The 71,394-nt window shown below is 38.4% G+C and overlaps 5 protein-coding genes across 7 annotated transcripts; 2 read left to right on the forward strand and 3 right to left on the reverse strand.

Moving 5' to 3' along the window:
- Positions 1-4,419: 4,419 nt before the first annotated feature.
- Positions 4,420-5,597, forward strand: LOC140936954 (zinc transporter ZIP3-like). Its single transcript, XM_073386464.1, has one exon. It carries the CDS (start codon positions 4,568-4,570, stop codon positions 5,564-5,566), a length of 999 nt encoding a protein of 332 aa, XP_073242565.1. The 5' UTR covers positions 4,420-4,567; the 3' UTR covers positions 5,567-5,597.
- Positions 5,598-7,975: 2,378 nt separating this feature from the next.
- LOC140936835 (cotranscriptional regulator ARB2A homolog) lies at positions 7,976-21,252 on the reverse strand. Of its 2 annotated transcripts, none has more exons than XM_073386333.1 (12): positions 21,154-21,252; positions 20,947-21,055; positions 19,028-19,099; positions 18,552-18,652; positions 17,949-18,014; positions 14,774-14,898; positions 13,793-13,856; positions 12,663-12,737; positions 11,872-11,991; positions 10,486-10,599; positions 9,642-9,732; positions 7,976-9,014 (listed from the first exon to the last, which is right to left on the reverse strand). In XM_073386333.1, exons 1-12 carry the CDS (start codon positions 21,163-21,165, stop codon positions 8,680-8,682), a joined length of 1,284 nt encoding a protein of 427 aa, XP_073242434.1. In that variant the 5' UTR covers positions 21,166-21,252; the 3' UTR covers positions 7,976-8,679. The 2 variants fall into 2 exon arrangements, with proteins under 2 accessions (XP_073242434.1, XP_073242433.1); XM_073386332.1 differs by having other exon boundaries at positions 21,124-21,237.
- Positions 21,253-29,449: 8,197 nt separating this feature from the next.
- On the forward strand, positions 29,450-33,826 carry LOC140936367 (mitogen-activated protein kinase 4-like). Its single transcript, XM_073385833.1, has 2 exons — positions 29,450-30,458; positions 32,110-33,826. The coding sequence occupies exons 1-2, from the start codon at positions 29,606-29,608 to the stop codon at positions 32,763-32,765; spliced, it is 1,509 nt and encodes a 502-aa protein (XP_073241934.1). The 5' UTR covers positions 29,450-29,605; the 3' UTR covers positions 32,766-33,826.
- Positions 33,827-36,397: 2,571 nt separating this feature from the next.
- On the reverse strand, positions 36,398-51,925 carry LOC140937216 (tyrosine-protein phosphatase non-receptor type 9-like). Of its 2 annotated transcripts, XM_073386752.1 has the most exons (11): positions 51,873-51,925; positions 51,635-51,778; positions 47,885-47,974; positions 45,902-46,026; positions 45,037-45,142; positions 44,003-44,463; positions 43,189-43,279; positions 42,031-42,100; positions 41,475-41,553; positions 40,051-40,198; positions 36,398-38,717 (listed from the first exon to the last, which is right to left on the reverse strand). In XM_073386752.1, exons 1-11 carry the CDS (start codon positions 51,906-51,908, stop codon positions 38,259-38,261), a joined length of 1,809 nt encoding a protein of 602 aa, XP_073242853.1. In that variant the 5' UTR covers positions 51,909-51,925; the 3' UTR covers positions 36,398-38,258. The 2 variants fall into 2 exon arrangements, with proteins under 2 accessions (XP_073242853.1, XP_073242852.1); XM_073386751.1 differs by lacking the exons at positions 45,037-45,142; positions 45,902-46,026.
- A 6,455-nt stretch (positions 51,926-58,380) lies between these two features.
- Positions 58,381-60,876, reverse strand: LOC140938121 (uncharacterized). Its single transcript, XM_073387649.1, has one exon. It carries the CDS (start codon positions 60,874-60,876, stop codon positions 59,662-59,664), a length of 1,215 nt encoding a protein of 404 aa, XP_073243750.1. The 3' UTR covers positions 58,381-59,661.
- Between the last annotated feature and the right edge of the window lie 10,518 nt (positions 60,877-71,394).

Below are 71,394 nucleotides of genomic sequence, written 5' to 3' on the forward strand. Positions count from 1 at the left end.
GCGCGCAAGGTTTGTGTACTGCCAGCAGCCATTCGATCGAATTCGAAAATTTAAAACTCAAAAGTCTGAAAATTTACTGGTCAAAGGTGTTTAGTCAGCTTAATTACAACTGTAGCTACCTACAAATTGTAAGTGCAGCACTAGATCGAACGCAAGCAAATAATTTAATGTGTTCACCATATTTCTAGTGATACATTGTTGCAAACCTTTTGTTGTCGTGGTTACCGTTGACTATGTTGTGAGTAAGTCTAGCCTGCTTAGCAGGCGCTTGGAAGTAGCGCAGTCTGGAAGTAGTGGGTGGAAGAGAGAACAGGCGCGCGCGAGGGAGACACGCGAGGTGTTTTCTTGTGCCCACTACCTTCAAGCGCCTTCACTCAGGCTAGAGTAAGTCCTTAAGTCCGTAAACTTGCACATGAAGCCCACTATCCTGGTCGGGTTGACGTTGCGGCCGCACTTTAAAAAGCGGTTTAAAAAAAATATTTTGACGATGCATTTCGACGGCAGAAATATTTTTCAAAGAAAATGGAAGCGATTTGGACCAACTGCTTTAAAATAAGAGGAAAATCGTTGTATAAAAATATAATTTTATGATGCGTCTGCGATCGTGCTTCTGCCCGACAGTGATCGTGTACCTGACGACCGTGCAGTACGGGGTTCGAGCCCTAGTAATGATTTTTTTTTTCCTTTTTTATTCGCCCTCTTTTTTCTTGGCTTTTTGTTTTTCCTTAAATTCCTAATTTAATTTCCTGCAGCACGATTAGGGGCGTTACCAAATTTAAGACGCACAGGAAGTCGTTCAGATTAGTAAGAGGGTTAACTTCGTTACTGGGACTTTTCGCAAAGATCACGCAATCATGTTGAGTGGTGTGGTGGTGAGGTGAAGTCGCGTGGGGCTGATGGTGCTAGGTTCGAATCCTGTCAAGTACCTTTTCGTTTTTCCTTTTTTTTTTTTTTTTTTCGTTTTTGGCTTATACATTCCTTTTTTTACTGCAATATATGCTACAAAACTAAAACAGTAGCCACATGAAGTCACAGACCGCCTTTTATTTGCAAATTACTGGAATCAATGCAAAAGCCGGGGCAGCTATAGTTGACACTGCAGCTGCCCTCGTCAATAGAGAGGAGAATAAGATCGATGAAGTTTGAAACAGTGCAAATTTACTTTTTTTTGGTAAATTTTTGGTTTGTTGTCATCCCAAAATTTTGCTACCATGACAACGTGACGTAACGACTTCTCCTCTCTATTGTATGCCTGGTCGTTGTGTAGCTCTTTGAAATATACCGATTCGTAATAAAGATTTTCACACATATTATATACAATAGGTGAGATAAAAACTGGAAATACAAGGCTCCATGCACTAATTCAGTTCGATTTACAAAGCTTTGATCAAAAGATTCTCGGTTTCGAGAACATTTAGTACAGTGAAACCTCTATTAAGCGGACCCCCAATTAAGCGGACACCCTCGGACACTAAGCCGGGTCATGGTAGTATTGGATTACGTCTTTGAAATACGTACTATGGTCGATTAATAAAGATAAATCAATACATTTAGCTGTCAAAAGTTCACCTAAAAGTCTCGCACAAATAGCACAGCTTCCTTAGCGCGCTTCCTTAATTAACAACGTGGAACTTTATCACGGTACAGAGTAACCGTTGAGTGAAATCTTTAACAAACATTGCGCAATTTTTACAAACCTCTATTAAGCGGAGACTTAGGAAGATCCCAAAGGTGTCCGCTTAATAGGTGTCCGCTAGAAGTGTGGCCAAAATTACCCATAATAACTTGCGGCCAGGGTGAAATACTGCCAAGAAATCGCGCATTTAAAATTACTTAAACAATTGGCCATTACGCTATGATATTACGTGAGGGTGGGTTAGCTTTGGACAAACAAAGGCTGCGTACCAAGAAACTTGTACAGGATATTGAGACGAAAATATATAACTTTCCGTACTATTACAGCAATACTTTTCCAGACTTTAGAAGTAATTCATTACTTACTTACGAAGTCTGGAATAGTATTACTGTAATAATTAAAATACTGCTCCTAAACGTTGAGCTGTTAAGAGAGGATTTATTCAGTGTTATTGAGCTATTTTTGCTTTCGCTGATAAACATAAAAGAAGCTAAAGTATAAATTATTAATTAAGTCTTAACTTCTCTCTAAGCCGATAACAACCTGTTGATATTTATTAAGTGTAAACATGTTTGTTAAGTCAAAAGTGTAACTAACCTTCAAACTGTTATCAACCTGTGAGAAGCCGTTACACTCCTGTGTAACTTTTGGAAGTAATTAATGTTCCGGAACAAGATTTTTCTTGGTTAAGTTTTGACTGTGATCACGTCAGTAGTCTTGGAATTGGAGCTTGCCCAGTCCCTAGGCCTCATCATTCCGCGCGGCTAATGCGTCTCGGGTCACCCGGTATTCACCTTGGATACGTTACCGAAGTGAAGTGAGAAGGCTTGGGAAAACATGGCGGAGCCAAGTGTCTGTATACACGAATTACTGTCAAACTCGCAGCCAGCGAGTGCTCCCCCAGGATGAAGGCCTTTGCAACAGAAATTTATAGTCATGCTTTCCTCCTTTGTTCAGTTTCAATAGTGTGAAAGCAAAACCGGTTTCCCCTCTGGTGGCACTTAAATTAAAAACTTGTTTTCACGGAGCACTCTGGGAGCGGATTATTCTTTCCATGAGAGACAATAAGAATAGTGTAACTTTCCATAACTTACTGGAGACGTTCAGTTGCGGGACCTACACTGTTGTACGTGACTTCAGCGCTTGGTCGACCTTGGGGAAGAAAAACCAGCTGGGCTTGTAACGCGTGTACTAAGAAGAGCATCAGATTCCAGGTCAGACCTTACGTAAGTCCATCCCTTTGCAGGAACTAGTTTTGGTTTGTGCAACGTGTTTTAACACGTTAGCCCTTCAAAAAGGGCTTTAAAGTCCTGGTGTTGTCATAAGCAGACCACACTCCTCAAGAGATTTTCAAACGGTTGCTTTCAACGCATCAAGCCATGACAGTAAAATCTGTACCCAAGGTCAGACCAAAATGATCAAGGGGCCAAAGAACCGGGGCTTAAAAGGACCATATCTCTGACTCTGTACATATCGTGGTTAGAGAGTGAAGATTCCCAATAGTTCTCCCCATCGGCCGACACTATCTACGTAAGCTGAATCACAATGACGTACGGCAATGCACGATCTTTTTTGAACACTAGTGGCTTTGGCAACCCTTCAACACCAACTGAAACTAGCCGGACATCTTGTTCCTTAACAGAGAGAAGTTTCATCGCGTGTCAGAACGTCAGTCTTAGGCTGAGAGATCTGCAATCTCTTCCTTTTGTGTTATTGTTGTTTTTTCGGCGTTTATTTTTCATCTGTTTGTTATCTTTCTTTTTCTTTTCTTTTCAATAAGAAGTTGTTAACAACAGATAACAGATACTTGGAAAAAAAAGTGTACAGCCATAGATTTGTGCAACTGGACTGTCTTTGTGCATTTGGAAGGACACTATGCGATACGTTGTGTTGCAGTATGACTTTGAGTTTCAATGCAGCAGAAGATCTTGAGCAGTCAAGAGATCATTTTTGCAAAAAAAAAAAATTGCAAGTGATGATCATTTATCTTTGGTTGCCCTCGATCCCCCTGTTTTGCTTTCGCCATCGATAGTTTCTTTTTTCCTCATTACTGACTGACACTTCATGTGAATCATGTGTGACTTGGACGGATGACATGTTTACATTTTTTAGAACGCAGAAGGTGTTAAATGAAAATACATACGATTCACAATGCACGATCTTTTATCTTTTGGCCAGATATTCATGTTTACCTCCCCAAAAGAGCGGAATTCAATCGCGTGTCAGCACGTTCTTCGTAGATATGTAAATACTTCCTTTTGACTTTTTTCCTTCATTGTATCTTTGTTTGTTTGATCTTTTGGTTCTTATCAATTCAGTTATTTCAATATAAAGTTGTTTAGAAGATTAAAAGGTGCGCATGTATGTGCGTGTTAATTCCTCTTACAACTTTTTTCATTGAGTATTTGTTTCCTTATTTTTCCGCTTATCATGAAGAGTAGAAACCTATAGATAGCTGACATTTTTAAAATCTTAGTTATTCAAAACTGTCCGATTTTTAAAAATAATACAACGAAATTTTTGTTTTATCATAAGAAATGTATAATTCTGCAGACCCTTGCTGCTGAATCGCTATCAAAACTGTCTACTGCCATCATCGCCCCTCTTAGATCTTGCTACTGGGTAAGAAAGTCAGCGCTTAAATTAGAGCCTGCAAACTAACACGATTGCAAACTGCGGTAGCACTGAGTCATTCACTCGTGACGTACTTTACGGAAACCTGATTGGTTACTTTTCATCTAATTTGACATTCAAGCATTCCCCGGTGTTCCCGGTGACGGTGACACGGCAGTATCAAAAGCAAACACAACGAGGTTTATTTTCACAGTAAATCACAAGACACACCGCTAGTTGAAGCTGGAAAGGTCTCGTTACCTTAAATTTACGAAGCTTTTAGGAGACAGTGTTTAAAAACAGGGATTGTGAGTCAGTATGGAGCACGAAATCATCAAAGCAATCGCGATCGCCATTTTGTTTTCACTGACTCTCTTGGCCGGTCTTCTTCCGTTGAAATTTCGGGGATCGCATACGGGGGCAAGGCAACGATTCTTGAGCTGCTGTAACTGTTTCGCTGGAGGAGTTTTCTTTGCAACGTGCATGTTAGACTTGCTACCGATGATCAGAGAGAAATACCAGCAAGCTTTCAACTTGGCCGATGTGCACACGGTTTTTCCCGTAGCAGAGTTTACTACCTGCATTGGATTCTTCCTAGTCTTGACCGTTGAGCAGATCGTTCACACATTACACGATTCTCCACTGCTACTCGATTCGCATGGGAGCCATGATCAACGGCAACCACTTTTGGGCAAGGATTTTAAAGAGCAAGAAGGGTTTCTGATCAGGTCGAGCTCTTCAGCGGCGAGCAGCGCCCCTGTCCAAGGTCGTCGTGCTGGAGAATCAAGTTTGAGAGTTTACATTCTGATTGTCGCTTTATCACTGCACTCAGTTTTCGAAGGTATTGCCCTTGGATTGATCACCGACGTGGAGCGTTTAGCGCAGATAGCTGGAGCTATCGTGATCCACAAATCGATTATTGCATTTTCGCTGGGGGTGAGCCTAGTTCAACACGTGATGCCGTCGAAAACCGTCGTCAAATCTGCAATTCTCTTTTCCATCATGGGACCTTTAGGTGTGGGCATTGGCATGGCTGTACTAAATAACTCTTCACAGCTTTCAAGCAGTTTATCGTCGGGGATTTTGCAAGGGATCGCTAATGGAACATTTCTGTTCGTGACTTTCTTTGAAATCTTTCAGCGAGAGCTTGAAGCTCACGGCAATCGGCTTCTAAAAGTGCTATTCACGGTCATGGGTTATTCAGTGGTAACTGCTCTCTTGTATTACGCAAATGTTTTAGAGCATAACAGCCCCAACATAAAGCCTCATGTAGAAACGGCCATTAATTCTACTGCAACACCGAGACATTTCATCTGATAGCTTCTGATGAGAATAGAGTACTAAAGTGTGACGTCATGAAAATGAAATTTCTGAAATTATGGGATTTGTCAGGATATTCTGAAAGAACAATGCCGAAGAGGCCTATTTGCCAAAAATGAGCATTTATGGGCAAATTGTCCCTAAGATCGTAGCCCAGTTATGCTTAGAAAACTCCATACAAACCCTTCTAAATTTTTTTGGGGTCGACGCCCCAAAAAATTAGAAAGGTTTGTATGGAGTTTTCTGAGTTTAACCGGCTAACATCTCAGAGACAATTTGCCCTGAAATGCTCATTTTTGGTAAGTAGGCCTCTTGGACATTGTTCTTTCAGAATATCCTGACAAATCCCATAATTTCGGAAATTTCGTTTTTATGCTGTCATCACTTTAGTACTCTATTATTTGTTCCAAACAAACAAATTTTGAACTTTTATCAGCCTTTAATAATATAATTATTACATAAATATAGGATAAGCCCTTTGATGATAGGGCTTTTAGAAAAGATGGTAAGATATTAAAATATCTTACTATCTCTATAAATATATTTTTATACATATAGTATTTATAAATGTTGATTATATATAAATATTTTTTATTGTTAGCTTAAATCTATTCAAGGGGACAACTGTTTCACTCCCAAGTAGCCAAAAAATCAAACTTCAAGAATGTTGAATTTTTGCTAATTTATTAAATAGTGTAAACACAAGTGGGACCAAAATCATGAGAGATTCATCTAATTGTCACTTTCGTCGTACTCAGTCAACCAGTGGTTCACGTCTACAGTCTAGACACAGTGCAAGATTGCACACAACATAGAAATTTTGTTACATAAACATGCAACGTTTGGATTAAAATCATTTTATGCAACAACACTAGAGCCTGCTTCTCATAGAGGGTGCCGACCTACCAGCAACATAGCCTGAAAAAGCAGCAAACTTTTCAACCAATCAGAAGAACTACTCTATTTGAGAAGTGACATTTGGAATTTCTGAACTTGTTGCTCAGATGTCATTTGGCAGGAAAAACAGTAGCCTGCGTGGCAGGTGTTGTAAGGGGAGGAGAAGGAAGGGGAAAAAGGGAGAGGGGATTGGGTAGAGAAAAGAGGGACCTTTCTTTGCACTCTCTGCCCCAACCCTCTCCCTGTCCCTTTGTGCACCTGCAGGCTAGGAAACCAAGGGTGGCGACATTGCCACCAATACCGCCTGGGATACTTTGCTAATGTGATAACAAACATCACGGGCAACATTCCAGCCTTTACTGCTGGCATGCCTGTGGAGTTGACTCAATTTTAACTTTGCAGGCGTCTTGTTGCCCGTGAGGTATGTTCTCATGTCATGAAACAGTGTGGCAGGCAGTACCAGTCGTTCTGTTGCTAGTACGTCTGCAAAATATGAGGACCAAGGAGGTTGCATAGTAATCTTTCTTACAGACAACCAAAGACAGCTGTAACAATGTTATTTTTGCTTTTGGAGGCTGAGGAAAGAGTCATTTTGAAATATAACTCGTGCCTACAGTGTTGCCCCTGGGAGATGCAAGCAGTTTCAAAGAATGTTAATTGAGAATATTTATGGACAGTGCCAATTTTACATACCAATGCTCATTTTCCTTTTTGAGTTGTGTTTTATCTATCATCAATGTATCTGCCCTTTTGATCACATAGCATGTCTCTTAATGGAGTTAAATATTTATTTGTAATTATGTTATTATTAACATCTATCTGCACTGGGGTGGATAATATTACTTATAGTATATTATATGAAACCAGTAACGGATGAGTTTATTCTAAAGATTACAAACAGGAATTAAGAAACACATGAAATGTATTAGTTCTGCTTCATAATAAAGAATAATACTGATTGTCTCGTATATAAAACAGATTTTCCCTTCAGTGTTAAAATAAATACTACTGCTCAAGTGTCCAAAAATATGGTACAAATTTGATGAATTCTGACAGAGGGTAGGTTAGAACCTTTTAATGGTACCAATAATTTTAAAAAGAAATTGACTGCAAATTATTTTTTTTTTTGGATGGTAAGCTAGTATATTACATGTTTTTGTTACTAAAGTTTCACCATACAACTGGTTCTGATTTTCCACTGAATGGTGGTTATTCTTTCCACTTTTGTTGAGAAAATTTTCTTTTTCTAGGCATGTTGTTGTTCAATAAAATGATTTCTATTTTTAGTTATGTTACAGATTGCATCATTCAATTTTTGAAAACTGAGAGAAAATACAACTATTAAGACTTGAGAAGCAACAGTCTCAATAGTTTTATTTTGCTTCCTTTTTTTTCTGAAGAAGTCATAAAACCCACTATCGACCCACTATCACTTAACATGTTTGAAGGCTTTGTAATATTAAAATTTTAGTGGCTAACACAACAGATGTGGAGGATGAGGTCATAATCTGACATAATAATAAATAATTTTATTTGCATTTTTCTATTTTGAACTGAGTACCAGTATATAATCATCCTTTGAAAAACAGTCTGTTAATACAGCTTTTAAGAAAATCTACTCTTAGGTAAAACGTCACTTAATGACTAACTGATTTACTATGTTTTTTGGTCTTACATGTTTTGAGACAAAATCTCACGCCCCCAATAAAAAAAAATGTCCCCTCCAAATACGAGGGGACATAAGCCCACAATAGTGGACGTTTTCGTGTGAACTCTTCAACTAGAGATTATTAGAAATAGAGAAATAGTAGTGTACATGTATAACATTCAGCAATACCATTTTACATGCATGTTGAGTGCATATTATTTGTTACTTCGATCTTTACCTTAGTTGCCTCTAATAAATTTATTGCTAAATGCCTGGAGGGTCGTGGCAGATGAAAAGGGGTTTCTACTGGGAAAGATTTTTATCTTAAACTTCTGGGGGAAAAGCTGTTAGTAGGCCCTTGATCACAGATTTCAAATGCCCAGCAGCCTCCAACATGCCCCCACCCAAATGGATCCTATCCTTCACCTTTCTGTTTCTCAGTTTACAGTTTGTACCGTGCCCTGATGTTCCCTGAAACAATCTGGCCAGGAGAGCTGCCCTGTCTGTGAAATAATAAGTTAACTTTATACACTATTTTCGTGAGAAATCAACTATTGTTTATTGCTTAGATGTCAGTCTCCATTTGAGAGTCATCAGGTTGACTCTGAGGGTTGTCCTCCTTGGTCTGGGAGTTGGCATCTACGTCATCTGCACCAGAATCCTTCTTGTTTTCTGATGGTTTTTCATCAGGATGATCTACAGAAGCATCCATGTTGTTAGTAGAAGTTTTTTCTGGAACTTCATCAGAGTCCATATTATTCTGTGAGCTGGCATCTGCCTCTTGTTCACTATCTTCTGAGACATCTGACCCAGTATTTGGGGCTGAATTTATCTTCTCATCAAAGAACTTGAAGACCGAATCAAATGCAAAATGTGAAGTGAGCTCATGCCTTATTGTGCCTGGAAAGAGAGTGAGATAGAAATCACAACATGATCATTCAAGTCCAAGCCTGTACCTTAACTTACAAACAAGCACATTAAGCACAGTATGAACAGGCTATTATTAACTATTAAATTATCAAGAAAATTAAAAAGGTTTTACTATTTCCTAAAGGATACGGGTAAAATATTAATTTGACATGTAATCACTAATCCTTTTGTTCATTCAACTTTTTATTTATTCTTTCACTTATTCATTCAATCATTCATTCATTCATTTTTTAAAATGGAATTTTCTTTCTTTCTTTTTTTTTTCTTCTGGCTTTTTTTTACTGCTACTCCTCCTTGTACTGGCTTTTTCTACTCCATTTGATTTCTTTTGGCATACAAAGTTTTATCATAGTAACTCATGTAGGAGTATGGGGGATACTATTGCAAATATACCTGACATCATTCTAGTTTCTATTGTAATGTAAGGAGGCCTGCAAGTTTGTCAGTGTTCAAGTTTAAAGTGGTACCCTCACTAAATAAACGTATTAGTTTTCACTTGTTTGTTCATTGATTAGTCGACTTATTTGTTTATTAATAAACAGTTAATTCATTTATTTACGAAATAGTTTTTGCAAAAGCATTCAGATCAAATCTTACCAGCTGACACCAAATCACAATCTGCTCCTTTATACAAGGACTGAATAGGAGTGTCCAAAGGACGATCAGAAGACACCCAGTTACGAGAATTCTGCATAGTAAATAGGACAATAATATCTAGGATGAATCACATGGTGCAATTCACTGTTCCAATGACATTTTGAGTGACTAGGTCAAGCCAAAAAAAGAATTCAAAACCTTCTGTTTTGAGTTGAATGAGTAAAATGTGAAGCTTCCTGTCAATCTTATTTAAACAAGACGAAAAAAAAGAAAAAACAAATAGAAAGTGGTAAGCTAACAATTGAATATTCTCCGCTTGTTCAACTCATAAAAATCAAATTTTGGTATTTTATTGGTGTTTATAATAATAAATATAACATAACATATGGCCGCTTGGAGATACAAAAACTCTCATCTCGTGTTGACAAATATTTCCCCCGTCTGCCTATTGTTCAACATTTGAAGAGAAATTTTGTATCTCTGCGTCACCATGAAGTATCCTCTATATCTCTTAGTGGTAAAGCAAACCCCTAAGAAACTTTAATCATGCTCTCCTAACTGTTTCGTAACATCCAACTACACATGACTAAACCTGGGAAAATAACCAAACCTTATATAAAGATCATGGTGATGTTAACTATTACTTACCTAAAACTTTTTACAACATAACCTAGAGTCTCAATAAAATAATCATTCTCCTTAACATGGCCAATGGTATAATCATTCAAAAGAAACCTAGTATGTAGTACTTTCACAAGTTACTACCTTTTACATTCACAAAAAGGAACTATGAACTAAAGAGTTACAAATAAAAAAATTAATGCACTTTATCTGTTGTTCTGACCTTTCTCATCCACTTGATAAACTTCTTGCTTGCCTTCTGGTGTACCAGACTGTGCACAGAATCTGTAAATGCAACAGCTTTCACCTTTTCTTGTAGTTCTTTACATTGTTGCAGCTGGAGTAGGAAAAAAATTCCGAATTGATGCATGCTTCAAATGCAGTGCCGCTCAATCATGTATAACACCTTTGAAATGAAGAACCTCAGGAGGGGGGGGGGGGGGGGGGGGTCTAATGGACACCGGGGTAGGGAGGTGCTACAGACGCCTTTAAATCTTCACCATCTTTAAAGACGCTGTATAGAAACTGTCCATTTTATTCCTACCCTGTTCATTTCAAGACAAGATTAAGACTGCTTATTTTGTGACCTTGTTTAGGAGGAAAGATAAACAATCACCACCAGTTCAAGATTGAGTATTTGTCTTTCAAATTAACCAGTGAATCATAAAATTCCTTTTGTTTTTCAGTCATGGTCAAGTAAAGAGCTTCAGACAGAAACAATGTTCGAAATGCTGAAAAGTGAAATTGTGTGCCCTTTGATGAACAACCCAATGGTGTGTCCAATATTTCTTTTGTGCCTCACTGCATGGCCTGGAGATTTTGCGGAAAAACGCATTTTGAAGCTAGTTGAGTGGTTTTCTGGTCACTGTCGAGCTATAAAGGGCTAAAATTTACCACAAACCTGTTTACAGGTCGTACACTTCACGGCTTCCTCTGATCCAGATGCAAAATATCAGCTAACGAAGTTCGGGCATGCGCAGAAAGCAAAATTTCAAGATGGTTTTTGGGTTTAAAAGTGACACAGCAGTCTTGACTTTTACTTTTCGCTTTCTCATCTCCCCTCTTTTTTCGCTTTTTTTGCCTCATTTTTTTTTCTCTTGCTGGGCATTTAGTAGGCTTCATTTTGGTGGGAAGAGTTTTTAGGAAAGCTTTTAGGATATTAGCATTAGGTGAAAGGAAAGGTAGGTGGGCAATGGAACAAGATTTTCATGGAGATTTTAAGGCCAAATATATGTTACATGGTTTTTTGCCTTTTTCTCCGGTGCCTTTGACTGAATTGTGCTCATTCTGGTATGGTTTGAAAGATCTCTTCACTCTGCACAAGTTAGCGGACAAAGTTGTCCTTGACCGTTAAAAGACCGTTAGAAAGGACGTGGATCCGCATGGACGGTAACGGGTGGTTCAGGGGCGAATGGGTAAAATTATTTGTTTCAGGAACTTGGGTGGCCCCACCAGCGTCAGTGCTATAAATACTGTCACATAAAAAATAACAGACCCTTATTTTCAGTCATTGCTCCCACATCAAATAAACTTTGGCAAGCTGATAAGATGAAACTTTAACACTGTTTAATAGCATAGGAAAGAAAATTTAAAGTTAACATTCACTTACTCCTTCAACAATGACAACTCCTCCATAACTATGAGCCACCACAACTATTTTTTGGGCTGCTGCTTTTGAAATAAAGTGCTCACAAACATAGACAAAGTGCCTTTCAGGAGATTCACTGCCCTTAAAAAACAAATGGAAATAACGAAAATAATTATTTGCTTTTTGTTAGGTAAGGAAATGCAGTCAAACGCAGGATCTCAAACGCTGTATTTTAAAGAGTCACTGCACTTCTTTTTATGCAGGGTGCAAAGAAAATCATTTTTACAGCTTGCCATTCAGGCAAGCTGAAGCTAGCATTTACTAGCCCAGTCGTCATTTCAACTAGCCCCCAGAACTTTTTGTTCTTCTGTAATTCAAATTCCTCATAAAACATCACTTGCCCGTCGGGCAAGTTAGAAACAGAATTCACTAGCCCGATAGCAAAATCCACTAGCCCTGGGCTACTGGACAGTACTTTCTTTGCACGCTGTATGGTAAATTTATCTTTTAGAATCACTCATGAGGTTACTTTTACTTTTACACAATATCAACTGTAAAAAACACACTCAATAGAACTTGATCTGTTCAACTTGTTTTAAGAGTAATCAATAATAAAATTGAAAGCAGCAGCAAGGTTTAATTATTATTAAATTTTAATGGCAAAACTGCAGGGGTATCTACTGTTTTCATGTTACATATAACATAACACTACTAACATAATTTATTATGATAATGATAATTAATAATAATAACAATAACAATGATGATGATGATGATGAGAATAATTTATTTATTCATTCCTTTGCACTTACTCTAATGGTAATTCTTTTCTTGTTTTTCCGCACATAATTTTCATTTCCATTTGTGATAAGCACTCCATATCCCTCCTTAGAGGTAAGGTTTAAGAAAAAAGATCTATTAATACAATAATGATTAGATTAGATTAAACCAGTTGTAGTAACCTTTTTTGCAGGTCCATATCAACTTTATTTTTTATTGTATTTATCTCTGTCATTTCAATGCATATTACTATTTTCTAAATAATTTTTTTAACATGGTCTGTAATTTCTTGGGGGCACAAGGAGAGACAAAAAACCCTTTGAAGTTGTATTGCCTTGTGATAGGTACTTCTCCTTGTCGCCACCAAAGCTGTTCAAACCTACTTCAACAGTAGTTCCCAAGGGAGACTAACTGATTAACTGCAGTTGACTGCCTATGACATTTGCATTTTAATAGGCAGAAAGGATTGTGGGAGATATCAATAATTTTGCCTGTCCATCCCAGAACTAATAGAGACCTTAAGATCAAGGTTGGGTCATTTTGCTGCAAGCAACAAACTGTGGTTTGTGGTTAACAGTTTCACGTTACCCGTCTGCCCATATTTGAGACTAAAAATTTGCGGGTGGCTGCTTATGGCTGCCATGTTTGTTTTAATTCATCCACTTTGTTCTATTTTAGCTGAGAAATTGTCTTCAAAATTACGTTTTTTTAAAAATAAAATTTGATAATCAATAAGCAGAAGAGTTGTAAAAGGTCGTATTTCATCTCAAATGTGACATTACCTTGCGGTAAATCACTTACCTAATGGTCTAGCTGTACCAACATGAACCTCAAACCGCAAACCTGACGGCAAGGCTCTGGTCACGTGACTTCTTGATGTTCACGCTTCACGGAAAAAAGCCGAAAACTTCAATCTTAAGGTCTCTAATAATAACTTAATTCCCTCAACAAGAACAATACAGTAACATCAAATATTTTAGAAATATTATCCAGATCAAACAATTTAGCTCTCGGCTAAAATATGTCCTTCATTAAAGAGTGATAAAGATGATGAAGACTACTAAACCATGTCCTTTTACTTGACCACAGTAGAAAGCTTTGTTGTTTCTCAGTTCAAACAGTACATTTATAAAGCATTAATAGTTCAAAGATGTAGCCTGACCTCACTAGCTCTCTTGATGTACGGCAACATTGTTCCACAACTCAAATTGTCGTTGATAATTAACCTACACAGAAAACGTATCGAACACGCTAGTTAATAAATCTTCACTAATCAGTTTTACTGGATCACGTTGCACTTACACTCAACAGGGAGGGGATAAAAGGAAGAGAAGATGGCGAGAAGGGCGGGGGGAGGCGATTATTTTAAATATTTCCGTCCAACGGGGGGCGATTATTCAAAGGAGGCAACAATTAATCGAGGGATGGCTATTATTTGAGGAAATAGGGTATAAGATTAGTAATTAAATTAGACGTCTACAACATATTACTGTTTTAAGCCTGACCTTCAGTAGGAAAGGTAGCGCAGTCAACCTGTATTAAGTGGACCTGTGTTAAGTAGTCACCATCTTTTAAGCAGTCACTTTCTTAAGTCCTAAAAATCATTTTGGTCCCTTACTTACAGTAAACCTGACCTGTGTTTAGCCGTCACCTCTATTAAGTGGTCGCAGTTAGTACTTTTTCCGTGGTCTCAATTACATAAGAAGTCATTTTCTACTGTCTTCACCTCCCTTTCTTTGGGCACAAGAAGGAGTAGAATCACCAAGAGGCCAATGAGTTGTGTTATGCTTTATTATTTTTTTGATCAACTCATAGGTTTGCCAACTCTGAATTAAACTGTCAACCTGCATTAAGTGGACAGTAGGAGAGAGAGCTTAGGGTGACCGCCTAATGCAGGTTTGGCTGTAAGGGCGGCACTACAATGGAACCTCAACATAACAAACGTCTACCTAATGAAGTCCTCAGTATAAACTACGATTTTCTTACCCCAATAATAGTAAAATAATTATATATAAAAGAACCTTGTTACAACGAAACCTCTGTGTAGCAAACAAATTTTGCAAGTCCCTTGGCCCTTCGTTTCATGGAGGTTCCACTGTACAAAGCAGCTGAAGGAAATAAGCATGCATAATATCTTAATGACCTTCTGGCCCACTGTCCTGCCCTCACAACGCCACTCCCATGAATAAGAATCATCAACTTGTCACATGTCAAAGCATCATCACTCATGAAGAAGAAACTCTTGTCTTCATTTTCCTCTGCATCAACCTGAAGAAAATGAACTAAATTGTTCAGAACAATTATTAAGCCAGACTTAATGATTTCAAAAGGATAACTATAGGGGCAATACATGGAGGTACAATGCAACATGCCCACACAAAAAGTGCCAAATTCAGTATGCAGACAGGTTTATGTGGGTTAAGACACAGTGCAAGCTATACAAAAGAAAAATTTAAAAAATCAAAAAAGCAGTAATTCTCGCGATTTAGTGAGTTTATAATCTTGTTGCGCGCAAAGTGCGCATACATCACGTGAACCCTGTGTGGTCTTAGCCAGATGCAAAATTCGATGCGCCATAAATCTCTCTATGAATATATATATGCTTGGTGAAAAAAAAATCGAAAAAGCAGTAATACGAGAAAATAACCGAAAGCTATGCTTATATGAATGAATGAATGATTGCAGGGTTTAGTTTAGAAAGAAACTGGCTGGGGTGCTGGGTCAGTGGGGAAATAAAAGAGAAAATCCACTAGTGAGTTGCTGAAGTCAAAATTTTTTTTCCTCTACCATAGAAAAGGTTGGGAAGAGGGGCAGGCATTTTAAAGGAGCTGTATCACAAAACGTTTCTAAATTCTAATAGTTGGAAATGCCGCAAAAACTGACTGAAAAATAACAATTACGTCTGCTCAGAAAGTGAAAAGAAGGTACAAATAACAAAGCAAATAGAAGAGGATGGATAAACTTGAAGAAGATTGAAATGGGTTGCAGTTGTGATTTTGAGAAAATTTGTCAGCCTAATAGTTTTCCAAGGTTCATTTTTGTGGTTTCGGTAACATTTGATATACTGATTGGGAGAGATAATTATATGTTTGACAGGAAAGCTGTGATTTTGCAATTTACAAAAAATTTCTTAAGTTCCATAGGGAATAAAGACAGGCAATATAATTGGCATTATTAACAAATTGAACCAAACAACCATGACTGACCCTTTGTCACTGGGAACCTGAAGGTCCAATGCTTGTACATCAGCTTTTTTATCTTTATACACCTCGGTTAGCCTGTGTAGCTGGCAGATTTTTTGGTATGTTTTTTCTTTTCTGGTTCGTAAGGTAAGAGATTCAGTAGCCTGAGTATCAGGCGTTTCTGGGGGAAAAGGGGAAAGATGGAAGCGAAAAAGAGAGAGAGCTGAAGGAGAGAAACGCCTGACACAGATGCTTTAACTGGAGCCTTCCGCCCCCACACAGCATGATTCGAAACCATCCAATCAAAATCACATCCGGTCATTGGGTTGTCAGCTTCACGTGTCAAAAAGCTCGCCTAAAATAAATCTCACCATACGGTCTTGCCGAACTCCGGTGCTTGCATTGTGTTGCAACGATTTCGCTTTTTCTGAAACCTCCAATTTAATGAGGAGTTTTCGAATACTTGTAATGGAAAACCTGCCGTTTTTGAGGAATTATAACATGCTTTAGGAATTGTGCTAATGTAAGATCGCCAACGCTCTGTTTGTAAATAAACGTGTGCCCGGAAAACTGTAAACTGCTTTTGTTTACAGAGTTACAACAGCGGCGCTCATTAATAAGTAGGTTCCTGAGAATCTGGCAGCTAAAAAGCTGCTGTAAATCAGGCCGAAAATCGTACGAGGGAAAATCTAAAGACAAGCTAAAGCCTTTGTGCTGTCGGCTATTCTCAATACATGGCTACCTCGCTTTAATTTTATTTACAGTAACAATACCCTTTTAGCGGCAGGATGTTGTAAATCAAAACTTAGATATCTGAAGCACTGATATTGTCTTCTTTTCTTGATATCGTCTTCTTGTCTTGCCTGCGAAAACATCCGTTTCTCCTCGCTCTTCGTTTCGCAGGCTAGTCCTAGTCTTGTGAAACCAATACTTGGACATAGTTTCGGCAGAAGCTGGTATAAGAGGGTTTTCCATACTCCGAGAACATCTTTCCTTTTAACTACGAGGCTTTGAAAACACATTTCTTGCTCGGGTGTTATTTTTATTCCCGAAAAGAACTTGAGAGCGCCCTCTAGAGTCTCTTTGAATTCCTCTCTGCGTCTCTATCCATAAATCAAAACACTCTGCTCGTGTTTACTTGCGGTCAGTGACGTCAGGGCGTATTGTGTGTTATCCAATCACTGCCACATCCAGATTCTGGATGTGTCACACGATTTGCTGAATGGTTTTGTGTCAGGCCTTCCTTTCTCTTCTCCCCCCTCTCCCCTCCCCCATCAAAAATCTCGTCTACCCTATCCCCTTAGGAAGGCCTGATACTCAGGCTAGAGATTCAGCCATGTGAAAGCTGAACTAGGGTGAAAAAGAAAACAATGCGGGGGGGGGGGGGGGGGGTGAGGGGAGAAGGCACTGCAATCAACCCCTTGAGATTTTTGAAATGCCCAATCCAGTCTTGTGAAAGGAGGAGTTTGCCTTACGCAGCATGTGACATGTTTTGAGGTCTAACGCCAGCCAACATACTGTCAAGCCAAAGCTTTATTGTTTATGACCGTTTAATGTTTTATCAGCAGTTAGGAAATAATTTTGTTTGTCAGAATTGGATTGTGGAACTGTTTCACTATCAGATAAAAATATTGAATATTTTTAAACAAAAGTCTCATTTGAAGTAACAAATGTCGACTACTGACACATCGTAGGACAAAAGCAAAAGTTCACACAAAGTGACTGATGGCTGCAGAACTTCTACTTGATGTGTAAAATACTGATGATGAATATTTTTCTTTAAGCGAACACAAATCAGGTTAGATGCAGCAAGCTGCATCTCAACCGACGGTACTCCTTTAAAGTTTGTATCCACTGGGAATCTGAGTTGACATTCTGTTGGCCAATCAGGAATGCCGTTTGCTATGTCTACTTTTTGGACGTAGTTTCAAAACTCTCAAGGGATTGAATGCAAGCAGTTCTTCTCAATGCTTTTTCCCCTCATCCCCTCCCCCATCGTTTTCTGTTGTGACCTTGGTTCAGCTTTCTGTGATGTGTACTTCATGCCCCCATGATTGGCTATAATAAGAGCCTACTGAGCCACAGATCCAACACAGCTGCATGTATTATCTTATAAGGCACTTTCATTTCACTTACAGGAACAAAATGCTTCTTTAGCTTGACCTCTTCCTCTAGTAATTTGTAAACATACTCAGTAATCACCTATAGAACACAGGAACGTCACATCAACAAAGTGATCAGTCAGTCAGTTGAAATACATTATACCCACAATAAATATGTACATAAGAGGGGGGGGAGGTGGAGGGTTTGAAGTACCTACAACATTTCAATGTATGGCAAATTTCTAGGATGACTAAGGCCTTCTTATATAACAGGTAAAAACATTTGACCGAAATGTTTCATTGGGTCCTAAGCTACAGGGGTTTGACAGTACTTGTAGATTTGTTTGTGAAAGTGCTGGACAGTCTTGGAAATGAAGTTTCCGGCATTCTGAGACTGGAGTCTGTTTCTGTTGTGAAACATCTGCTACTTTTCCCTTATCTTCAACTATATGCTTACTTGTCAAGAATGGTCTTAAATGCTACCTCCTTCCGCTTGCTCCCAAACCTACATGAACTTAAACATTTATCAAAACCCCAGAACAATGACTTAACCTTGCCCCACAAAGCCTCTAAAGAATAAATCAGCAGTGAAGATGCCAATGAATGATGTTTTGATCTGAACTGTACAAGATCCTACCTCTCCAAGTGCTTCATAATGTTTTTGATTATAGGCTCTGTCACCTTCTTTGACTTCAAATTTGAATGGCTCGCCAGTTTTTAAGTTCCGCATCTCTCCTTCTGCAAAAAAGTTCAAAATTTGAACTTGTTCCTTGACTCATAAAATAACTATTTACTAACAACCTTGCTATTTTCATCTGCAAAAACGAACACAGATGGAATTGTGAATGGCACAGGGAGTTTGACCCTGTGGTCTCAGACAATTATCGTCTGGAAACAGAAACTCCTGAGTGACACTAAGATTTCAAGTTGTTGGGTGTAAATGTATGCAAATAATGGACAGGGACTTGAACAGCTAGGAAGTTCTTCTTGTTTTATTATCCTTTTGTTTTCTAGAAAGTGTCAGGGAATCAAGCTCATAGTAGCTGGGGCTAGGGGGAATTCCTGGTTCCCAGCCTTTAGTAACAGCCCTGCAACTAACCGGTATTTACCAACCTGCGTTGAACTCATACCCAAACCCCTCTAATGTTTCTGGAAAAGAAGTTTCCTTCTTGCTTGAACAAAAATCTATAGAGGGAAACATTACAAAACATAAACTCCACATATTGTTAAAATTTCACTGAAGAGTGGTGATGGATGTCCATCATTATTTGTAACAACAACAAACAAACTTCTGAGGGTTTGAAAAGATGGTGAGTTAGTAATGATAAGTTACCAGCGGAAGGTGGATAGTTGTGAGTAGATCTTTGAAAAAGGAAATGTTTTACTCCCGGACCAACAGGGCTCTCAGAAACCTATATTTTCTTTGGACTTTGAAAACGCTCATGCTTTTGTTTTTTAGCCTGTGTTGCATATATAATCTAAGCCTAGTTAGTAATGTCTGCAAAGCAACCAAATGTCATCACCTTCTTCATGTATTTTGGGAACAACTTGTTTGATTATTTGTGAAATTTCTTAGTTTGTTACAGCAGCAAACTGGGAAGCCATTTTGCTTGTAACTTATGCCAGCTGGAGGTGAATCAATGAATAGCACTGGAAATCCAGAGTTTAAGTAGCCAATCAAAGCACCTAAAAAACACTACCACTGTTTTAGATTATATACTAAACAGGCTTAACCAGCAGTTTAGTTCCATCTGTGGCGCAGGCTCTTGTTTTTGGGACATTGTTTGGATCGTTTATCTAGTATTTGTTAGCTAAAATCCAAGCCATGAGTTTCATACTGGGATGACTTTTTGATTTTGTATTGCGTTTACATGATGACTGGGTCACTTCATATCTTGTTATTTAAAGGTACATTTCATGCTGATAAAATACACGTGTGGTTCAAAATCGCAAACATTATGCATATGCTTCCCATTCCAGTATACCGGCAGACCGATTTCACACTGAAACAGGTGGTCGTTTTACGTTTACATGATACCGTTGCAAGGTTTCGTACCAGAGTGAAATTCTCGCCCCTGTATACAAGAACTGGGGTGAACTCACGCCGGGGTGACTCGCGCTGGCATAACATTTTGTGGTGGTATTGTGCAAACAGCTATAGAGCCATGAGAGGAAACTGGAGTGAACTCGCTCAGGGGCGAAAGTCGCCCGGGTGTGATGTAAACACCCCCAAATTAAACAACTCCTTTTGAAAGCATTATGGCACACCCTTTTACTCTCCCCTTCTCCAGCACCTACACAGGAAAAACATCACTTAGTGATGGTCACAATATTTTCTTCTAGATGCACAATTTATAGGAGTTGTACTTGTACAGCATTTGATTAGGTCCTCTAACTAACTACAACCACTCAAATGCTTGCTGTCCCTAATGGTAAAAAGTGGAGGACTGATTATTGGGCCTTGGAGCTAGCCCTCTTCAGGCAGGTAGGTTTTGATCTCTGAGGGGAGCAGGGTGCAAAGAAAATCATTCTTACAGCTTGCCATTCAGGCAAGCTGAAGCTAGCATTTACTAGATCAGACGTGGTTTAAACTAGCCTCAAAAACTTTTTGACTAGCAAAACGGATTTCACAGTTCTTCTGTTATTCCAATTCTTCAAAAGACATCACTTGCCCCTAAGGCAAGTTAAAAACAGAATTCACTAGCCCGATAACAAAATCCACTATCCCCGGGCTATATCAGACGCTAATTTAATTTCTTTGCACGCTGGGGAGGTTGTTTGTGTAAACACCAGTACTCATGCAGTACTGATCTCAGGTCAACTTCATTAAAACAATCCATGAGGCAACAGTTATTTTGCAATGTACAATGAGAGGTACAGTATCTCATTTTATCTAGATGCATGCTGCAGTTGGGATAAAGATTAAGCTTCACTGTTTTATAATCTATAGTAAAGAGGAATAAGAGGATTTTCTCTGGCAACGAACATGCAAAACAATGAACCTTAATGCGTACAGATCGTCAAGAACTCACATTGCCCCATGCCGTCGTTGTTTTCCGAGGGCTCCGTTGATTCTGACATTTGACAGTCTTTTTCACTGTTTGCATCACACGAGTCCTCCAAGCCTCTGATACAGGAAGTCTAAATACAACAAGTTGATATAAAAACTATTACATCAAGAAAGGCATTCAAGAATGTTTTACAAATACCTGAAATGTGGCAATCAAAATCAAAAGTACTTTATTATTCATATAAAATAGGAGTTCCTTGCTGCCATAGAACTTTCAGTTTCCTTCTCTCTCCCTTGTCCTGGTAACCGAGCCTCTGGCGGATTTCCCCAGGCCTTCGCAGCTTCTCTTTCTTTCCCAATCTTCACCAAGGATTTCACCAACGCCATTCGTTTTCTCGGATTTTTATCGTCTAGCAATTATCAGTCTTGAGTACATTTTACGCTCGCATTTTTTCTAGCATTTTAGTGAGGTTAAAGAATGTAAGCATTATTCAAGCATTTTTAGTGGCATTTTCTCGGAATTTTTTTCCCCAGAGAAAATAAAATTTGAAAGATTTTTAAGAAACCTCGAAATTCAAACAAATTCAAATATAACCTTAACACGGCCATGTAGAGGATCATTTTTTGCTGTATTCAGGAACTATTCACTAGTAAACATCATGGTCGAAGTACTTATAAATTTTTGTTAGCCCTAAACCCTCTTGAGACGTTTCAGTTGAACGTTTCAGGAATTGATAACCTCCGTCTTAGCTTCACCTCATCATTGTATGACCCTGACAAAGGAAGGCAGTGCCTGCCAAAATTTTGGTTACCAATGAGTATATATTCCCGACTGTAAAATCAGCTTTGCTTATTTTGTTCGATATCTCTTTGATGAACATTCTTATCCCGAGCATTTTAGTTGGGGGAACGGGAAGGGGGAACGAGCAAAGGGAACCGGAACACAATAAAATCGGTACAAAATAGAGAATTGAAAAGGAAGTCACTGATTGGGCTAGAGTTTTTGTTGCAATTTTTCATTTTCCTGATCCCCGTTTTAGTAAGATCCCACTTTGGTTTGGAAACAAAAGCATAATGTACAAAGCCTAAGGGGCCGACCATTTAACTCTTGAAGGGGGCGGGGTGGGTGATTTCTGGTCATCAAGAATGCAGTTTTTTTCTAGCAATCTGGTGGGCAGGATATTTTTTTCCCTTTTTTTCCCATAAGCTTTCTATTACATTTGTGCTGCTTGCAATTTTTTTCTTCCGATAAGCGCTTGCAGGAAATTTTTTTCCAAAATAACCCACCCCCTCCCCCTCAAGAGTTAAATGGTCGGCCCCTAATCGTTCTGAAAGGCAGGCACGTGCCGTACGTGCTTGTATTTTGCGAATGATGTTGTTGTTTTGGTATATCAATATATTCGATTTTCCCTTTATGAACATACCCCCAAACCAGGAGACGCTTCTGCAACATCGAAAGAAGCGTATTTTTTTCCAAATGCCGGAATTTGAGTTGGATAACTAGCTCCCCACCAATTCGCCCTTCTCTTTTTGCGCCTTCCTGGCTGCTCGTCCAACTGCTTGATAATCAGATCAGCCAATAACGTAAGGCCGAACTCGTGAGTTTGACGAGAAAGGGGGTAGGGCTGAAGTAACTTGTAACACATGTACGTGAACACTTTACACTTTTACACGTTTGTTGAAAAACTACAATAAAATGGAAGGCTGTGCACGTGAGGTAGGACTTACGGGGTTAAGGTATATTGGATCCAAACAATCGCTTGAGAATATTTGTTGATACTGTCCCTGATCCAAATCAGAAGTGGTTTATGATCACTCAGCTACCTGAGCCTGTTCGGCCATGTGATACACACGTACGCAGAACGCAGAATTTCTTTATGCAACAGTTCAAGGTTCATCGTATCGGCTGCGATGTCTGCGTTCACGTGCCGATGAATGAGTAACTTTTCACTATGACCATTGGTAAAATCGTATCGTCAATCTGACAAGAAAAACGAAACAGATCGTTCAATAATGGTTACGATATACGAAGGTATAAGTCATCTTTCACCAGCAAAAATTTAAAAAGCTCTACTGCTTGTTATAATTTTTTTTACCTTCACTAGTCAAGGTCACGTTTCGTCTCGCGTGGCTTGACACTTACTCGGCAGTAGCAAGGGAAATGTAAACAAGGTAGTGTATCCAAGACAACTAAGGCCCCTCATTGGCATGCAGACCCCTTCAGCGAAAACTTTACCAAAACTATTCCAGCGGGTTCTTTTAGCGCGATTGCCGCTCGCGCATCGCTCGCATACTCGTTATTAACCTGCAATTAGCCGGTCTTTCTTCTCTTTTTACCGACTTTTGCGCTATCCCCGAAAAAAGAACGCCTGATGGCAGGTTAAAGAGCCTCTACTGACACATCAACACCTGCTGTATTTTGACTGTAGCCTCGGAATCGAAAATGAGAATATATGTGGTGTAGCGTTGTCACCTCTGTAGTAAATAGAATATTGTTTTGGTTGCCTCGGCCTAGGGCCTTCTTTAGTGACAAATTTTGGTCTACTAAGGTATACTAGCCTGCGAACAGGTCCTCTCCTTCGAGTCGGCGAGCGAGGCGGGCCGCGGGTCTCGCGTGACGTCTCACGATATCCGATCCCCCCAAATGGAGAGCTCGCTTGAAAAGGTAAAGGCTACTGCCTGTAATAATAGAAGTTTGTCTGCTTTTTTTGCACTCGCCATCTGCACACTTTGTTTGCCCCCAAAATTTTGGATCTCTCTGGCCAACTTCGCTCGATTCCACGCATGTATGCGCATTAAAACATGCAAATCGCATATCGTAAAACTCATACAAAGAAAATATTTTTTTTCTTTAAGCTGTGTTGGCTCTTCGATTTGCTTGTACTCGATGGCGCCCTCAAGCTTTTGCAGGAAATACAATAACAAAGCCAGTTATTAGGTGTCTCTCACAAAGATTTTTTCGGGAAATCTTGGCATAGCCTGCGTGGCAGGCGTTTGAAGGGAAGTCTGGATTTCGGGCAGGCCCGTGAGAAACGTGAAAGGTGCCAAAGTTCCCTTTCCCTTTCGAATGCCTACAACTCCGGCTGGCCGGGCCCTACCGCAGATATTCAATGCAAACCATTCCAACTGTCTAAAAGTTATACGTCAAATTACAAGCGGTCGTTTTAGCTTAATAAATTAGAATACTATTTTTCTTATATAAATATTTTTTATTTGTCGATTATTCATAATTATTCTTTTTTTTTTTTCAGTAATTCCAGACCTTGAGGAAGAATTTGTGGGATGAATGTGATAATCCTGTTTTAAGGCAACTGGGTTAACGCACCAAATCCGCCTTTTATTTAAATACCGGTAACGGAGTCATTTCCGTTCGTTTTAGAGTCAAAGCTACTATGAGTATTCTTTAAAGAATTCAGTTTTAAAGTTTTTAGCCTCTCCAAACGGGAATTGTTAAATTTGTTCGCCACCTTATTAAATTGTATTTTAATCAGGATCACTGGCTTAGTGTCCGAACACTGCTAAGAACTGAGTGAAAAGGTAAAAATATCGAAAGGGGAAAAATCCAAGAAAAGACTTAACCGATTAACCAGGAGACGGCTGCTCTTGCTTAAACCACAGCCAGATTTACAGTAATGCCCCATGATCTGAACTTATATGTAACTGCCTTTCAACAGCTGGATTATAAATGATTCGGATTGAATAGCGCTCTCGAGGAGAAGTATTCACTGAACTCTACTTGGGCGGAATAACTAGATTCACTCTTGGATTGAGTCGAGTCTATGCGGATGGGATATAAAAATTCAAATTTAAAAACACGTCATACACGCGGTGCGTTTTTCATTGAACCGAACTTTTCATACACTTTTTAAAAAATAGTATTATCTTATATGGCCAAAATCAAGCCGGCGTAGTGTTTAATCGAACCTTTAGTATCCTGGTGCCTGCTAAGGGGTATGTCTATTTTCTACCAGTTAATCTGTCTGACACTCCCTTCATGTTTTCACGAATGACCTTGAAACAATGCTGAGTGGAGAAGCCACTACGCTGACAACCTCGTCCCCAGGGCTTTTCTCTCAAAAAATGGGTAGGCCGACTACGCTGAGTGCCGGGTTATGGTAAAATCAAAAGGTATTATACTCTTCTTTTCACAGCGTTTCAGTTGCATCTTGCTTAACCCCCCACTCTGCAAAGCAGTGTGAACTGATGATGCTATTTCGGGACAATAATGCTCTCCTGTTAACTTTGACGTTGCCGTCCCTCGAGGGAAAGGTTGACTGCTTTCAAGATGGCGACCGCCATCAGTGCAACAATATACCTCTGAGAGTTTCGTTTCAAAAACGCCCGCTTGGCAGGCTACCCGCTTTTTCATCTGGATTGTTCCTTATTAAGTTTACCTCTTGTTGTGTACACCCCAGGCCGTTACCTCACAGGGATTTTAGGGATGTTCCCTGGCCCCATTGCTCCGGCCACAGACCCCCTGCGGACCCCTTAAACCCCTTGTACTTATGCCTGTTGGTCGTCGAACAAAGTTTCGACTTTGCGACCCCAGAACGTTATGAAACATACGTGATTTAACTTTGACCTGTGCAGTATCGGTGTTGCCAAAGCAGGATATAAAAAAACATTCAACATCTCCTGAAGTGCTCAACTTGTTTGTTGGCGCCGATATATATCAGATACACCAGCGGAAAAAATACTTCTTAACTAATACAAAGTTCAGTATATAGGATTGACCACCTGGCGTGTTGGCATTTTATATTGGTTCTCGTCGTGGTGTCTGAAGAAGACGAGTACCACACTTTGTACATAGTTTGTTCCTATATTATAGATTGGCATTTATTAGCCAAATTATATAATTTGATGTTGCTTGATGACCGTTAAGTGCCACTTTCTGTCTCTTTTTAATGTTTATCTGTGAAAAAAAAGAACCTCTTTCTGACCGCAATAGGCACTGAAAAACTAGATTGGACCCCATAAGAAAATATAACTTGCAAATTTCTGTTGGACAAGCATTATTTAAATCCTATTGTTAAGATCAGCCTACAGAGACGGTGACGGCCAGACAGGGAAACAATTAGGATACTGAGAAAGATAGACCCTAATATTTTTCAGTAGAGAAGACTATTTAAGACTGCCTTGCGAATTTAAGTGAAAGTTTGACCGCAAACCAAAATGCGATATTGATCTTAGTGTCACACGAGTAAACCACTTTGCCAAGCTTAGAGCTAGGGACCGATGACGCTTGTAGTCAAAACGCCTCCAGAGCTCTTCAGTTCGAATATATACTGAGCACGAGCAATACGCCAAGAACGTAATGTTGTTGTAACCAGCACCAATTTACCTTTCTCGGACCCCGCGAAGAAGGAAGACTGGTTTGACTATAAAAATCCATATTTTAGGAAGGTGGAAAATAAGTTTCGTATTAATGAACTTTCCTTAATAAACCTTCAGTCATTTGACCAGTTATTGGCCCAGTTGTTTTTAGGCAGACATATATAAACCTTCGATAGGACCGTATGTTAGACCCCTTTAAGGAAATTCTATAACTCTATTCCACCTAAAAACCAGTTTTAGCAAGGGCTTCTTAAACGGGCTTTTTTTTTTTTTTCAATTCACACACTCTACAGGTCATCTTTTCTTCGGTAACTGTTTATTTAACCACGCCCTCCATAAAACGTTCGGGGTTTTAGAGGGAAGATGTGACGATTGTTTGAGTTTTGTAATTTTCACGAAGACAATTTGGGCAACAGCTTGAGGTTCAGCTCAGATTTGAAGGACGTCTGTGGCGAGTTCATTTTAGGAAATATTATTGTAAAACTGGCTCATTTCTTCAACAAAAAACTTCCCGGCATGAATTTCTGCGTTATTTTTCAATAGTGAAATGGAACTTAAAAGACTGTAATTTTTCTATTTTCCTCGCTAAGAATATATTTACTATTGTGTAATCATAGTCATAAGCTACAGTTTTTTACTAGAGTTGGCTATATTTATATTAATAATATATTTCAAATACAATTAATAATACCATCAGTGATATCAATATTCATGATTAGAGTCTGTTCATTAATCTTAGAATCTTTTTAAATCTTACAGTCATTTCTCACGGCATGTACTTTTTAAACTACAGCCAAATATCCAGCAAAATGAATAAAGGTACTCATAATTAACGTCAACACAGCACACTGAAGCCAATTTCTTTTACCTGATATCTTTGCGGCTTTGATATAATGACAAGCGGATCGAGCGGGGGTGGTTTCAATAATACATGCGGTTAAGCCGCCAATTTTATTAAATTCATTTTGGTTTTTGGTCTGTCTAGCTTTCGAATCCAGACTCTTGTCAGTCAAAGCAGTACCAAACGAAAGCCTGACGCTGAACCGTTCGTTGTTCAAAAGGTTATAGCGCTCAAAACATAAAAGGGTATATCTTCTGGAAGATAGCCTGTGTAAAGCCGAACTTGAGGGGAAGGGGGACGGGTGCAGCTGTACACGGGCTACTGGAAGATAGACAGAAAGTCGGGTTTTGATATCCCTCCGCAGCTTGACTCGCCACCTTTTACAACAAGGAAAGCGACTGTTGTGTTGTAATAAGTAGGCACCTAGCCCGCGAGCAGGCGAGGTCACTTGTGCGAGTTTTAAAGAAAACTTTGGCGAAGGCCGCTAATGGCGACCAGCCATAGAGTTGTAAAAATCACGGAGCATATTTTTTAATTTTAGTCTTTGCGCATTTTTACTATCGATGAAAAAGTAGTGATGTTGGAGTCTCAGTCCTAAAAGTTTAAGTGATAAATTTAGTGAATATCTTGATATTTTATGTTGTTGCAGAGTCATTCGTCATTTTATAAGTCAGTCACTTTGAGTCATCATGATCGTGTTTAATTTTGATCGCAACTTACGTCAAAGAACTAAAATTATATTTTCGGTAGGTTTGAGAGTAATCAACGACCCTTGGCGCGTAGATGCAGTCTCGAGATGAATATTGAAAGTCTTGAAGCGAGCCGTTTAAAAACAATGAACAAAGTATCGCTGGGCGACATGTGACTAGTAATTGAATGTCTGTGGCATGGCACAGTAATAGCCGCACACGAAGGAGATTACATGTTTTGCCGGAAATATGATTATTTCATCTTCAGAGAAAACTAAACCGCCCACATGCGGATTACTTCTCATTTTTTACTTGAAGCTTAATTTACTTTTTAAATATTGTAGCACTCAGCTCTCTAGCTAAGCTCGATGTGACTGTCGAACATATTTAAAATCTGAAGTATTATCCAGAAAAACCGACAACCATCTCACTATTTCTTAGTGGCTATGCGGTCTCAAAGTCATTCCTGTGGCTAGCTTCTAAAATTAAAACATTTCCCTTTGTGGTAAGAGAGCTGGGAATGTACATTCGCGTTGAAAATTTTGGCTATTCTCGCGATTTGCGACTAGGTACTGCCTTAGGGCTGAGTCGTGGCCTTGGCCCAAGTTTTCATTATCAGTGCGTATTTTCAGGTCGTTTTTATTACCTTTTTGTTTTTATTTTATTTCTTTTTTAGAAATACTGGTAAATTTTTAATCACTTGTGCTAAATTTGAATACAGTCACTTCGACAGGTGATATTTTCCACCTCGAGTTTATACAACGAATTTATCAGACTTCTTATTAGGTCTTTACGCGACTTTCCTTCCTTCACATTACTTTGCAGTGATCAGTGCGATTCTTGGCCAAAACAGACGGGAAGCTATAAGGTATTCCTGAGTCGGTTAGAAGACTACGTCATTCGTTAAGTACGATCGATTCTGTAGAATCCAACTTCCTTTAATTTTTTATACTTTTATGCAAATCTACTTTCATTCGTCGTCACTCGCGTTCGTCAGTCGCGCTCCCACGCATGTCAAACGTAACTCTAAAGACATTTTTAAAGTGCAAGTTTTCGATGGAAAATCGTGACAAATTTACAGTTTAATATTCCAGCGAAAAAAAAATTGTCAAAGATTAAGAAAATGGCTCCCTTTTGAGTGATATTGAAATAATAAGATAGAGCAAAGCAAGTACCGGTATAAACTAATAAAGAGAGTTGCCCTGCGTGTGTCAAAACAAAAATTTCCTACAGCTTCATGACGTTGCACGATTGCTGCGTGCGTTCGTATGTTGACCATTCTTTGCACGGACAGATAATTTTGCCTTACTCACGAAGTATTTCTCCTTAGAAAAATAAATACAGTATATTACAACACATTTAAAGTGGCGCACGTTTGACACCTATACTGCGTTGCACGCGCCGTAAGTTGTAGTTTCAGTTATGTAATAGAAAGGTGTCGCGAGTCAAAGGCAGAAGTTTACTATTCCGAACACCTGATGCAACCCACTGCCCTGTCATGTGAAAGAGCATGTGATATGATTGATTTTGAAGTAAATTGAGCGTGATCCGACCAATCACAGGCCTTCTTACATTAAACCATAAATGTAATAGCCAATCACGCGTGGTATAATATTGCCGTCGCAACTGCGTTTACCGGTAAAAAAACTTGGTCAACCGATGTCAAGGTAAAACATTTTTGGCGGGGGCACAGGAAAGAGCTATCCCTTACCTCACATGTGACGATGTCGCCCTTTGAAATAAGTATTTCCTTCTAATCCTAAATCATTTCACCCTGAAGTTTTGGTGAACACACTTCATAGATCGAGACTACTACAATGTCAGAAGAAGCGAATTCCGATTTTCTTGGTCCTAATTTCACGAACACGAAACTTGTGGGAACCGGTGGCAGCGGCGCTGTCTATTCAGCGATCGATGTGGAAACAGACCAACGCGTTGCCCTGAAAAGACTTCTTGTTCGAGACCGAATGAGTTGTAAAACAGCTCTGAGAGAAGTTAAAATCTTGAAGAAATTAGAGCACGAAAATATATTGAAATTAACAAAAGTTGTGGACTCCGAGGGCTATGCGTTTCAAGACGGCGCGGCAGAAAATTTCAAAGAGGCAACGGAACTCTTTCTTGTAGAAGAACTGCTCGATAACGATCTTCATCGCATTCTGGAAAGCAAAGGAAAGCTACGAGAAGATTACGTTAAACTGTTTTTGTATCAACTGCTCCGAGGACTTAAATACATTCATTCTAGTAATGTAGTTCACAGAGACATTAAACCAAGCAATATTTTAGTAGACTCGGAGACTCTTCTGCTGACCATAGGCGACTTTGGCCGTTCTCGAATTCTAGACCCGGCTTATTCGCATAACGGCTATCTCACGCACGGTATATCCACATTATGGTATAAATCTCCTGAACTGCTGTTAAATTCTTCGATTTACGATAGTTCGGTGGACATCTGGGCCGCTGGTTGTGTTTTTGCCGAGATGCTGTTGGGTAAACCCTTGTTCGAAGGGCAGCATGAAATTGACCAACTCGAACTGATCCTCGACTCTGTTTGCCTCACGGAGGAAGAGTGGTTAAAACTTAGACCCCAAATTCCTGAAAAGACGGCAATGGCGAAGACAGAAAATCAAGGATCGCCCTTAGGAAGCAAGTTTTCCTACGTAGATATTCAAGGTAAAGGTGGTTTTGTTGTTGGTTGAAATCCATGTAAACATTGAGTTCATTATTATGCGCGCAAAATGAACGCGGGACACCCGCAACGCCCTTGTTTTCTAACGATTATCTATTTCTTTAATTTTAGCTTTTTCCTTCCTTCTGTTTCACAAACCCGTATAATAAACCTTTTTTTTGTGGTCAAACTGCAATATTGGGTAATTCTTGAATTTTACTAAAATTTAGGTTGTGCGAGTTAGCATGTACCGAGTCGAGAGTTGTACTTTGGTACCCTATTAATATTTCATAAGAATTGTCAAGCACTTTGTAAACAAAAGAATATCGTGGGCTAAAAATGTCTCATATCGTGATATTTCTTCTTTCAGTCGTTTTCGACTCTTATTTGTTCCGTTTGGAAAGAAATAGAAAGGGTTTTCTTGACTTCTGTAAATTTCAGTTTCGTGTAATTGTTTCTAAATTTAGCTATTAGTTAAAAATTCAACGAACCGCAGCGAAATCTACATATTACCGCAATAAGTGAAATTCTAGCGTAGCGGTGTGATTTTGTACCATACGAAACGGATGAAACAAATTTCCTCTTACAGATCGCTTTGCGCGTAAAAGCCGTGTTTATGCCTTACGTTGACGTGTATGTCTTCATTCGTGCTTTTACGCGATGGATAACAAATCGATCCATTATTAGGGAATCTGTCACGTTATCGGTTGATTCAAAAGTAAGGAAAAAGTATTTTTCGAATTCTGTTTCAAGGTGTTAATCGAAATTATTATTATTAACAAGTAAGACACAGTATCAAAAGACGCTAAAAGCTACTGCCGCGTTCTGCATAACGATCAGTGGAATAACAAAGATTCATACAATTAATTCGTTGAATCTTTTGACCGACCTCTTCTGAGACAAGAATGCTCGCATCTGAAACGAACACATATGGCGTGACACATTGCTTAAATAGCAGGGATTGTTCTAGAGGTGGTTCTTTCATGCTAGATATCATGCATTAGCCAAACAATGACGGGAGTAATAAAAACATCCACTTAAGAAAGCTGTCGGTTAAAGTTCTCCAAGCTTCAACAGGAACATCTCTTAAAAATATTGTCAAGCCTGCGCAACACTTGCGATATTTTTAGTATTTTGTATCATAGCACTCTCGCTAACATAAAAGACGAAGTAATTCTTTGTTTTGCACACAGCAAGTCAGATGTAATGTTCTTGCCCTTACGTAATAACCTTAAAACTAGAAGGGGAGGACCAGCAATTTAGTACAACAGCAACACCAAGGAAATGGGCACTTGTATACACAACACACCCTCTTTACCTTGAAATAAATGAACTGAATTCCTAGGTAGTGAGTTTCTAGAGAAAGTGCTCGAGTTCAAAACATTGAAATTAAACACCGCTTTCAGTTCTCGTAAAACGTTGCATTGGGTAGTTTGAATTTGATAATTTGTGGTGAACAGCAGAGAAATGTACCAACCTGCTAAACCAGTCTAGAGGCATTGTTTTGTTATTATGAATGATCTTAATTTTTTGGGCCTCTCTTTCTTCCATCTCTGGTTGCTTGAACTCCCTGTTCCTGAATTTTACCTTTTATTGTATTCCTATGTGGAAGTGATGCAATATTTGATTGACGTTGTATTTCTATTTTCCCTACAGCTCTTGATCTGCTGGTTAAAATGTTGAAGTTCAACCCAGACAAAAGAATCAGTGCTGAGGAGGCTCTGTCACATCCGTACCTACACCAGTATTCATTTCCTTGTGATGAACCAATCTGTTTGGAACCCCTGCATATAGAGGATGAGATAGGAGATTATGAGGAATGCATGCTGAAAGGCTGGATATTTGAAGAGTGCCTTTCCATGGACAATTCTGTAGACACCACAGAACATGCCCCAGTGCCTAAAGAAGTAGTTGTAGAAACCGACAGTTCAAGTGAAGTTATGTCCTTAAAAGACTTTATGGCAGATTCTGGAGAATCAGATCCCATTATACTCGATCATGTTGAGGCGCGGTCGTTCAGTGGGGAGCGTTATGAACAGAAGTACAGAGATGATGTAGTGGAACGATTAGGATTAGAAAGCAAGAAAGAAGGACTTGAAACTCTGTCTGCTGCATTTAAAATCCAAGCATCCTTAAAGGGAACAACAGAAATTTTAGATCCAGCAAAGACTGTTATTGATCTGCAACATGCCCGCATACCATCTTCAGTGTTTTTAGATAGTGTGTTTGGAAAGGCATATCTTCAAGAAAATGTCAATTTTACTTGTAAGAAAAATGTCTTTAATGGTCCATTTGGTCTGTGTTATTTTTAACAGTAGCATAGTTGTGTTTTGTGCCCAAGAATAAAAGAATGTAAGGTTAGAGGTCATTTCAGTTTATTATTATTTATTTTTTTCTATCCATGTTATTCCGGTTTTATAGGTTCAGTTCAAAGCATTTTTTTACAGGGTAGGGGGAAACGGAAAAATATTTTCCAAAAAAATGTACAGTATTTTGATAGTACAGTATGTTACTTTGCTTTATCTGTAGATCTCTCAGACTCTTCTTGGGTACTAATTTGGTTTGATATTTGGTGGGTTTTAGTTGGATGTTGTTTTTTTTTAGTTAGGTTTCATCCCCATTTTTTTAACTAGTGTTGTGTTTTGCAGTTTTTAAAAGTTATAGGACAAATTCACAAAGTAATTCTTGAAATTATTTTTATTTCTTTTAAAACTTTTAAGCTGTTCATTTTAATTTTGTTTTGGCACTAATGAGCGCTTTGAAAGTAGATTTATATTGAAGTAAGGGATGTGATTTTAATGACGTGATTGAAATATTAGTTGTGTGGACAGCTAAAATGACTTAATTGCAATCAATTATTGATTTGCAAGGCTAAAATATTAAATCTGTGTTTTATTATTGAAGCCTTACCAATTCAGATTGTCTTAAAATTTCTTATATTAACTACATATATTTCAAAAAGGGAAGTTTATGTAAGAAAAAGAAAGGAATATGAAACAGGAGACAAATATTTATAAGGAGAAATTCAAAATTAATTTATTTGGGAAAGAGGTGGGCGGAAATTTAATGCTATTCTGTACAGAAAATTTGCTTATGCTTGTGTACTTATTTTTGCAAAATCTTGTTAATATGATATTGTAAGCCTTGGATTCTATTTAACATTGCTGGTAATAAATAAATTATTTTCTAAATAATTACAAGCCCTGACTTAAAGGCATTGTCTTGTGCTTGTTGTAAAGTGATGTTTTTTAATCGGTTAAAAATTTATTCAGCTGTGCATTAGTAATAATTTGAAGAGCTTTGTGTATAGAGACTGTCCATTATTTGCTGTAATGCTGCAGTTTTTTTAAAAAATAAAAGTATTTATATCGGACTTATAAGTCTCTCATTACTGACTGTCTTGCCACCATTCCTTGCTGGGTCCTCAGATCTTAGACTTTATCACCATTTGGTTCGATTTCAGTGAAACTTAGCCACTAAGCACCGGTTTGAACAACCAGGTAGGGCTATAAGCTGTTTACCCTCCACCACCTGGCACTAGAAGCAAAATTACCCAAACGCCGATAAAGGGGAGCTCTTAACTATTGTCGGCATTTGCAGTATATTATTTTCGAGAGTTCAGGCTGCCTGTGCCGTATTCAGAGCCTCATTCTCGTCCCCATATCTTGTGACGGTCCAGACCATGTGACTTAAGAAACGACAGGCTCTGGGGACGAGAATGTGTTAGCCTGGGAGCTGGGGCACTATTTCGCAAAAACAAGGGAGAATGACTGTTGTTCTGCCGACACCTTTTGACCTTTCAGTTTAACTTGTAGCGTTCCAAAATCGTGTTTACAAAGACAGTCGCACCCGGAGGGGGAGTTAGTACTCCTACAGGGGGACATATGGGGAGGCTCCCCCTGAAAGGCACTGGCACCCGGAGGGGGTGGTAGTACTCCTATGGAGTGGGACATACGGGGAGGCCCAACCTAAAAGGGGTAGCTTTTCAGACTTCACAGTATGCGCGAGTTGAAGCGTATCCAAGGGTAAAGAAATTTCGAGCAGACCACTCTTACGTCTGTCGGTCTTCCCGCAATGACGTTCATTAACCTCATGCCAAACTCTTAAAAAAAGAGATGCAGTATTCTTTAAAAGTAGGTTACGGAAAAGCGGTACTATTTTTCGCTGGAGAGTACGAAAGAAGGCGCCTTTTCTTTGTTTCTTCGTGAGAAATGGTAAATAAAACGCTGGCATGAGTGATGACTTTACACCAAAGAATACATTATCATAAATAATGAACCCTCGTACTGAATTTTATTTCATAGCAAGGGGTTGTGAATTTGTTTTTAACTATCTCAGTTCATTAACTTAATTTCACATACTGGGCATTTATCTTTGTATTTCATCGAATGACACACGCAAAAAATGCGTTTTTTACATTAAAAGTCTGATTTAAGTAATAATCATACATTACCTTTTGAAAATGGATGACAAGTTTCATAAACTTGAAGTAAAGTACTTTATATAAGTTAGGAGTTCAAGTAGTTAAAAAAAGTGGTTCACGATTCATCCTTCCGATGAATCAGAACTTAATACAAAAAGAAAAACAACAACAAAAACAAGGAAGTCAAGACTGAAAATAGAAATCAGTGCACGCAAATAGTTCCTAGCGGTATTTATAGAAAACCTGTGGTATTTCTAGACTAATATAAAATTAATACTGCTTGTTTACCATCAGGGTTTTCCACTCATTACCCTAGCCTGACCATATGTTGCCCTTTTAAGAACAACTATAGTTTACCTTGCACTTCGCAGTTCTTTCGCATTTCATGAATAGTAATTCTCTCCTTTTTTGATCTCTTTGCAATTTTTTCCCGGTAAACTATATTTTTGGCAGGATTTGGAGTATTGAAATTGATCAACTACAGAAGGTTTTTTGGTTTAAAAATGTCTTTAAATAATCTTCACAAAGCCCTGTGGCAATAAAATTTCCCATTTTTCGTAGACTTTCCTTTCGTCTTATTGCAGAATTGCCTGAGTTGTCCTTTCCTAGAATTTTTTTCGTTTTTCCTGGACTGAATTGTCAGTACGTGACTTTCGCTCAGGATTGGAAACAAACTTTTCTATATTTATTAAATCGCACCCAAATCAATGCTTGGTTTGCTATTATTTACATTCCCTTTTTTTCGTTTATTCTAGCCAGTTACCTCATTAATGTGCCATATACAGACTATCAAGACTGAGTCTCACTGGTTAGCACCTCTGGGGCCATTAATAATGGTAGCACCCTTTTAATTTAAAATTAATAACAGTTTGTACTGTCTGATGATCATAAAATATACTAACTAATTAATAAAAGATATTTACAAGAAAACTAACAAATCCAAACTTACTTAACTAATTTTGCATTGATACGCTCAATGACCACACAAAAATTAGTTTGGAGAACAGGCGCCATTTTTCACGTTTTTCAGGCGAGCTAGACACGGCAGACACGGGACACGTGCGCGCACCTTTCCCAGTCGCCCGTGTCTGGCGCTCCTCGCTTGCTTCGCGCTTGCCTTCGCTCGCCTGAAAAATGCGAAAAAATAACGCCTGCAGGCTACAAAAAATGTCACCAAAAAAGTGTTAGTTCCAAGAACTGATAAGCAAGAGCATGCAAAGTACATTACTGCTTGCTGCTTAGTAACCCTGTTTCTGTGGCATGGCCCAACTATAAATGAATATGGGACAGTCGCCATCCCCTCCCCAGAACCTTTTCCTGGAGTAAATTGCTGTCATCTTAGGTATTTCTAGTGCCCACCTACCCCACCCCTACGCAAACATTTTACCCTAAGTGAGAAGTAAGTGATAACGATGGTTTAGGGGAGGGGTAGGTGGGCAGTTTTCCAAAATCCTAAATTGATCCGCTTCTAGCACCAGAAACTCATAAGGGGTTGATTCAACCCCTTATGAGTTTCTGCTAGTACCTAATACTTCCTATATACTAGTGTGCTGATCGAATACTAAGCGTTTGGCCCCTACTTATGATCTATCAAAGTACAAATGAACAGCTCATGTCCTAGAGAACTGTTGTTGTCTTTCCAGCATGCTCTACAGTTAAGAAAATGCTAAGGAGATTTACTCAGATTAAGCAAGTATTGCTCTTGATGTAAAACGTATCACAGAAACGTTTTACGAGTAAAACCAAGAAAGAACTAAGAATAACTTAAAATAAAATCTCCCTGAACAGATTAATATAAAACGTTTAAGTTCTAGCTTTTCTATTCTGTTATTAATAACAGAAAATGAGTCTATTTTGCCACCTGTCTACTCAATTACAGATAACAGAAGACGTATGTGGCAAAAATATCAGAGGCCAACTATCCTCACATCAAAAGAAATTACAGACGGCTTCAGATTCCAGGACCAGGACGACTACAAGGACGAGAGGTAACAAAGTTTTTTCACGTACAGTTCAGCTCCCGATAACTCGACCCTCGCGCTAACTCGAACCTAAGTAGCCTGCCACGCAAACTTTCTTAGGGGGTTCGTCATTGCGTGATGAACCCGTAAGAACGTCTGCGTGGGAGGCTAGAACCAAAGTCGATTTCCCCTGGATTTCCTTCTTCCATTTACTGTAATTTTACCCTCGGTAACTTGAACCAGCGATAACTAGAACTTTCCGCTAACTCGAACCAAAGTCGATTTCCGCTGGATTTCCTTCTTACATTTACTGTAATTTTACCCTCGGTAACTCGAACCCTCGATAACTCGAACCTCCCGCTAACTCGAAGTAATTTTTGTTTCCGTTCAAATCATTTCTATACAATTTTTCCCTCGATAACTCGAACCATGTTATAAGCACGTGACAAGTTGGGAAGGAGACCGTGTATTGAAGTCCGAAACGTTGAATTTATTTTAAAACAACCGAGTCAATTCTTTGTCTTTCCTTTTTTGTCACTCCAGTTCAAACTCAGTGTCTATCTCTGTATACTTTGTTGCTTAATTGCATTCCCTCAGAATCCATTTGCTCATTTCCCTACTTCCGGTTATTTGCTTCAAACTCCCGATAACTCGAACTTTTTTCAATTTCCCTTGAAGGTTCGAGTTATCGGGAGTCGACTGTATTCTAAAAAAAATAGGCACCCCAGAAAGCTTCGTTGTACTTTTTTCCACCAGAAAAGTTGGCACTGTTATTTCTAATGAAGGAGGATAGGCCCTTCCCTGATCCTAAAATGGTAAGTCTTCTAACATTTGATTACTTGTTTCGATGACTACGGGCGCTTTTCATTTACCAAAAACTTTGAGAAACTTCCATGGAGAGGTCCAACGAGTTAAGAACGTGCTCCATTTGCCACAAGTTCCATTCTTTCATGCTCTCATCATTAAAATTCAAAATGGTGACACAGATATCGCCGTGGATAGCCTGGAACTGGTGATTCCTTCTGAAAACTCGTGACTGGAACATGCATTTCCACCGGAAAGTTTCCAGCGGGAAAACAGGACAACCTTTTCAAAATCCCACCAATCCCCGGGAATTTTCAGTGGAACGCACGGAAAATTCCGAACCGGAATTTCTTGGTAAATGGAAAGCGCACTACGATATTCTCGTTATAACTCGTGGTAGAATAACGACGGCTACGTTTTCCCACCAAAATGACGCTGGTTCACGCGCGTGCACTACTATGTATCAAGAAAATCTCGTACTCGTAGTCGTTCTCGTCTTAGAATCTAAAGGTCTCTGATGAGTGGAGCATGTATTGTCATCTAAGGATACACTATGACTACAGAGACCAGGGGGTACATCAGCAACCTTCGCACCGCAAACATCAACTATCCACTCATCAGTCAGTTGAGTCCCTCAGTTGCATTTTCCAGCCTTCTAAGAAGTCTCTGATGGCCTCTTTTTCTTCTTGCATTGTACTTGGCATGTTAAGGGCATGCTCTAAAATGGCCAGGTGACAAAACTCGTACTGTTCAACTGTTTGAATAGTCAAGGCCCTTTGAGCCCGAAAATGCTTCACTGTGTTGAATATCTCACACTTGCCCACGTCGCTCAAACGAGCCACGTTGACGTCAATCGTGCAGAAGGTCCCTGTGCGACCGATGCCTGCACTACAGTGCACTAAAATGGGAGGGCCTCTGGGGTGTCCCTTCCATGTTGACCCCAAGGCCTGCACCGCATCTGTTTGGGCCTCACGAACAAGGCCAATCACATGAAGGCAGGATTCTGCTGAAGAAGGCACTCCATAATCTGGCCACGAAGTCATTTGAAAATGAGTTATCCTTCGCGTTTCTCCAGACTAAGGTTAAAAAATGGATATGGATATGTACATAAGAAAATTTGCATTTTTATCGTGACATTAAATGCCAAGTATTTTTGTTCTGGGACGTTTTGTAATAATGACACACTTTGTTACAAGTGTTGCGGCACTTTGTAATAAGTTACACATTCTGTAATAAACGGAAGCAATGCACCGTGAAATCAAGGTTGTAGTATTTTGTAAATATCGTCGGTCTACGCAATTTTGACCTGACACAAATTGAAATAATTTTATTTTCATTATTTATTTATTATCAATTATTTATACTGCGCATAGTCTATAAAATAATCATATTTTTGAAATAGAACATACAAACAAGCGAGAAAGAACGAATTCATAATGATATATAATTACTGGCAGGCCAAGGAGGCGTAAAAACCATATAACATTTGCGACAACGTTCTGGTACAAACTGTTACACATTTCCATGGCCCACGGGGGGTGGGGAAAGGGTTCAGCAACAGTTTCATGCAACCACCACGGCCACCGATGGGGCTTAGAAGTGTGTGCAAATGACCCACTCGCGGACAATGCAAAATTTATGTGAAACAGACCTTGTGCTACGAATGTCTAAAGGGACAACTGAACACAGTGGCGGAGACAAGGCTAGTCTCCTTTGCGGTCGCTCGGGCCGGAGTCACGCAGTGCTCCCCGTCCTTGCGTGACGAGTGGTGCGAAGGTGTGAAAAATCTGAGGACCTAACAGCCTGTGGGGAAGACGTTTATAAGGGAATGAATATCAGCCTTGCCGCTACGGATGTAACCACCCTACTGTACTGACTAGCTACAGATATGTCCAGGATTGGTTTAGTACATTGGTTTGACGTCCATTGCATGATTACGATGTAAAACCAACTAATGCGACGTTTTATACAGGAGGCGAACATACGAAGAGGAATTTTCCTTCCCTTTTTTGAACCTGCAAAAAGTCCTCAAGAATTCAACTCGAGGAAAATCGCCTACATTTGTATATTTGACAAATTGAGCGGGTTCAAATAGACGCGATAAAGTCTTTAAAGACGCAAATTCATTTTTTTAGCGACGTTTTCACTGCCGTGGCCGTGGTCATTGCTTACAATAAGCTCCCTCTGAATAAGATTCATCCTTTTATGATAGATATCACGAAGTGTCCCATAGCCCTAATCCCAAGCTAAACGCAAGCAATTTTGTCAAGCATGAAGCGACATGGACACTACAAATAACAACTGTGTCTTATATGAAGTACCTAAATTCCAAGCTGCTAGGATTTCTGGACGTAAGTGTCCAACTAGACAACTGTGTACTGTCTCTGCAGTAAAATATGCCATGATTACCTTTTTGTGTCTCAGAGAAAATGTCCTCTCAACATGATCTTCAAATTCTAGAGTTTCTTGATGAGCCACATCAACTGTTTCAAACTGGTTTGTTTCACTGTTTTCTGGCCAATACTGGATGCATTTCATTCGACTTCTCTCGAAGCACCTTGAGAAATTAAAAAGGCAACAACCTATGAGTAAGAAGCAGTGAGAGGCCATGTACATACATAGTAATTAATTTACTACTGTAAGAAAGTTATTTTGTGCAAAAAGGTATTCTTTTTCCCAGTTAACAGGGGCACCCAACGAGGATATAGTTTAAAACCACTTAACATATCATTGTTGAACGTATGTTAGTATTCAGACAGTAGATATAGGCATATTTTTATCCCCTAAAAACTTTTCATCTGTTCGGATTTCCTAGCTGAAAATCTAGTGATCCGAAAATTATAGGGATCAAAACTTACCTTCTCGAAAATTTCATCCAGGAAAAGGCTCCCGAAAATTCTAGGTGGCCTTTTTTAGGGTCAAAATCCGTTAAAAATGAGTAATTATACCATTTTGCAGATGTTCGAAAACCCTAGGAGAGGCAGGCAAGCAAAGCTAAGCAAGAAATTTTACAACAAATGCTCCGAAAATTCTAGATCTCAAATCGTCTTCCGAAGAGATATTTTCCCGAAAATTGCCGTTGGGTGCCCCTGAGTTAAGGCAACAAAATTTTATGGCATGGCGCTCCAAGTAAAATATTTTGCCATGCATTTTCCACAGCACTTCATTATGTCGATGTTCTACTGTATCTAGGACGTCAAAGGTTTGCCTTCCACTAATAATATCAGGTCTGCCAATACATCCTTGCACAGTTGTTCCAACTTCTGACAGGGTACTGCCAGAGTAATTTTATGAATGCTGTTAGAAAGATCACTTTAAAATTAGCGAACTTGCCAAGTGTTTAGAAACGAGCGAAGACAGTGCTGAAAGTTTTACAAAAGCCTTTCAAATTTTGTCAAAAGCAGAGTCATATATTCATTACTCTTTATCCTATCACTCTCAAACTTGGCAACTTTACAGATTTTAAGACGCTCTTCCCAGTGGTGGCAATAGATTTATGCTAACTGATCACATTAAAATTTGCGAAAAAAGTAATAGTTTATTAAGAGGTGCCTCATCAGTTAACGGATTAAACAAAAATCTCTTGGTAGCAAGGCAGGGCTAACATGGCTTCCTCGCGAAGTAAGTTTCATCTTGAAAGGGCTTTGTTATTGATTAATAAAAATCAAAGCCCAGGTGTATATTTTTCTTTCCCTTCAGTTTGAAGAGAAAACATCAAGTAGGATCAATAATAATTCTGATAATTAATATCATAATTTATTATAATGCGATAAATAAACAATTATTATTGTGCAAAATTGTACTTGAAGGCCTGAAAAATTTCACATGTTTACCTCGTTACCATGACAATGACATAGACTTGTTGCTCCCACAGCATTTGCCAGAAGTCACTTTTAGTGTTGGGAAGTGGTCCTTGTAAATAAAGATACATAAATAAATAAATAAATAAATAAATAAATAAATAAATAAATAAATAAATAAATAAGGAAAAGCATTAAAAACTATATTGTGTTTTATACACTGTAAGTGAGCATTGAATGCACAAAAATTTAATTGAAACTTTGTTTTACTAACAGAGAAAGAAAACTGTGAGCACCACATCTCATAAACATTAATTTTATTACGTGATGACCCATCAAAAAGGCCTTGCAAGCAAGCCACAAAACCATAAACCAATTAACTGTTGTTGACTACTGTTTGGAGCCTAATTTTCTCACACCATATTGGTATAATTCCGTGCAACACAAAGAACTTCCAGAAAAAAAATTCTGGTGTTTTATGATAATATGGAAATTGAAAACCCACTACTCTCCACTCATGAGTCAAATTCCCAAGTTATAATGTACTGTTTCAGCAATATTTTATCAAGTTGAATAAAGTAATACAAACCCTGAGTAGCTATGTATGCCTTTGGTTGCTTGTACCCATCCATGTAGTTTGCGTGTATATAGTTTGATTTCTGCAGAAATACAACATACATGTAGTTTATAGTATGGAAGTTGCTACCCTTTTGTAAATAATAATAGTAATAATAATAATGATAATAATAATAATAATAATAATAATTTCATAATAATAATAATAATAATGTCTGAGCTCCAAGTAAATTGTCGAAACTCTTAAATTAACGATTCAATAAAATAATTATTGAATGGGAATGACAGGAACTTGATGTACTGTCCATAAATTAATGCTTTTGCTTGTGTTTTGATATAAACCATTTACACCTGAGAACTTCATGCTTCTACCAGAGACAATTTATTTCTGTTAATAGACTTCCCACTTGTTTTGAAAATTAATGCTCCACAATGTCCAGACTTTCATATTCTGTACATGAGGCCAAAGGCTGCAAAGATGTAATGGTAGTAGCCAGTCCCTGTACATTCTTGGGACTCTTCAGTTTAAAGAAGGGAGAATGCCTTACGATTTTTGCACATAAGATATGCACATGTGTGCATTAATAGGAACCCTGTGTTACTGCGCTTTTCACAAACATGTGAATTGTGAAGTTCAAAAGCCAACTGACGATTGCGTTTTTCGCTGCCGTCAATCATCTTAACGGACCTCCTAGGAAACAAAACTTTACTTTAACGGGTTCAAAAGGTCATCGTTTGTGATGTGATCGGTAGATTTGGATCCGCTTTGTGTGTTTCTGCGTTTCAAGTTTTGTTGCGTGTGATAGTAATTATGATTGATGGCAGCGAAAAACGCAATTGTGAAGGCGGCTTTTGAACTTTAGAGTTTGCATGTTTGTGAAAAGTGCGGTAATATGCCGGTACATGAATGTTGATTTGTAAACAAGGTTGTAAATAGTTTTGTTGCCTCCTTTTGCCTAGATGATAGTCAGAATAGAGTAAACGGTTACAACAAGTAAAGTGATGTCAATGGCAGTAAATTTTCATGCAAATTGTCAAAGACAGTGGGTTTGGGATCTCTCAAGATTCTAATAAATAAATAATTTGAAAACACTGTTTTGACACAACATTAGCAAAATACAGTGCAACAATTACAACAACAAAAACAAAGATTGAAATACATGCAGCTTACTGTATTCCCATCCAAGTCGTTAAGCTTCACTCTTGATTCTTCAAGACATAAAACATCAAGGTATCTATTTTTCATCTTATTTTCTGGTAATCTGCAAATGACATAGCTCTCTTCAAATAACATCATATTATTTTATTTTATTTTTTTTAACTTTCAGTTGACAAAAAATGTTGTAATGTAAATACTTGAAATGAAAGATTCCCAGTTCTTCTCAGTGAACACCCTATAGTCTCATGTACACTTAAAAGTTAACTAAACAATAAGGAAGGTGGCTGGTACCACGGGAAAGTACTGCACTTTTATGAGAATGGTATTAAAAATACTAGTCGCTTTTCATTCACAGATTCAAAAGTTGTATCCAGTTCTGTATGTTGTATGTCTTTATTGCCTTTAAGTTTAATAGCTTCTACATGTAGAGTGTGTCTAGTAGTTTGGGACAAATAATTTTGCATTCTTTTCTTTTTCTTTTTTCCCTCAAGCCTAACACAAATAGCTACTATACACTTTTGTACCTTTAGGTTTTCAACCATTGTGTGGATATTTTAAAAATATTTCAATAAGGTTAATTTTTATTGGATCATCAATAAGTAGTTGGTGGGTCCTACCGGTATCTGGAAGGGCATGGCTTCGATTCCCGCTAGGGGGCTCGGATTTTTTTTCTGAGCATTCTTAGTTGTACTTAACAACTATTTTTAATTTCCCGTAACTGTAATTAATGGAAGCTGATGGCATCATCACTGCATGTCAACATTGATCACTAGCACTAGAACTACTATGCTTGCAAAGGAAATAAAGTAACATGACATCCACTTACTTTGCAGAGTAAAAGTTGCCATTGCCTGATCGTCTCTTTAAATCAACAAACTCATTTTTAATTCCCTTGGGTGTCAGCTTCATTAAATGCTCCATGAATTCCACAACAGACAATGCACCTTCATCTGTCACCCCAGCGTCAACACCAGTTGTGGAAGATTCAGTGTAAATCAAATCTCTGTTACCTTGTCTTGCATTTACTACTCCATTTTCTTTCATCGATTCAGAAAATGACATTAGACATGTGTTTAACCAGGCAAAATGGTCCACTTTGAGCATCCCGCCCAAGCTTTCAGGAACTGAGGCCTGTGGAAGTCTCTGTACCAGTGACTCTCTAGGTACTATTTCAATTCTATCTCGGAGTTTTTGTTGAAGAAAGCTTGTGAGCAATGTTAGAAATGCTTTAAACCAAAGTGGTGGTGATATGATGAAAACATTCTTAAGCCTTGCAGGATAGCCACCCTGGGTAAAATATACAAAAGAAAAAATTGTCATTAGTGTTCGGTTCTACTTCGTTATCTTACAGTACATAGAAAACAGACTTTTTTTCAGCTTGGGTCGTATGTTTACTCATGTCAGATTATGTGTCAGATTATGCAATGATACTGTAGAGAACTTGTAACTGCTGGTATCCTGTCCTGGGGATTTCCCCCTTGTTTTATTAGGAGCATGCGCACGGGCCTTGTCATTGGCATGCATGAGGCCACTGTGAAATAACCTCAAGTTTTCTTCAAGTTTCCCAAGTGTTTTTGTAAACCATTTGTTTCAGTTTTTTCTCTTCTCTTGTGAGTCATTCAGCCTCATGTATGATGAAATGTTTTGTTGTTGTTTTTATTGTGCAGTCACGGATATCATGTGCCGCCATTTGCCGTCACAGAACTGTTTATTTCAAATTTACACAATTCCCACTGGTATTTTCTATGTTTTCAGCAACATTAACAGTGACAAATTATAGGTTGACCAGAAAAGACACAACAGGTGAATAAAAAAATAATTATTATTATTAATCACAGTTACATTAAAAACATAAGGCACCTTTAGTAAGTCCAAAATTTTTCGAGCAAGACCGTAATCAAAATTATGATACCCAGATTCTGTCATGTCATACAGTAGAATCAGTCCATTCTTCTGTGTTTCATCACTGAAAAAAATGTTGAGCGACAATTTTTTTCTCAAAGGATTTCACAAAAAGACATTTATAATAATCATGATTTTCTTCAGAGGGAACTGTGTGTAATGGTGCTGACAATGAATCACCATCCCACATCCACCCAATAGGGAGTTTTAGCATCAATGACAGCAACAGCAGCGAAAATGTCACTTTTAAAATGAATTAGTGTTTTTTCAAACTTTGTTGTGTTTATTCCAATTCGCGGAAAATGTCTAACAATGTAGGCAAATTTTCCTGAAGTCGATTTATTGGGGAATGCACTCAAGTTTAGAAAGAGAAAGAAAATTTCATTGTCACTCGTGTACGTCCTCCATAAAACGTGAAATTAGGCATTTTAATGTCATAGTCGTGCAATAAAGGCAAAAAAAAAGCGTGATGCACAAGCAAACTTGTTGTTTTGCTTAATAAACCTGCTGCTGTTTTGATGTTCTTGTTGCCGTCACCATCGCCGTTGCTAAAACCCCTATGGCCTTCACTTGGGTTTCAGAAGGGAAAAGGAAGCAAGGTGGACCACTAGAGACATTCAAAATGACAGTGGAATGGAGGGTTTAGGTCATGGGCAGGGGCAGTGATGGCAGGAAAGGACAGAAAAACCTGAAAGGAGAGAGCATATGGCCCCATTTTCCAATTTGGGACTCATGGACAATGATGAATTTTTTTGTGAATTTCACTTTGGCATCTAGTAGGAATGAAAGAACGTTATGCTTCTTTTTTAACCACATGACACACCTTTTCAGGCACTCATCTAGCTGAAACGCTATCCCCTGGATGACGGTCCTGTGAGTTGTTGCAGCAGGAAAGTGTTGTCTAGCTGTAAAAACTGCTATAGCTGCACCCCCTGCATCACGTGCATTCTATTAAAGCAATCAATGAAATCCATAACCCATAATAATTTTATTACTAAGGATCACCATTTTTTTAAAATAGTAACAAATTACTGGTCAGGGCTGTCATTTAGGACTGTAACCCATAACATGTGATGGGAGATTTTGCTCTTTTTAAATTTCATTTATTTGCTTCTTACACACATAATACATACTAAGCATAGACACTTAAATACTGAAGAAACACAATCTGGGGTTTCAATAAGCACCCCATGAAACGCGTTGGCTACTTTGCTCATGAGGTTGGCTACTTTTTTTCTAGGATGAAGAAGCAACTAGTCTGAATAACGTTGTTAACAAAAACGTATCGTTGATGAGTTTTCATAAAGGCCCACTGGTTTTATGTTATTCTTTGGTGATGTGAATGCTACATTTCATTCATTTTTTTGATAGGTTTCTTTATAGGTTTACACACAATTTGTTTACGTGCAAAAGTACGTAATTATTTTAGTTTTCATCATTTTATTCATTGCTCATAGGAATTGATTGTGTGACTGATAAATTGAAAGCTACATTTTCTTGAATGAAAAACACGCTCTTTTGTCCTGAAATTTAATCCCCAGTTTACTGAAACTTGTATTTTAGGGCTTTGAAATTTCAAAATTTCCTGAGGCAGAACACGCCCAGACCTTCTCCATCCCCCCTACAAAAAAGGGGACCAACAGCGCCTTGTTAATGCAGTCAGTTACTCTATTCAAACCTGCTGGCTACTTCAACTTTTATTGAAACCCCTTTACACTTAATACAAAAAAAGCAAAATTAATTAACAAATTGATAGTAAGGTTGCCAGACAGGATATTGCGTAGAATAACTTTTTTCTTTTGTCTTTTGGATCTGTTCATATTAGATTAAAAAAAAAAAAAAAAAAAACAGGGGAAAAAAGGAGAGTTCACCCAAATAAATGCCTTTTCTGAATAATTTTTTCCACTTTTCTTCAAAACATTTTTCCATTCCTTTAATAATTGAAATTTGTTTTTCATTATTATAAAGTTGTCTGTAACTTGATATTAAATATATTCTACAATAGATGGTTTTCAACTTTTGTATTTGCAACTAAAGATATAAACCTAGCCAAGAGTAAACAATGACTAAAGTCTATAAAAATCTCTCCTTCTTTCCATGGGAGATGGTAACGGTAGTTAAACTTAAATGTTACATATCAAAATATATTCAGGTTAGAATTTTTTAAGCTAAGTTGATTTTTTATCTCCTTTGTCTCCTAGCCCTAATTATGAGACAAAGAAAATAGAGAATCAATCTAGGTTAAGAAATTTTAACAGTGTTCCAGATAAGAGATGGGTCTCGGCTCAATGACCCGACAAAGAAGGCTTCCTGACCCAACAAATGACATATAACTGTTAAGTTAAATATAACAAAAAAAATCAGTTCTTGGTGACCCCTCTTGTCAGTGTCAAATATTTAAGTGACGAATTGAAAATTCAATCAATCCCGATGACTGAAACCCCTGCTACCTCGAACTGCTTTTGTGATTTTTAAAACTCGTATTTTGGAACATATTATTAGTTTAGCTTTTAAATGCACTTTAATTGCTGTTTTTTAGCTTTTTAAACATTTTTTTAATCTTTTTGTATTTTTAACTTTTAGTGTATTTTTAGTTACTGTAATTTAGGCTAGTTTTATATAGATATATAGATATTTTTATTTTATTTATTTATTTATTTTTTCCAGGGCCCTCATTGATAGCAGCATTTTATGCTGAAGAGATAACCCTGGCTAAATAACATTTATTACTGTTTATTATTATTTCAGAGTTTGTACCAGGGTTCTACTGTATAAGCAAACTGATTGATGAAATACTGCCACTCACCAAAATTGTAAACTTTCCACTAAGTAATTCAGATCTCAGAGGGTCATCATAAGGAGCAACTTCTTGTAAAAAATACAAACGGCGTTCATACTGAAAAAGTAATCACAAAAAACTTTAGTTGCAGAGTCAGTACTAGAGACAAGAAATGGAACAGGGTACTGCTAACTTTTGCTGCGACCAATCACATGGAAAGTCTTCAGTACTCCACTCACACACAATTCCACTTCATAGTTTTAACAAATAAAATTGATGGAAGTTGTTTTTTTACCTTTGCTTTTGCAAAGACTGAAAAATAGAGGGCTTTCTTTTCTATTGAGAAAATTGACACTATCTGGGAAATTTACTGTCAAACTAAGAAAACTGTGAACACCTGGAAATTTTCTGAAGGAAAGTTGATTGTATCTAGTGACCAGTCACAATTAACCTGAGATCAGGCGTTTTTTTTTCTGCTTCTTTGCTTCTTTGGCTCGAGATTGAAAAAAATAGCGCCTGATACATTCATTTAACAAGCCATCAACCGCCCCCTAATTTGCATAATCTAACGTCTACTTCACCTGTCATGTTATTAGCCAATCAGCGTTTACGACATGGGAATTAAATTTTGGTGGGAATAATGTCTCTTTCGAAATCAATTTTAGGGAAAACAAAATTTTTAAGTAAGTTCAGATGACGCTTCCTAAAAAAAAATTTTAAATGTTTCTTTTTTGTGATGAAATACTGCCAGCTGGAGCTGCCGTACCTTTATTTAACAGCTACAAATAATAAAGGATTTACTGGTAAAAGGGTAAAAGCTCTCTGACTTTGTCCTGTGCCGAAAGCAGTGAAACAAATTTGGGCTGAAGCACCATTTTTCACGAACTGAAAAGTGTCGTGAAAGCGAAGATCGCTCAGAATAATTCTCAGGTTTCTGAAGGAGGAATTACAGTCAAACCAGGTTGATTCCATTCATGAATTGATTACTTGAATAGAGAACCCGTTTGTCGCTTCTGTAACTTGTAGCCGGTATTTTCAAATTGCATTCAAATGATCGGTGAATTCTTGACTGCAATGTTTAGCATACGATGAAATGGAAAATATTTCAATGAATGAAATTTCTGTTTAGACATTTTTTGAATTCAAGAAAACTGAGTTGGCCGGAAATTTCATAACGAACTCGCGTGTGTATTCACTGCACATTACGCAAGCAAAAATGCAGACTGAAATCAACAACAACTAACGGATGGCGGCGTTTTGGTCAATCGGAACAGCGCAAATCATCCGAATTGTTTCCTATCCAATCAGAAAAAAGTCCAGATTCTGGCTTTTTTGCATGTGATCTGTGAAAGAAATGTATCATGCCCTCCTCCCGAAAACAGATTACAGAGGTAAAGGGAGAGGGCATGATCGCAGGCTAAGTCAAAATAAAGTTTAGGCACTAAGGTGTATGGCTTGAATAGTCCACTTCCTGTGCACCTAATTTGGTAGCAATTGGAAGTAAGGCAAATTTTTGAGAATTTTTTTTTTACTTTGATCTCTAGAGATTGATATTTATTGGGTCCAAGGGGAAATGAATCAAGCAATGACAAATTAAAAGGGACACAGTCAGCTGATTCACATGGACATTAGAAACCATTTCTTAGCTGATTTGCATATCACAAGATATGCCATCCATACTGTTTCTAGCCAAATTTGCCTTTTGCACATCTCCCATAATACACCTTATTTGCCCCTCCAAACTTTGCATAACCTTTGTTTTTTATTTCTCTTGAGTATTACAGCCTTCCCACAAGAAAATGGAAACATTGCTTATACAAAATTTTGGGAGACAAAAAAGTTGCATTTCTGGAGATGTACAAGTGGCAAAATGTGATAAAATAATACTATAGGATGAGTAAAAGATGAAAAGATTTTCAGTAAAAGATCAAAGTTCCAATGAAACACTAGGCAAAATTAATGTGGAATTTTACATGTACCTTTGATTTAAGGTCCTCTTAAATGCTTTTCAAAAGTGGTTGGCCTAATGTCCAGGTCAGCATGGTCCCAAGCCTGACTGTGTCCCTCTAAGCCCAAAAAAATTTCAGGGCTTCAGTGCCCGGAGGTGGGGGCACTTGGGTATTTTTTGGGTGGGTATGTGCCCTCTGGGACTCCAAATTTGATACCCCATTCTAGAAATGGGCCAATTTTTTATACCCCATTCTAGAATTCACCCTAAAACTGATACCCCATTCTAGAAATGGGCCAATTTTTTATACTCCATTTTAGAAAGTTTATAAATTGAAATAGCTCTGTTTTTAAAAAAAGATGTTTCTTTATTTGTTTGACTTATAGATGAAATAAACGCTTCTTCATAATCCTCCGGATTACGTTTTCTGTACATGTGGATACAATGCTGTTAATTATGATGCAAAATCTCTCACCATGCACAGAAACATGCTCCTAAGCTAATGATTTTCCTTCTCCTCCCCCATCCCTTTCTTTTGAGCCCGTCTCCATCTCCCTTGGGTACATTATGGACTTGTTCCAGACTAGTGCGCGCCTATTTATCCAAGATGGCGGAGTCAGCGCTCGCGGCTCGCGCCAAAATACGCCTGCCCTGCATGCTAAAACACAGGGTGCAACAAGAGTACAACAGTTTGCTTGTTAACGCATTGAACCGTTTTTTTAAAAGCAATTGGTCCTTGAATAATTTCAAATGGCTGCTTACAAAACTCAGGAGCTTTCGTGCGTTTGAAATATTACACCCCATTCTAGAAAATGCCTCTTAAATGGATACCCTAATCTATATCAGGAGCTTCAAAATCACGACCCAATTAGCCGCACATACCCGTATAGATAATGTATGGGAGTACCCTTCCCCCCCCCCCCCGGCTTCAATGGGATTTGAATCCATGGCCTCTGCATTGGTGCTGCAGTGCTCTATCCTCTACATTTTGAAGAACCATAAATTGAGAGCAGGACAATCAATGTTGTTGAGCTATCATTTAAAAATCAGAGACTTAGTGGACTTTGAAAGTGATGTATAAACAATGTTTTGCTCTGAGGGCTCCATACAAATCCTCCAAATTTGACAAGGATCATGAATGCTATGATCCAAGCCATTGGGTTTGTACAGGTTTAGGAGAGCATAGCAGTGCCAATATCTCACCACCAATTTCCACAAAGACTCTGAATTTTGGCAAGCAGGCATTTTCATCTTGCCCTTTCGGAGTATTTCAACCAATCCCAAAGATTCATAACATCAAACTTTTGTGATTTCACACTTCTTTTCTCCATGACACACATATTTGAACATAAAGAATACTCAATAAAAAACAGATGAGAAATACTTTGTTTTTCTTTTCTTTTCTAAATTCGTACTAGTCCAGTATAAGAAAAGGCGATTATCAGAGCTTTAAGAGCATTGATCAAAGCATTTCGAAGTCTCTAGAATAAGTGATTTCACAGGTCGTACCCAGGAAAAAATTATTAAAATTAATTTTGTTCTTTTTTTCCATGATTTCCAAGGGTGAATTCAGCCTAAACTCGTGGTTAAAATTCGCTGTTACATCTATAGCTGTGTTAAATAAATTAAAACTAAATGCAACAGAGACTACAGAACTGAATAGATCAATTGGGCAGGATTTACGACGGTTGTCAAAAACTCTTTGCAGCAAACAACATAAGACTTACATTGATCCTACGATGCGCGTTTTTAAGTTCCAAGGCGGGAAAACCCACTTTGTTAAACTAAATAAAATAATATCACGTCGCAGCTTTTTTTTTCAAACTCACCTGGTACTGTCGATACAAGTTAACCGCTCTTTCAGTGTCAAATTTTCGGGCCGTGAGAAACAACAAGGCTGTGGAAGTTCCTACGGGACTCAATCCATTTTCGGAACGATCTTTGTTAACTTCTCGCAAGAAAATGGCGATTGCCTGTGATAGAGGACGAAAAAAACAAGACATTATGTTTTAGAATGAAATAATAAGAAGGGATTACAGGGTATTGGCCTGCATAAGATTAACTCACTTCTTGTTCCTGTTCAGAACGCACGAGTTCCGCCATCTTTGCAAATGGTTGAAGGAACCTTTATGTATGTACACACTTAGTGCACCCATGGTCCCTACTTTCACACCTTATAACTTCATATGCGCTTAACGAGGGTCTTTTGGTTCATAACTTTCAAAACAGCTGCTCCACAGAATGTCAGTGATAACAGGTAAAGCAACAGAGTAGCGAAGTTTGATTGTGAATAAGTGTCACAAAATCAACTTAAGCGGGGATGTTACTAAACAGAGTAACGCAGTACGGAGTAACGAGTAACGGAGTAACAAGAAAACGAGTAACGGGATAAAAAATCCAAGAGGTTAAAAAAAAAATAAATAAATAAATAAATCCTAATGATAGAAAAAACATAAAAGTGGTTGTAATATCCTAATGATGATCTTTACCAATCTCGAAAAATATGTGTATTCCAAAAAGTGCTTAAAACAACGACGTCAACCCCCCTACCCCTCCCTCTAGCAAAGTCGAAGGTCAGGAGCCTGCGAAGGTATTTTCGCACCAAAAAAGTCACCTGGCCACGGCTGTTATAAAAGGTTTGAATGGGTTGTTTTCTCACAGCCACGAGGGGACCGAGGAGCAACACTGGAGGAAGGTGTGGTACAGATTTTCTTTCTTATTGCCATAATTATTTCATTTCTTAGTAGAAATAGCTCTGCCAGGTAAATCAAAATAATAGAACTTTGTTGGGCCCTTATTACCGTTATCAACTAACCAAGTACTCGATTGCTAACTTGAAGGCTTAGAAACAGTTTGCTCGCTTATTACTCCCAGGGTTATTAACTTTCCTGTTCAACTTTCAATGTTTTTTAACTCCTCTCGTAAATACGGGATTCAATTTAATACTACCTTCCAAAAGTTAATTGTAGTCAAAGTTTCTACCGGTTTAAAAGGATTTATAAGTCGTGTTTAAAAATAACCTCCCGATGTAAAGACTCTTAAATTTGAATACTGGCGGCAAAATAGGATTGCAGAGCGATACTAGTTTTTAGATCGATTTTCAGTTAAAGTAAAGTAAAGAAAAGAAACATTCAAATGGATGGTTTGCTCGAAGTTGCGTTTAACAATCAATGCAGAATAACCGAAACATAGTTACTGCCTGGGCATGAAATTAACTCTTTTTTTTGTAGGATCTAGTTGGCTACTTGATATTTCAAAGTGGTAGCCAATTCCATTAAGTCGAATAAGTCTTGCGTCTCCAGAAAAAAACTGAATATAAATGAAACAAAACAAGAAGAAACAGCAAACAAGGAGAAAACGGCCGGTTTACTAGATGTTATTTTAGAACCGAGATCCTCCAAATTGACAAGTCTTGAACCCAAATGATTCTAGCAGGTAATCAAAGTAAGCAAAGAGGACCCCTACATATCTAATTGGGAAACCAAGATGGCGTTTGCCAGCGGCAGAGTTTCCTGGTGACATATGTGTCATCAGTTTTGCATGATCGTCACAGCCATTGGTGCCTGTATTAGCTACAATTTCACTCCCTGATAACATGCAATTGCATGAACTCATTTTGACCCAAATTTTAATTTGTCTAGCCCGGGCTTTAATGGCTTAAAGGCAGCTACGCTCCTGTCAGCGCTGAATTCTGTCAGGGATTTTTCCTCCTCTAGTCACGCTTGCGAGAAACTTTAAAAAAAAAATTGGTGTGTTATATGAAAGGCCTGAGCTAAGATAACAACAACTAATACTGAGAGATTTTGAAATCGTAGAAGAGCCCTTGTTGACACTTCTGTCTTCTTCCTATGCCTCCTATACCTTTTTATGATCCCTTCGGGAAAGGAATATTCGTGTCTTCTAAACTTGCTTTGACGATCAATCTCTTATATCAGGGGCGGATCTAGGGGGAGGGTGCGGGGGGTGCGCACCCCCCCCCCCCTAAGATGACCTGCGGTTTTCTAATACAACTGGTATTCTGCAAAAAAAAAAACTATGTGGTTTATTGGTGTTGAAGTAGAGCAAGAGACGAGTGCACCCCCTCCTGAAAAAAATCCTGGATCCGCCCCTGTATATTAAGACCCACTAGGGGCTAAAGTGGCACTTGCAGACGCTTTTTACCATCGTGCGACTACGAAGAGGAACATGCATTTGGTATAAGAAGTACTTTCCCTAATCTTCTTACAAAATTTAATTAATCCATTAGTTATCACAATCGTTTCACGCTGAAACCTTGAAACTTAGGGTAATCCCATATCTTGTTTAAAAAAGAATGCGTCACAAAACAAACTTTCTGTTTCTTTTCTTCATGATCTCAATAAGCTAATCACAACGTATACCGCAGGATCAAACTAACAATACGGAAATCAATTTTATTGATGCAGATGTCGATGTTGGCACTAATGTGTGTGTGTGTGTATGCTATTACCCGGGTACTACTCAAGGACAGTGACGTAAGACAAGTATATATACAGTTTTGTTGAGTTGTACATATTCAGTGATTTGTGACAATTCAGAAACTCGGCAGTTTTAAAATAGCCGTTCTTCCTGATCCTGGCCTGTAGGAAATAACCTTTTAAGATGAACGATAAACGGAACGTTTTGTTACTCTATCTGCTGGATAGGCATATTCAATTGTAAATAGGTGACTTTTTCGGTACGAAAATACCTTCGACTTTGCTGAAGGGATTGGTAGGGGGGGTTGACGTCGTTGTTTTAAGCATCTTTTGGAATACACATATTTTTCGAGATTGGTAAAGGTCATTATTAGGATATTACACTATTTTTATGTTTTTTTCTGTCATTAAGATTTATTTATTCATATTTCAAACCTCTCGAATTTTCATCCCGTTACTCCGTTACTCGTTACTCGTTACTGCGTTACTCTGTTTAGTAACACCCGGACCGGGGGCGGTCCCTTCGTAATCCTGATCGTACAGGTCAGTACACAATAACAACATGTATAAAAAAAAAGAGGGCCAACTGATCCTTACGGCATCGACAAGACGAAGAACAAGTAAACATTGATCATTTCAATCCATTTCTGGTACAAGGACATCCATCTTAAATGATTTAGCATATGGCTTTGATTGCTTGTACATGTTGTAGTGTAACTGACAATTACATCCCCAACACCAATTTTGGGAACGAGGTTGCAATTTTGGGAGGAAAATTGTGATTTAAGGTGGCTCGACTGGATTTTTTGGGGTTGATACCTCCCAACTTTGAGCATTAACTACATCGGCATCAGTAAAGATATGGAAAAAAATGTTACCACAATTGATTATATAAAGATGAAAATTTCTTATGATCTGGGTTTTATTGCAATCGGAGTCGCCATGGCAATGTAATGACGCCATTACGTTTTTCATTTATCTTTGTGTTTCTCTGTTCCAGGAGTTTTTTGAAGAAATCGCTTTAGGGAGTATGTACCTGCTATAATTGCCTCCATTATGGCGTAGTTTGAACAAATTCTATGAGAGCGTTTTCGAAATATTTTGAAATATAGTTTTTAGAATAATAAAAACAGTGAAATAGCATGCTACCTACACAATTCGTTGTATTTTAAGAAAATGATAAGCTTTGGGAACGAGGCTTCATCTCATGGCGGTTTGATTCCATTGAAAACTGCATACGAAAAAAGAGGGGAATTGCTCTGGGCGATCGCGAGTAAGAAGAATTTTATTAACTTGCATTTAGCGTCTTTTGATACAGTTTTTGGACGTAGTTTGGTCCATGCCTAAACCTTTCGCATTTTTCCAAAAACCGCTCGATAAATTCGACAATCCCGAGATCAATTGTCAAGAAATATTCCCTGCAAGTTTTAAGAACATTGAAAACAGGGAAGGCTTTTAAATAGGGCATCAAATATAGCCAATTTCCCACCAGATTTTGCGTTTACAAGTGAGCGTTCTCATTATTCACTGGCATTGTTTTCAAGTTTCATATACACGTGCACATTTAGCAAAAAGATAGAATTTGCATCAAAAAGGACCCTCGGTTAAATCTCCGGGATATGCTAATTACCTGGTAAAGAGATTAATGATATATTATAACATCAGAGCAACTCTTTGTGAGAGTTTCTGTGATGTTATAACCCGAGTAAGATAATTAAGTATTCCATCCTACACGATGAGCCGTGACGTTCACCGTTTCGGCTCTCACTGCTGTCTGTGACGACAAGCCAGTTATTAGCATACTCCAGATATTTCTTCGGAAAGTAATCGAGAGTTCTTTTTGATGCAAATTTATAACTTTTGCTGGTTGTGCACGTGCATATGAAACTTGAAAACAATGCCAGTGAATAATGAGGGCGCTCACTTGTAAACACAAAATCTGGGGGTAATATTGGTTATATTTGAGGCCCTATTTGAAAGCCTTCCCTATTTTCAATGTTCTTGAAACTTGCAGGGAATATTTCTTGACAATTGATCTCGGGATTATCGAATTTATAAAAAAATTTATCGAGCGGTTTTTGGAAAAATGCGATATTTTTAGGCATGGACCAAACTACGTCCAAAAACTGTATCAAAAGCAGCTGAATGCAAGTTAATAAAATTCTTCTTACTCGCGATCGCCCAGAGCAATTCCCCTCTTTTTTTTGTATGCAGTTTTCAATGGAATCAAACCACTACGAGATGAAGCCTCGTTCCCAAAGCTTATCATTTTCTTAAAATATTAGCGAATTGTGTAGGTAGCATGCTATTTCACTGTTTTTATTATTCTTAAAACTACATTTCAAAATATTTCGAAAACGCTCTCATAGAATTTGTTCAAACTACGCCATAATGGAGGCAATTATAGCAGGTACATACTCCCTAAAGCGATTTCTTCAAAAAACTCCTGGAACAGAGAAACACAAAGATAAATGAAAAACATAATGGCGTCATTACGTTGCCATGGCGACTCCGATTGCAATAAAACCCAGATCATAAGAAATTTTCATCTTTATATAATCAATTGTGGTAACATTTTTTTCCATATCTTTACTGATGCCGATGTAGTTAATGCTCAAAGTTGGGAGGTATCAACCCCAAAAAATCCAGTCGAGCCACCTTAAGGTAATCAGGATTCCCGACATGGGAAAATTTTTGTATAGGTAATAGCATGATTAGCAGTGATATTTGGCATAAATACCACGGGTGATGTTTCGAAATTGTTATACGTAATTTCATGAGCCGTTAGGCGAGTGAAATTTGAGACAATTTTGAAATATCACGAGTGGTATTTATGCCAAATATCACATACAAATCATGCTTTTATTTGTTTATACTATACTACCCGCAAAAGGTTTGTAATTTTCAGATGTAGGTACTTCAAATGAAGCTGAAATACCACTTCTCAATTGCAGAAATTTCTCATGAAATAGCATAATAGTGTGGAATCCTGAATCCTGGGCCTTGGGAAATGGAATTCAATTTAAGAAATCAGGAATTCCGCCAACGATTGGAATCTGGGATCCAAGCTCCACTGACAATGCGAAATCCGGAATCCAGTTCCTCAAGGTCAGAATCCACAGCATGGAATTCAGAATCCAAGACTGTTGTTAGTATGAAGTTAATTGGTTGCCCATAGCAAGGCGTCCCCAACTTCCCCAAAGGTTAGGTTTAAAAGCGAGCGCGGGATTTAAAATTCAGCTTTTCCTAGCAGTTGAGATGAAGCCGTGAAGATTTGTGAATAGAACTGAAAATGGACAGACAATTCACGCTAAGTGTAAGTAGGTGTTTTTCAAGATCTTTTCATCTTTTGTGAGAATTTCTTTGAATTTTTTGTTGAAATGTGAGTATTCGAAATGTGGTAGCCCGTACTACAAAATGAGATCAAAATTGAAATTTATTTTTTATTAAATAATAAATCGAATGTTTATATTCTTGCCCTGTGGGGAAACAAAAGCATAATGTGCAAAAGCCTACCTCCAGTCCGGTCCTTTGCTGATATCATCAACTGATATATCAATTGAACTAGGGGCCTATCCTTCTAAGCTAAACTGAAATATCAAAAATTGTCCCAATGTTTAAAAGTGATGATGTATGTAATGCCTTGAAGTATCGACCAATATATTTACTGTCAAACTTTAATAGAATATCATTGACACCCAATGTCTTATTTCTTAGGGAAACGCCTGTAAAACGTATCTCGACAACTCAAGGAAATTCAGGCATGGGCGTTTTTTCAATTTCCCTCAAAAAGTCGAGGGTGGTCTATTAAAAACTGATACTTATCCTTCAGAAACGTGCACTACACAGGTAATATATTCTGCAAACAGACAAGATCATGTTATTCCTTTATTCGTTAAAGCTAAAGTCCTGTCACTAAATATCTTGTATTATGAATCCGTCTTAAACTTTATGCACCACATAGACGAAAGAAATGCACCTATAATTATTTGGAACTTGTTTTCTAGGACATCAAATTCACATCACTATTTTACACGCTCACCAACTTCACAAGACTTCCACGTAAAAAAATCTAGACTTAATACACTAAAGAATGCGTTCTTTTGTGTTGGCGCAAAGATATGGAACGAGATAATATATAGCTTAAAAATATACCAAAGACGACCTTCAGCAAAAGCCTTAAAGGGTCATCATTAAATATTTTGAAAACCAAAGACAACTATATCGGTAATGGCAAAATCGTGGCCAATCTTGAAAAATATTAACTTATATCTCTTCTCTCTATGTTTATCTAGGTACTTATCATATCATAATTTTCCCTTTTTTTTTTGTCCTTTTATTAGTTTGAAACCTTTTTTCATTTAATGTGGAACTATATTACTTATAAGTTTCTCTCTGTTTTACAAAACTGTTCGACTTTGTTAATCTCTTTTTTTTTCAAGCCCCTTTTTTCGGAAATCTGTAACTTTTTAGAACTTGTGAAACTGACCTGCCTCGACTAGTTTTGCTACCTGCTGGAAAGTCGGATTATTTGTAGGCAGTTGTTATATATAATAAATAAACTTGAACGTTGGACAGTCCAATGAAGTTAATTCTGAAGAAGGCATGGGGCCACATGTTTATTAGCCTTGGGCTATTTAGTGTTACCCTCGTTAAAAAGGCATTATTTATTATTATTTATTTATATATGTGGCGTGCGTAGATAATTTCTCCGTTTTATTTTCTTATACCACTCTTTTATACATTGCACTATATCCAGTAACGCCCGAGAAAACCCATCATTTGTGCGTACCTAGTCTATAACTAAAAGAAAGTAGTACCTTTTAAAATATTGGAAGTTTCTTCAGTGTCAAGAGAGAATCTCTTATTTATCAATTCTACTGCACACTCTGTTTAATTAATAGTTCGCAAATATGCTACATCTACACCTCCATCTACGACCATACTTGACACGTGTTGCCCATCACGCCCTAGAAAGATTTAAACCTCTTCCTATCCCACGATTTCGTTGAAAAACAGACGATTTGATTTGAAAAACGCGCCACGAAAACGACGTTCGCAGAGTTAGCCATACTGACAGGCTCACAATTATTGACTAAATAACTCAGTTTGCAAAAGCAGTGTTGTTTTGCGGTTTTCTTAGCTTTTTTCTTAGCCTATTCCAGGCGTTCGGATCATGAGCAGGGCGCGGGCACCAAAAAAATTGACGAGGGAAAAATTGAGCGTTTTTTCCCCTCTTGTTGCTTTTGTTGCTCATCCCTTACTATCGAAGTCGCTCCCCAGCACCTGAACGCCTGGAGCAGGCTATATACTTTTCCCCCTATTAGTAATCAGGGCTAGCCCGGTACAAAGGAAATTCTGAATCAAGCTAGATTGAATAAATTTGGTTGACTACTGATTTAACCTGAAATCGATTTGATCTACCACATACACACCGCATGCACTTTATCATAACTGAATGGGCTTCTTTTGATAAACAGTCCTCTTATGGTATATTCAAAACTTCCCCCTCCGGTTAAGAATAGCTGTTTCCCTGAAACAAGGAGAGCCATTTCAACAATGGCTGCGGCTCCTTTGTCTTTAATATTATAGAATCGCGGCTGTAAAAAGACCATTTTGTCGAACAGTTCATTTAAATGCTTTAAGAGTAAAGAGGCTTTTCTACGTGCTTCTCTGGCCCATTTAGACCGCGAACCAAACGGTGAGAAATCTACAGCAACAAAAAGTTTATTGTAATTAGGATGATGCGCTCGAATGTTCTTAATCAGTGACGCCTGTTTCTTGATACAACTGACCAAAGTGGTAAAATTACCATTTGAACGTTTCAAAATCTTTTCCGCACGAATGTGATGGGAAATGTAGTTTGAACCTAGAGTCTTGTTTATAAAGTCATCAACAATTTCCAATAGTTTCTCATTGAAAAATGCTACATGGTGCGGTAAAAGGGAATAATGGATATCTATTGGAAGTGGGAAGAACGCTCGATCTGGGAGCTCCTTGTTTCCTCTCCACTGTTCGATTCCAACGCACTTACTTCCTTTGACCACTTTGTCAAGAAAAGATTCAACCGATCGAAGCATTCCGGAATCCACGCGAACAGTTTTCGATATATTGAAGCCAAATCTAGTTTGAAAACCTTGAATTTCCGTTGTTTGTTGTCGGCGTGAAGCTTCTTCACCATAACTAAATCGTATCAGTAAGTCCAACTTGTCTCGGCAAACACTTTGAAATGTTTCCCAGCTCACTAAAGTGCTGTATCCGTGAGAACGTAGCGTGTTGTTAAATGCGCTCAAATTGTAGTACAATGCCAGTGTTTGAGTGTCATCACTGCTCATTTTAGAACCAAAAAACATTGAATCAATGACAAAAGGTACAACAACTTGGTGTCCACTGTAGCTTGCTAAAGCCGTAAGGTCGATCAAATTGTTAGTGGCCATTGTAAGTTGCTCCCAATATCCAAATGCAATGTAAAACTTCAAGTTCCTTCTTTGTCGTGAGCTGTCGTTTTGTTGTACAAAATTACCTCCATTCAATACCGCATTACTTTTTCTTGCAAAGTTAAATTGCCATGCTTTTTGAGGTACCTTACACAGATAAAGTATTACATGTAAAAGGACTATGACAAGTATCCCCATATAAAACACTCGCCGCAGGGAACAATTCATCACGACCGGTTTCCGTCGTGTACTGTTTTGCCACGTCAAAATAAAGCTCTTTGCACGCTTTGTAGTCATATCACTGACTGGGGAGCACAAGCGTTCCCCAACTGATTATTCAAAAAATACACAAGTATTAGTGACGCGATGGGCAAGCTTTGTCAAGTATAAATATCATGAAATATAGAAATAGAAATAGTAGTCTCGAGTAGCCGCTACTCGCCCTGGAATACAATCAAGTCCACGTTCGATATATCAAAATTATAACATGGTGGTTTTCTTTGTGCTCAAGTCCTGTTCTGGGAATTGCGAGACAATGGCTTCGTGAAAAGTTTGGAATTTTGTCCCTAATGCGTCGCAGTCGTATTAGAATTTTAACATATCGAACGTGGGCTATTCAAATCTGCATTACTGCATTCATAATAAGCAGTAAATATTTCACGATAACTTCTCTGTATTCGTTAGATTGAAAAATCTTTGAAGGAATAACATGGTTTTGAACACATCTTTATCAAAATCAAGAAAACTGCTCTGTCAAAAATTGCATAACTACCTCGTGTGTATTCATGCTGCTCCTTATGCATGAAGAAACACAGACCGTTCAATACATACAGCTATTTCGAAAAAGGTTGTCGGAAAAAGTGAACGCAACAATCCCGAAAGGTATTGTGGGTGGTTTTGAATTCCCTGTTTTTCAAAGAAGTTTGAAAGAATGACACGAGAGGCCATGGACTTATGTTTGCGAGTGCTAAAAGAAAGCAACAAAAGTAGGTTCGACAGCTACAGTGTCACGAACAGTGTATTGATCATATCCCATATTACCTTTCGGGATTGTCGCGTGCACATCTTTTCCGACAACCTTTCTCGAAATAGCTGTAAATAAAACTATAAAGTCCAGATTCAAAATTCCAGTTTGCCTAGTTCCGTTTCCATGTGGCCAATGCGTGTTAGGTTATGTTGTCCAAACGAGTTTCCCCGCGTCTCGGATCCATTGGCCGAGAAGGCCTGGGAAGGCGCCGTACAGGGAGCAGGCAAGATTCTAGTGCACGTGACGTTTTTGAAGACGAAACTGATGTTTGCATCGAGCGTGAAAACGCAAGGAGTTTAGGGGAGATGGCGTGTAAGGGTCGTCACGGACGAAGGAGCTCTTGAGTGGAGCTTCTCGTGTACTCTACATCAATTTTTCTTCTTTATTTAATAATACTTCCACATAAAAAAAAAAATTAGACTTAATAATTATACAAAAAGAATGCGTTCTCTCGTGTTGGCGCGATGATACGGAACGAGATGTCAAATAGCTTAAGACAAAGGTTCATCATTAAATATTTTGAAAACCAAAGACAACTATTTAGATAATGACAAAATCATAGTAACTTATATCTCTTCTCTCTATATATATCTGGATGAAATTACTTAGTTATTTCATTTTTTTTTGTCCTTTTGTTAGTTTTCGTTTTTTGGGTTAATGTGGAACCATATTACTTAACATACGTTTCTCTCTGTTTTGCAAAACTGTTCGACTTTGTTAATATCCTTTTTTTACACTCTTTTTTTCGGAAATCTGTAATATTTAGAACTTGTAAGACTGACCTGCCTCGATTAGTTTAACTACTTGCTGGTCAGTCGGATTAATTATAAACAGTTGTTATATATAATAAATAAACTTGAAAATTGATCTGTCCAAGGAAGGTAACTCCAAAGCAGGCCTGGGGCGTGCGTAGGTAATTTCTCCGTTTTATTTTCTTATACCGCTCTTTTGTACATTCCACGATATTCAGTTACGCCCGAGAAAACCCATCATTTGTGCCTGCCTGGTCTGCAACTAAAACAAGGTAGTACCTTTTAAAAAATTGGCAGTTTCTTCACTATCAAGAGAGAATCTCTCTTGTTCAATATTAAAACATCCTTACTTTTTTACAACTATTTTTTTTTTAAATTTTAATGGATACTCTGTTTAATTAATAGTTAACAAATACGCTACATCTACATCTACGGCCATACTTGACAAGGGTTGCTCATAACGCCCAAGAAAGATTTAAACCTCTTCCTATCCCACGACTTCGTTGAAAACAGACGATTTGATTTGAAAAACCCGCGACGAAAACGACGTTTGCAGAGTTACCCACACTGACAGGCTTACAATTATTGACTAAATAACTCAGTTTTGGAAAAGCAGTGTTGTTTTGTGGTTTTCTTAGCTTTTTCTCCTAGCCTATTCCAGGCGTTCAGATAGTAGGGCGAGGGCGCCAAAAAAAAAAGGAGGGAAAATTAAAATTGAGCGTTTTTCCCCTCTTGCTTTTGTGATACGATTGACCGAAGTGGTAAAATTACCATTTGTACGCTGCAAAATATGTTCCGCGCGAATGTGATGAGAAATGTAGTTTGAACCTAGAGTCTTATTTATTAAGCCATCAACAATTTCCAACAGTTTCTCATTGAAAAATGCTACATGGTGCGGTAAAAGGGAAGAATGGATATCTATTGGAAGTGGAAAGAACGCTCGTTCTGGGACCTCCTTGTTTCCTCTCCACTCTTCGATTCCAACGCACTTACTTCCTTTGACCGCTTTGTCGAGAAAAGATTCAACCGATCGAAGCATTCCGGAATCCACACGAACGGTTTTCGATATATTGAAGCCACGTCTAGTTTGAAGACTTTGAATTTCCATGGTTTGTTGTCGGTGGAAAGCTTCTTTACCATAACTAAATCGTATCAGTAAGTCCAACTTGTCTTGGCGAACACTCTGAAATTTTTCCCAGCTCACTAAAGTGCTGTATCCATGTGAACGAAGCGTGTTGTTAAATGCGCTCAGACTGTAGTACAATGCCAGTGTTTGAGTGTCATCACTGCTCATTTCATAACCAAAAAACTGTGAATCAATTACAAAAGGTACAACAACTTGGTGCCCACTGTAGCTTGCTAAAGCCGCAAGTGCGATCAGATAGTTAGTGGCCATTGAAAGTTGTTCCCAGTATCGAAATGCGATGTAAAATTTCATGTTCCTACTTTGTCTTGAGCTGTCGTCTTGTTGTACAAAATTACCTCCATTCAATACCTCATTAATTTCTCTTGCAAAGTTAACTTGCCATGCTTTTTGAGGTGGCTTCCATAGATAAACTATGACATGTAAAAGGGCTATGACAACTATCCCCATACACAAAGATTTAAACGCTCGCCGCGCGGAAAAATTCATCACCGGTTTCCGTCGTTTATGCGTATTTTACAACGTCAAAATACATATGTCTGTTTGCGCTCCTTGCAGTCATATCAGTAGTCATATCAAGCGTTTCCCAATTGATTATTTAAAAAATACATAAGTAGTAGTCTCGAGTAAACGCTACTTTAGTTGAATAAAACTCAATTCTCCATTCCTGCAATCCGCGTAATGAGCAGTAAATATTTCACGATAACTTCTCTGTATTCGCAAGATTGAAAGATCTTTGAATGGATAAAATGGCTGTGAACACATGAACATCAGTTTAAGAAAACTGTCAAAAATTTCATAACTACCTCGCGTGTAAATTAACTGCCTATTACGCATGCAGAAACACAGATCGGCCAATACAGACTTGAATCAGAATTCTACAACTTCAAGAATAGTCTCCAACGCAGCCGTTTTTACGCGAAGATTCCAGTTTGCCATGTCCCTAGGGATCATAAGTCCGCGCTGCCAATGCGTTTCGGGTCACCTGGTCCGAGCGAGTCTCTCCTATAGAGGATCTCTGAGGAAACAGAAATTTGCATCGGGCGTCAAAACGCAAGGAGGTTAAAGTCAATTTGTGGTGAACGTGGATTGTTTTTTTTCGAAGTGACTTTAGTGTATCTATCTGTAGTATGGTAGAATTGCGGATGACCGAGCGCAGAAATTCCATTCCAGCTGATGATTTCTCACTACCCAGATCTAAGTAGTGCTTCTGATAGGTTAAAGAAAGTTTCCCTCGGGGCATAACTAATCAGAAGCACTACGCAGATCTTTAGTATGGTATTTCAACCTTGTTCCCAGGTTCTCTCTCATGGTATTTCTGAGCTTGTCCCTTAGACGTCATTTCGCTGGAAACCAAGTGGTGGCGTCGCGAAATGTCGGCAATTTTTTCAGTCTACTGTAAACCCGAACTGCTCTTCTCATATTTTTTTGTAGAAACAAACCTTCGTGGACATCAGCTTAATACAGTTTTCACTGCTAAAAAGCTTGTTTGATTAACCCTCGGACGTACACGCAAACTCATACCCCCACCGTAGTACATGTACATGAGGGGGGGGGGGATTGGATGGAACCCCTCCCCGGAGTTTTTGATATGTTACAGTATCTCGAAACGATTTTATCTTGAGTCGAAAGTCTTAAGATGAGGTATATTTTACGGGTGGTGGCGCTGCTGGAGGCCGGTGACGTCACCAGGAATGGTCGCCATCTTGGCTGCCATCTTGGATTTCACCAAGAATTAGAAATCAGGTTAAAACCGCAAGAAATGGTAATTTTTTGCTTAACATGAAAAATAACACATAAATATGCACTTTGCATATTTTTAGCCACAAGATTTACCTTTTTTTTGAAAGAAGTTGAAAAAACATATATTTTCACCCAAAAATGGCTTGACCACCTGCTATTTATGACGTCATATCTCGTAACCATAGCAACTGACCATCACTAAACTTGTCTCAAATGTGCGCAAGGGATGAGCAAACAGCTGCTGAAAACGTCAGGTGCTGATGTTTTATCCTCTAGGAAAAAACACAGAAAAACCTTGGGGGCGTGGCATCCACTGTAAATTTGTCAATGTTTTGTCACTCAATCCAAACTTATTTGCTTATCTTCAAGTTAATTAGGAAGGAAAAAGATCAATAAATTGTTGTCAACGAAAGATTATGTGGGTGGCTGTTTTTAATGTAAATTAACAATTGAAAGGTATTTATGCTTAGATTTTGCAAATTCAGTGGAAGCTGACGGACACTCGTAAGCGGCGGACAACTCCAATTACGGACATGTTTTTCGTTTCCCGGGGGTGTCCGCTTACGAGAGCTTCCACGGTATAACTGTCTTAATAAAATTACGGACCGTTTCAGTCCTAACCTTTCACTCCACAATATGATGGAAAGTTTAGTTGACGTTAGTTGCTACACAGGTAGCCCAACCTCGAAATATGAGCATCGGCGAGTATCGGCATTGTTGCGTAACATTCAAAATATAAGAATTTGTATGAGAAAAAAACCCTATAGTTTCTGTAACCTACGAAAATGAAAGGATTTATATAAAAAAAACAGGTTACCTTACTTAAAATGTGTGTTACGTCTCTCCTGTGTGGTCCACGGGCCGATTTATGGTCAGGGGGGCCAAATAATGATTTCGTTTTTATTTTTCACTTTTCCATTTTTGTTTTTCACTTTTTGATTTTCACTTCGCCATTTAGCTTTTCGGTTGCGAATTCGGTTTTTATTTTTTACTTTTCCGTTTTCGTTTATAACGTTTTGATTTTCACTTTCCCATTTAGCTTTTCGCTTTTTAGTTTTTACTTTTCCGTTTTCATTTTTAACGTTTTGATTTTCACTTATCCATTTTGCTTTTCGGTTGAGATTTCGGTTTTTAGGTTTTTTACTTTTCTATTTTTGTTTCTTACTTTTTTTGTTTTTACGGATCGATTTCGTTTTACTTTTCAGTTTTTGTTTTAGCTTTTAAATTATATAATGAAAACCAAACCTAAAACCTAATTATAAACATTGAAAAAAACCAAAACCAAAACCAAAACCGACAGAGTAGACCATCATGCTTTGCTGGACAATCAATATGGCGGATCAAGCTGTCCATCCGGCGGAGTGCAGCTTTGTTGACGATGTTAGCCCAGGTAAATTTTCTAATTTTACCTCCATTGATCGCTCTAAATCATAAACTGTATTTCTTTTCAAAGTACCTTTTAATTTCTTCTATTTAATCTATGGAAATCGTGTTAATCGATTAGATCATCAGAAGGCTTCGATTGGAGGTACTAATGTGCTGTAAGCTACGGCACATTTGTTAAGCTTTCATTTACACTAGATCGTAATCGCGTCGACTGTGAACATAAGGGGGAATATATTCTTTGAGCATATTGGAACGATCAAAGTATGGACATTAAGTTTTTACCTCGTGTCGGGTCTCAAAAACAGATATATTTGGAGTCACCGTGGTTTATAACTGACGGCGAAATGTCAGATTCACTCAACGTCTGTCTTCTAGGATATCTATTCGAATAAGCAAATATGGAATAGGAAGTGAGCCGATAAGAACAGCTCAAAACAATCCTTATGGATAAAACCTGCGTGAAGCTGCTAAGTTTTATGTAGAAAACCGTTTTGCCCGTTGTCACGCAATATCAACCATCAGTTCGTAGCCTGGTAACGGATCCCTTGAATCAGGAGCCCGGCCAAAACCCGGCCAGCCTGGAAAAGGCTGGCCAGGCCAGGCTTTTCGGGTTTTTGGTCAGGCTTACCGGGAAAATGCGGCCTGGTAAAGCCCGGCAGGCATGGCCACAGCGAAGCTTTCTTGGCAACCTTGGCCACCAAAGCTTGGCCTTACTGGCGTTGTTACTTCCAAGGCCGAGCTTTCTTGGCAACCCTGGTCAAAAAAGCCCGGCCTAATCCAGGCCTTAAAGATTCAAGCCAGGCTTGGCCGGGCTTTTTTGGAATTTCCACGCCAAAAATTTAAAACATTAAGTGACTGCAACATTAAACCTCAGAATCTTTGGCCATTTGTTGTCCCATGAAGGACACTCTTTGCTTTACAACTCAGTGCTATTTTTTCACACAGAATGACACATTGTCAGTTTCCACATATAACTAACAAAAAATCTACAAAGGCAGTCATATATGAGCTTTACAGACCATGGATATCCACAGACTTTAATAACTCTAACTCTCTCTGAATTACACTTTGAAACCAGGGAAGCGGCATTCCAACAAAAACCTGACAAAGGGCAAAACGCTTTTTCCTCTTGGAAGCAATATCAACCATCACTTCCGAGCCTGGCAACTGATAGAGAACCAACCTCTTCTTAGACAGATCTACAAAGAACCTCCAATTGTATGGTTCAAACGAGGAAGGTCTCTGAAGGATATACTCCTGAAAACTAGACCCTGAGATTAAAAGGCTATAAACATCTGTCGGGGTATAGGCTTCCACGACAAACGGTAAACAAACTTGTATACTGTCCGCGTTACCAAATTTGCCCTCTTTTTGTTGCTTACTGTTCATTACTTCTACATAAAACTTTGCAGTTTCACTCAGGTTTGTGCGTGTCACAACAAAGTAGTAAATACACCGAAAGACACGAACCTTAACTGACCAGGTTAGTCCAGTTTTTACCAGTTGGCTGAATCTGTGTAACGTACATATAATATTCGAGGGTGTGCTAATAATTTTTCGAAAGAAATCGAGACGAGGTGAAAGTGAGAACGCACTGACTGAGTGTGGTGTGCGTGCAAACTCTATGCCGAAAAATCTCTATTGTCTTCTAACCAATAATACGCTCTACTACGCTTGCTACACATTAAACTGTTTCGGCCAATCATAGAGCCGCTTCAGCGAGGTACTGGAGTAACTCCTACACACGTTTTCGATGTGAACGGTTTTTTAGTAAAACACGTTTAGTTAAACCAGTGTTTATCTAAACTGTGTTTAGACATGTTTAGTTGGTGTGAATGGGGTATAAGGTAATTATGCTTAGAATTTACACATGTATCCAACTAGTAATAGTTGACAGTACAGCTGCCCCCACACCGTACGCACTGTATGTTGTCGGTCAATAGTATTCTTGCTCGTTGTGAAGCTCTTTGAAATATGCCTATTCATAATCAAGATTTTTACACATATTCCATACCCAGTAGGCGAAATAAAAGCAGGAAACGCAAGGTTCCATGCACTCATGCAGCTCGATTTACACAGCTTTTATCAAAAAAATCTGAGTTTCGTCTGGGTGCGCCTTCCCTCCCACCCCACCAGTTTAGATGGCCTGCTGCTTTCTAATACAACTTTGTACTCTGCATAACAAAACTATATGGTTTATTGTTGTTGAAGTAGAACATAAGACGAGGTTAAAGAAGTTATGTTTAACTTCGTAATAATGGTTGTTTGGCACGTCACGTCAGCAGTCAGTTACGCCTTTCCTTAGTGTGGCAACCGCTCAATTCCAAAGGAAAATCCGGTATCCGCCCCTGAAAGATTTGATTAGAAGTTGGAATTAGAGTAGAATTTAACTGGCGGCGAATTTTTGTAATCGTCCATCGTTCTGCTAGATATAAGCTATGACCGAGTCTTATTCCCCCTAAGAACGAGAAAGAGTATCTGGCAAATTGCTTCCAGTCAAAGATTCAGTGAATAAACTCGTTTCTGGCAAAACTCTCCAGGTATTTGTACATACACAGTTATACGCACCTTGTAGCTACATCTTTGCTTCACGAGTGTCTGTTGTTCCGTAACTTTCTAAACAGCTGCTCCACAGATTGACACTGATCAGAACACGCGAACGCAAAAGAGTATCAAGAAATGACTGTACAATACGCGTCACAAAATCAACCTAAGCGGTCCCTTTGGGGATTTTCTGTATGACATCATACTAACCGTATCTTACTTGCAGGCGTAAACAGCAGAAACGTCATCATTACCCAACTATTCCGTGCGGCCTCTGATCAAGCAAATCGAGAGTTTTTTTGGCCGATACTGACTGTATATTTTAACTGTAAGTACTCTTCTATAGTAACTCGTGAGCTACTTGGATGCCTCCATAGAACACTCGAAAAGCTTGTAAATCAGAGAAAAGCTTGTAAATCACTCGCCTTCGGCTCGTGATTTACAAGCTTTTCTCGTGTTCTCCCAACATCCCGCGTGGGTTATCACGCCGGTAAACCCATAGAAAGTGTGGTCTATTGCTTAAATAAACCAGCCTTACTTTTTTAAAAATTATCATTATAACTTTTACTGCATATTCTGTTTAATTAATAGTTCGCAAATATGCAGCTACGTCTACATCTACGGCCATACTTGACAAGGATTGCCTAAAGCGCTCTAGAAAGATTGAAACCTCTTTCTAACCCAAGATTTCGTTGAAAAACAGACGATTTGATTTGAAAAACGCGCCACGAAAACGACGTTCCCAGAGTTAGCCATACTGAGAGGCCCAGAGTTATTTACCAAATAACTCAGTTTTCAAAAGAAGTGTTGTTTTGCGGTTTCCTTAGTTAGCTTTTTCCCTAACCTGTTCCTAGCGGTTAGAAAGTAGGGCGCAGGCGAAAAATTGAAGAGGGAAAATTTGAGCGTTTTTCCCCCTCTTGTTCCTTTTGGGCTCACCGCGTACGATTTAACTTGCTCTCAACCATCTAAACACCTGGAGCATGCTACGTTTTCCCCTATATTAATAATTAGGGCTGGCCCAGTACAAAGGAAATTGTGAATCAAACTAGGTTGAATACTGATTTAACCTGAAGTCGATTCGACCTACGACATACACACCCCATACACTTTATCATAACCGTTTGGACTTCTTTTCATAAACTGTGTTCTTATGAAATATTCAAAACTCCCCCCTCCGGTTAAGAATAACTGTTTCCCTGAAGCAAGGACAGCCATTTCAACAATGGCTACGGCTCCATTGTCTCTAAGATTATAGAAATGCGGCTGAAAAAATATAATTTTTTGGAACAGTTCATTTAAGTGGTTTAAGAGCAAAGAGGCTCTACTGCGTGCTTCTGAGACCCAACGAGACTGCGAACCAAACGCTGTAAAATCTGCAGCAACAAAAAGTTTATTGTAATTAGGATGACGGGCTCCAATGTTCTTAACCAGTGATACCTGTTTCTTGATACAATTGACTAAAGTGGTAAAATTACCACCGGAACGCTTTAAAATCCCTTCCGTGCGCATATGAAGGGAAATATAGTTCGAACCTAGAGTCTTATTTATAAAGTCATCGGCGATTTCCAAAAGTTTCTCATTGAATGATAAATGGGACTTTGAAAGGGAAGAATAAATATTGTTTGGAAGTGCAAAGAGGGCTCGATTTAATCCTGTTCCGTTTCCTCTCCACTGCTGAATCCCAATACATGTACTTCCGTTGACCACTTTGTCAAGAAAAGATTCAACAGATCGAAGCATTCCGGAATCCACGCGAACAGTTTTCGATATATTGAAGCCAAATCTAGTTTGAAAACCTTGAAGTTCCGTTATTTGTTGTCGGCGTGAAGCTTCTTCACCATGACTAAATCTTATCAGCAAGTCTAACTTGTCTCGGCAAACATTCTGAAATCTTTCCCAGCTCACCAAAGTGCTGTATCCGTGTGAACGTAGCGTGTTGTTAAATGCGCTCAGATTGTAGTACAATGCCAGTGTTTGAGTGTCATCACTGCTCACTTTATAACCAAAAAACATTGAATTATTTACAAAAGGTACAACAACTTGGTGTCCACTGTAGCTTGCTAAAGCTGTGAGGGCGATCAGATTATTAGTGGCCATTGAAAGTTGTTCAAAATATCGAA

Source organism: Porites lutea, chromosome 5, assembly GCF_958299795.1.
Source record: "Porites lutea chromosome 5, jaPorLute2.1, whole genome shotgun sequence".
Lineage (NCBI taxonomy): Eukaryota > Metazoa > Cnidaria > Anthozoa > Scleractinia > Poritidae > Porites > Porites lutea.

Bases quoted from the DNA above. Each gene is read 5' to 3' on its own strand.
- LOC140936954 (XM_073386464.1), top strand. From the start codon at position 4,568: ATGGAGCACGAAATCATCAAAGCAATCGCGATCGCCATTTTGTTTTCA.
- LOC140936835 (XM_073386332.1), bottom strand. From the start codon at position 21,165: ATGAATAATAAAGTACTTTTGATTTTGATTGCCACATTTCAG. The intron at 13,857-14,773 runs GTCATTAAGATA...TTTTCTGTGTAG, and splicing joins GCAGGACAGTGGGCCAGAAG to GTTAATTATCAACGACAATT. The intron at 11,992-12,662 runs GTAAGTGCAAAG...TTGTTTTTTAAG, and splicing joins AGAAAAGAATTACCATTAGA to GGCAGTGAATCTCCTGAAAG.
- LOC140936367 (XM_073385833.1), top strand. From the start codon at position 29,606: ATGTCAGAAGAAGCGAATTCCGATTTTCTTGGTCCTAATTTCACGAAC. The intron at 30,459-32,109 runs GTAAAGGTGGTT...TTTTCCCTACAG, and splicing joins TTCCTACGTAGATATTCAAG to CTCTTGATCTGCTGGTTAAA.
- LOC140937216 (XM_073386752.1), bottom strand. From the start codon at position 51,908: ATGGCGGAACTCGTGCGTTCTGAACAGGAACAAGAA. The intron at 51,779-51,872 runs GTGAGTTAATCT...CCTCTATCACAG, and splicing joins GTTCTGAACAGGAACAAGAA to GCAATCGCCATTTTCTTGCG. The intron at 45,143-45,901 runs GTGTGTCATGTG...CATTTTTTTCAG, and splicing joins CTAGATGAGTGCCTGAAAAG to TGATGAAACACAGAAGAATG.
- LOC140938121 (XM_073387649.1), bottom strand. From the start codon at position 60,876: ATGGGGATACTTGTCATAGTCCTTTTACATGTAATACTTTATCTGTGT.